The 72089-nt window shown below is 36.1% G+C and overlaps 4 protein-coding genes and 1 pseudogene across 11 annotated transcripts; 4 read left to right on the forward strand and 1 right to left on the reverse strand.

Annotated features, from left to right (window-relative positions):
* The first annotated feature begins 20986 nt into the window (after positions 1–20986).
* LOC122031822 (protein SUPPRESSOR OF FRI 4-like) lies at positions 20987–28068 on the forward strand. Of its 4 annotated transcripts, none has more exons than XM_042590991.1 (7): positions 20987–21452; positions 21827–21924; positions 25426–25552; positions 25672–26087; positions 26597–26754; positions 26871–26924; positions 27694–28068. In XM_042590991.1, the coding sequence occupies exons 1-7, from the start codon at positions 21262–21264 to the stop codon at positions 27763–27765; spliced, it is 1116 nt and encodes a 371-aa protein (XP_042446925.1). In that variant the 5' UTR covers positions 20987–21261; the 3' UTR covers positions 27766–28068. The 4 variants fall into 4 exon arrangements, 3 of the variants coding, with proteins under 3 accessions (XP_042446925.1, XP_042446926.1, XP_042446924.1); XM_042590992.1 differs by having other exon boundaries at positions 25672–25864; positions 25955–26087; positions 26871–27832; XR_006125874.1 differs by having other exon boundaries at positions 20988–21452; positions 26871–27601; positions 27694–27835.
* A 118-nt stretch (positions 28069–28186) lies between these two features.
* LOC122031746 lies at positions 28187–33170 on the reverse strand. 3 transcript variants are annotated; one of them, XM_042590867.1, is made up of 3 exons: positions 32952–33170; positions 30751–31028; positions 28187–28518 (listed from the first exon to the last, which is right to left on the reverse strand). In XM_042590867.1, the coding sequence occupies exons 2-3, from the start codon at positions 30957–30959 to the stop codon at positions 28428–28430; spliced, it is 300 nt and encodes a 99-aa protein (XP_042446801.1). In that variant the 5' UTR covers positions 30960–31028; positions 32952–33170; the 3' UTR covers positions 28187–28427. The 3 variants fall into 3 exon arrangements, with proteins under 3 accessions (XP_042446801.1, XP_042446799.1, XP_042446800.1); XM_042590865.1 differs by having other exon boundaries at positions 30751–31032; XM_042590866.1 differs by having other exon boundaries at positions 30751–31052.
* Positions 33171–33319: 149 nt separating this feature from the next.
* Positions 33320–36056, forward strand: LOC122031745 (fructose-1,6-bisphosphatase class 1-like). 2 transcript variants are annotated; one of them, XM_042590863.1, is made up of 4 exons: positions 33320–33838; positions 33961–34047; positions 34951–35347; positions 35493–36056. In XM_042590863.1, exons 1-4 carry the CDS (start codon positions 33419–33421, stop codon positions 35891–35893), a joined length of 1305 nt encoding a protein of 434 aa, XP_042446797.1. In that variant the 5' UTR covers positions 33320–33418; the 3' UTR covers positions 35894–36056. The 2 variants fall into 2 exon arrangements, with proteins under 2 accessions (XP_042446797.1, XP_042446798.1); XM_042590864.1 differs by lacking the exon at positions 33961–34047 and having other exon boundaries at positions 33326–33838.
* Positions 36057–38747: 2691 nt separating this feature from the next.
* LOC122031433 lies at positions 38748–40058 on the forward strand (annotated as a pseudogene).
* A 3823-nt stretch (positions 40059–43881) lies between these two features.
* Positions 43882–57447, forward strand: LOC122031976 (lipase-like). 2 transcript variants are annotated; one of them, XM_042591209.1, is made up of 11 exons: positions 43884–44046; positions 44128–44227; positions 44449–44528; positions 44670–44735; positions 44855–44902; positions 45006–45073; positions 46270–46342; positions 46439–46600; positions 56023–56217; positions 56871–56959; positions 57048–57447. In XM_042591209.1, the coding sequence occupies exons 2-11, from the start codon at positions 44161–44163 to the stop codon at positions 57235–57237; spliced, it is 1038 nt and encodes a 345-aa protein (XP_042447143.1). In that variant the 5' UTR covers positions 43884–44046; positions 44128–44160; the 3' UTR covers positions 57238–57447. The 2 variants fall into 2 exon arrangements, with proteins under 2 accessions (XP_042447144.1, XP_042447143.1); XM_042591210.1 differs by lacking the exon at positions 56023–56217 and having other exon boundaries at positions 43882–44046.
* The last annotated feature ends 14642 nt before the right edge of the window (positions 57448–72089 follow it).

Genomic DNA, 72089 nt, shown 5'->3' on the forward strand with positions numbered 1-72089 from the left:
TTCCTCTTCTAATATCGGACGTTGTGTGGGCAACGATCTTCCGAGATGAGAAACCACCAACCACCTTCTTCTCCTCCTAGCTAGGTTCGACCAACAATAAGGAAGCTTCACCAAGGAAGAAGATCAAAACACCAACCAAGCTCCAAGAGATGCTAGCTTTCTCTCCTTCTTCTTCTTCTTCTCCAAGTAGTATCCGGCCACCACAAGAGCTCCAAGGGGAGAGAGAGGTTCGGCCACCACAAGAGGAAGAGAGGGAGAGGATGATGGCCGGCCACACCAAGGAACAAAAGAGGGAGAGAAATAATAGAGGTTGTGTCTCATGAAGGCACCCTCACCCCTTCTTTTATATTCCTTGGCCTAAGCAAATTAGGAAATTTAATTACAATAAAATTTCCTTAATTTCCTTGACATGATTTAATTGAGAAAAATAAAATAAAATTTCTCCAATTAAATTCTAATGGCTGGCCACATCATGAAATCAAATTAGACAAGTTTCAATCGACAATTAAAACTTCCTAATTTGTTTCCAGAAATTTTAAAATTAAAATTTCTCTTCAAAATCTCTTCATGGTTGATAAAAAGAAATTTCCATAATTTTAATTTTACAACATGTGAATAATTTTTAAAGAGAAAATAAAATATCTCACCAATCTACAAATAAGGAAAGAGATCTAATCTCTTTCTTTAATCTTTTGTAGATCTTTTAAGAGAGATAATTTAATTTTAATTCTCTTTAATAAATTATATCTTCCACATAATAAAATTAAAATTAAAATTCTTTTTAATTTAATTTGGTCGGCCCCTCTAGCTTGCATTCAAGCTAGGGCCGGCCACCCAATTTATACCTAGGCCGGCCCTAGCTTGGTTCCCAAGCTAGCTTGGTCGGCCCCCTTTAGGTGGGTATAGAAGGTGGGTATAGGTGGGTATAGTACTCTATAAATAAGAGGCTACGATAGGGACCGAGAGGAGGAATTGGTTTTGGTCTCCCGATAAAATTAAGCATCCCGTGTTCGCCCCGAACACACAACTTAATTTTATCAATAATAATTCATTCCACTAGAGAACTATTATTGAACTACCGCACCAATCTCAAATTACATTTTTGGGCTCCCTCTTATTATGAGTGTGTTAGTCTCCTTGTTTAAGATATCGAATGTTCACTAATTAAGTGAGTTGCTGACAACTCATTTAATTAATATCTTAGTCCAAGAGTAGTACCACTCAACCTTATCATCATGTCGGACTAAGTCCACCTGCAGGGTTTAACATGACAATCCTTATGAGCTCCTCTTGAGGACATTATCAACCTAGTATCTCTAGGACACAGTTTCCTTCTATAATCAACAACACACACTATAAGTGATATCATTTCCCAACTTATCGGGCTTATTGATTCATCGAACTAAATCTCACCCATTGATAAATTAAAGAAATAAATATCAAATATATGTGCTTGTTATTATATTAGGATTAAGAGCACACACTTCCATAATAACCGAGGTCTTTGTTTCTTTATAAAGTCAGTATAAAAGAAACGACCTCAAATGGTCCTACTCAATACACTCTAAGTGTACTAGTGTAATTATACAGTCAAGATAAACTGATACCTAATTACACTACGACCTTCTAATGGTTTGTTCCTTTCCATTTTGGTCGTGAGCTACTGTTTATAATTTATAATGTACTGATAACATCATCTTCTGCATGTGGCACCACATACTATGTTATCTACAATATAAATTAATTGAACAACTACATTTATCACAAATGTAGACATTTGACCAATGTGATTCTTATTTCTAGATAAATGTTTTATACCAAAAGTTAGGCTTTTAGTATACATTCTAACAGGGTCGCCAAGGATGCTACCTGCTTCCACTACGATCAGACCGGGCACTGGAAGAGGAACTGCAAGGTGTACCTGGAAGATCTTAAGAAGAAGCGAAGTGAGACTTCCACTTCAGGTATATATGTTATAGAAATCAATCTATCTATTTCTTCATCATGGGTATTAGATACCGGATGTGCTTCTCACATTTGTACTAATGTGCAGACGCTGACAAATAGCAGGGCATTGGCAAAGGGCGAGGTGGACCTACGCGTAGGCAATGGAGCACGGGTTGCTGCTGTTGTTGTAGGGACTTATTTTCTATCTCTGCCCTCTGGGCTTGTACTAGAGTTGGATGATTGTTGTTATGTGTCTGCTTTAACTAAGAACATAATTTCAGTTTCTTGTTTGGACAAGAAAGATTTCTCTTTTATAATAAAGGACAAATGTTGTTCTATTTATTTAAAAGATATGTTCTATTGTAGTGCACCTCTGATGAACGAACTCTACATTCTAGACCTTGAAAGCCCTATCTATAACATAAATACCAAGAGGTTCAAGTCAAATGACATGAACCAAACCTATCTCTGGCACTGTCGCTTAAGTCATATAAATAACAAGCGCTTATCCCAGCTCCATAAGGATGGTTTGCTGGACTCATTTGATTTTGAATCTTATGAGACATGCGAGTCATGCCTACTAGGCAAGATGACCAAGACTCCCTTTAGTGGGCACAGCGAAAGAGCGACTGATTTTTTAGGACTTATACATAGTGATGTATGTGGCCCTTTCAATGTCGCTGCTAGAGGTACTTCATCACATTTACTGATGACTTCAGTAGATATGGTTATGTGTACTTGATGACACATAAGTCTGAATCCTTTGAAAAGTTCAAAGAATTCAAGAATGAAATACAAAACCAGCTTGGCAAGAGTATTAAGATACTTCGATCAGATCGAGGTGGTGAATACATTAGCCATGAGTTTCGTGACTATCTAACTGAGTGTGGGATCCTATCCCAACTCACTCCTCCTGGAACACGACAGTGGAATGGTGTATCCGAAAGGAGGAATCGTACCCTATTAGATATGGTACGGTCTATGATGAGTCACACAGATCTTCCTACATTTCTTTGGGGCTATGCTCTAGACACGGCAGCTTTTATACTCAACCGAGTTCCATCCAAGGTCGTTATAAAGACACCATATAGGATATGGACTGGGAGAGATGCCCAGGTGTCTTTTATGAGGATTTGGGGTTGTGAGGCTTACGTTAGACGTCAAGTCTCAGACAAATTAGGACCTAAATCCGACAAGTGCTACTTTATTGGATATCCCAAGGAAACTAAGGGATATTACTTCTACATTCCCACAAGATAGTTGTGGCAAGACTGGGTCTTTCTAGAAAGAGACTTTGTTTCTAGAAAGACTAGGGAACGTTCGATCTTGAAGAAGTTCAAGATACAAACAATAGCACTGAAGCCTCGATGGATGTTGAACTGGAACCACAAAGTGTTGTGGATGATGTTGTTCCACAAGTTGAGGAACAACAACAGCTCAAGTAGACATACTCTTGGCGGACGATGGTGCGTCGTCGCCGAGAGATATTCATTTCTCTTGTCGACCATGATGACGTTGTGCTCATAGAGGATGAGCCTACCACCTATCAGGAAGCTGTGACGAGAAATGGCTAGAGGCCATGAGATCCGAAATGGAATCCATGTACACCAACCAAGTATGGTCTTTGGTTGATCCACCAGGGGTAAAACCCATTGGGTGTAAGTGGGTCTTTAAGAGAAAGACTGACATGGATGGACTTATCTATAAGGGTCGCTGGTAGCTAAAGGTTTCAAGCGATTCATGGTATTGACTATGATGAAACCTTTTCTCCGGTAGTGATGTTTAAATCCATTCGGATCATGCTTGCTATTGCGACCTTACCATGACTATGAGATATGGCGGATGGATGTCAAAACTGCATTTGAAACCTGCTCGAGGATGTGTACATGACACAACCCGAGGGTTTTGTAGATCCACATCATACTTAGAGTATGCAAGCTGCATAGATCCATTTATGGACTAAAGCAAGCTTCTCAGAGCTGGAATCTTCGATTCGATGATGCAATCAAATAGTTTGGTTTCATCAAGAATGAAGATGAACCTTGTGTCTATAAGAAGGTTGTAGGGGATATAGTTGTCTTCCTCATATTGTATGTGGATGACATACTACTCATTGGGAAGGACATCCCTTTGCTTCAGTCTGTCAAGACCTGGCTAGGGAGTTGCTTCTCAATGAAGGACTTAGGTGAAGCATCTCGCATTCTAGGCATACAGATCTATAGAGATAGATCTAAGAGATTGCTTGGCGTAAGTCAGAGTACATATATTGACAAGGTACTCCTACGGTTTGCCATGCAGAACTCCAAGAAGGGATTTCTACCGATGTCACATGGCGTGAGTCTTTCGAAGACTCAAGGTCCCTCTTCTAGAGAGGAGAGAGACCGCATGGATTAGATCCCTTATGCCTCAGCCATAGGATCTATCATGTACGCCATGCTATGTACTCGACCTGATGTCTCGTATGCTTTGAGCATGACGAGCAGATACCAGTCAGATCCAGGTGAAAGTCACTGGATAGCGGTCAAGAATATTCTTAAGTACTTGAGAAGGACTAAAGAATATTTCATGATATATGGAGGCAATGATGAGCTAGCTATAAAGGGTTATAGTGATGCCAGCTTTCAGACCGATCAGGATGATTATCGATCGCAGTCAGGGTTTGTGTTTTGAATTAATGGTGGTGTTGTGAGCTGGAAGAGTTCGAAGCAGGACACAGTAGCTGATTCTATGACAGAGGCCGAGTACATTGCTGCATCAGAGGCAGCAAAGGAGACAGTTTGGATCCGCAAGTTCATCACTGAACTTGGGGTGGTTCCTAGCATCGCTGACCCTATTGAGCTCTATTGTGACAACAATGGAGCTATAGCACAGACGAAGGAACCTCGCTCACACCAGCGGATCAAACACATACTACGGCGCTTCCATCTCATTCGAGAGATTATCGAGAGAGGAGATGTGAAGATTTGTAGAGTACCCACAGAAGCTAACATCGCAGATCCCTTGACCAAGGCTTTGACACAGAGAAAGCATGATGGTCACACTAGGTCATTGGGGCTTAGAGCCCACACTGATTGGCACTAGTGCTAGTGGGAGATTGTTAGTTAGAGCCCTAGAGTCAATTATTTGATGATTGTATTATGAACTTGTTGTATCATATTCTTATATAAATAAAGGCATTTGTTTTGGTTATTATACTTACTTGTATTGGTACCAAATAAACTAAGTATAATAGCGTCCTTGAGTAGAAGGTTCTTACCTATATCAATCGATTGGTTGAATCGATAGTGAGATGATATAGGGAACACTACTCTTAATCATTCCTAGTCGAGTATTAACATTCAGGGATAATGTTAATGCAATAAGACTAGCATGTAGGTCAACTCGATGACTTGATCTCACAAGTCATGGATATAGAGATATCAAGTTGACACATGGGAATGCATTGGAGAATGTATACTGAATGACCCGCCATGAGAAAGTATCATGGATCATTATATGAGTGTCATATACTTTCTCATGTGTCTATTAGTATGACTACTAGTCCTTAGACCTGAAGGCACCATGGATCCCTACATAAGGAGTTATGTACTTTGGTTTCGTCAAACGTCACCCGTAACTGGGTGGACTATAAAGGTGATTACTGGGTATGTAACGAATTATGCAGAGGGATGTGAGTGATGTAGATAGGATCTATCCCTCCTATATGACGGGAGTGACATCGATATTCTTGATAGAGTGAGACCATGAAGTGCATGGTCATGCCCAAATGAGTCAATATGAGATATTGAGCTCATTTGATTTAGTGAGTCTACTTGGAGTTCAAGATTTAGATTGGTCAGAGGATGACATGGTCTATGCCTCATATTGATCAATCTAGATGTCTAGGATAGAAGGACACTTGTTATATATTGTGAGGAGTCACAATTAGTAGTCACAAGGTGATGTTGGATCTCAACATTCTTGTAACTTGGGTAGTAATGATGTGTTGCTAGATACCGCTCATTACTTATGCTCCTAAATGGGTTTAGGGGCATTGCCAATGTTACAAGAACCTATAGGGTCACACACAAAGGACAATTAGATGGAGATTAGGTTCATATGATGAACCAAGAGGATTAGATTCATGTGATGAATCAAATTGGATTAAGAGTAATCATAATTGGGCTAATTGAGTTGGACTCAAGTTGATTCATGTGTTCAATGAGTCTAATTTAGATTATGACTCATTGAATCAATTTAATTAAATGAATTAGATTCATTATATTAAATTGGTTTGAATAAAATGGTTAGATTAGATCAACCATGAGAGAGATTTGGTCAAGTTTGACTTGACTTGAGAAGGAAGATGAATGGTCAAGTTTGACTTGACCATTTGTCACCTCATTTGTGAGTTGACATTAAGTGGCCAATGATGATGTGCCACATCATCAAGGCTAGCACATGTGTGTGCAACCTCATGGAGGTTACAACTCTTCTCTTTAATGGCCACTTTAAATGTGAATGGAGGTTACAATCCAAGAGTGGTCGGCCACTTTTGTAATGAATGGATTTCATTTTTTCATTCAAGGCAATTCCATCTTCTTCTTCCTCAAGCTCTCTCCTCAAGCTCTCCCTCTCCTCTCTTGGCCGAACCTTACCAAGGTGCTAGCACACCTTTGTGTTAGGTTTCTCCACCTAGTTTGTTCATGTGGATACTTCTAGAGGATTGTCTATGTTGATAATCTTGAGATCCAGCACCTTGGACGAGCGGGATTCGCGAAGGGCGCGCATCAAGGGTAAAGGCTCTTCTCCTAGTGTAGATCTAGGCTTTAAGAAACTCGTACTCATATTTTTGTTTTATTTTACTTCGCACGGATCCGGTGGCATGGGGGTTTCGGGGTTTCCGCGACGCAAAAAAGTGATTTTCGCGGCCCGAAAAACCCAACACAAATCACCATGAATATTGCATGCCACGTTAGTGTGGACGTATATAAATTCAATATTTGTAAGAAGAGGGTGTAACCCATTAATTTTATTATCTTGTCATCCTAACTTTATGACAAATAAAATTAATAGTTGGTTTTCCTTTGGTCACACATAACAATAGCAGTGACTCCGTTGGGGAGGATACTATTGAATGCGTCTAAGTGTATACCATTACTTGATACTTAGCCCATTAAATAGTATTGTGCCCCTTCAGTTGGAGAAGATCACACGCTCCTAAATAATTTCCTATAACCATCCATAAAGGAAGTTTGATCTAGTGATTCGCAACAAACCCATCCGTTGTGGAGGGAGGCACTCAGAGCCAACACGCAAGCTTGTTGCATCACTTACAACCCAGTAATGGAGACCATGGGATTTATTTAAAATCCCTCTTCCACTTAGTTATATAAAATGAGGACTTTAACCTAAGCTAGCATACATCACATGCACATAAACATCGCAGTAAATAAAAGCAATAAATTTGGAAATTAATTTTCTAACTATTATGGCCTTTTCCATCACTGTCTTTAGTATGCATCAACCCTAGTTGCTACCATCTTTAGCCATTGCCATCGGATTGAGTTGTCGCATCTATCTTGCTTCTTATTCCGCTGCGTCTCTGGTCCTCCAATAGCACCACGTCTCATAAAGATACGATCCGCGACAAATATATAATTTTACATATATCGATCCTATATTCCATAAAGGAATGTATATGTATTCTAGATCGAACAAAAATAAAATTCTAAAAATAATACAGCTCCTGCTGTATTTGATACATACAATCATGCACACAAAATAATGCCCTTGACATGTCCAAGGGTCCAATCACACACAATATCTAAACACCATAATAGTTGGAGCCTGCAACCACAAAGTTAGCACATCCTACTATTATCCTGCCTAAATTATGTATGACATGTGCATAATTAATTTGAAACCAAAACACACAGAGGCAAACCCTAGTTCTGATACCAATTATTGGTTAGTCCTAGGAAAAATGTACCGGTTCGCCAGTATAAAAATTTTGTACAAGTGTCGAACCTTTCCTTAAATAACCTATTGTGTTCTTTAGAAGTTAAATTAGGAATCGTAAAGAGAACTTAACATCATTGATTCCAAATTTAACTTATCTGTTCTTAGTGGTTTAGATTTGAATCGCAAGCGGAACTTAACACTATTGATTCAAATCCACCTATGTTATTAATTCCATTAAATATTAATTTCTAAAATTGGCTTCCAGGACTGCATGGTGAGGCACATGGCCTTCTTGGATATGGGAGCAACCACCACCGCCTAGACAAAGCCTTTTAAGGAAAGCTAATATTTAATTTCCTTAAATAACTCTAGGTTAACCAAAAAGAACAATCGAATCACAAATTTGAAAAACAAAGAAAACACAAACTCGAAAAATAAATTCGATAAACTAGATCTAATGCCTCTTGTGTTTGAAATTCTTACAAAGAAAAATAACTAGTATGATGCGGAAGAAAAATACTAGTTATACCTTCTCTTTGTATGCTAATGACCTCGAGATCTTCTGTCGTATTCCTCGTCTCGCCTTGGACGTCGTGTGGGTGACGATCCTCCAAGATGAACACCACCCAAAAGCTTTCTTCCTCTTCCTCTAAAATCCGACCAACACCACCACCAAGGAGAAGAGAGCACAGGGAAAGGAGAGAGAGAAGGGGTCGGCCACACCAAGATCTCCAAGCAAGAGGAATTGTGTCTCATGAAGTCTCCTCACCCCTTCTTTTATATTACTTGCCCAAGGTAAATAAGGGAAGAAATTTTACAAAAAATTAAAATCTTCCTCTAGTTTTTCCTTTTCCCTTTTATTTTTCCTTTTCTTTCCTCTTGATTGAATCAATCACCAAATCAATGGTTGGATTGATTTAATCTTGGTCGGCCCCTTGCTTGGGCACCAAGCAAAGGTGGCCGACCGCTTATAGGAAGAAATAATTTTTTTTTTTATAAAATTTTACAAGAAGAAATCCTCTTATAAAATTTTACAAGCTCTCTTTCCTAAAGTGGATGTTAAAAAAGAAAGTTTTTTTAAAAATTAAAACCATGTTTTAAAATTTAAAACTTCTCTTCAAAAGTTTCCTTTTTTAACATGAATAGAAAATTTTAATTTTTAAAACTTCTCTTCCTTTTTTCTAAAACCATGAGGATGGTTAAAAAATGAAAGTTTTAAAACTTTTAAAACTCTCTATTAAACCATGTGACCTAATTCAAATAAGGAAAGTTTTTAAAATTAAAATCTTTCTTTTAAAACTTATAATTTTCTACAAAGAGAAGATTTTAAAAATTCAAAACATCTCTCCTTGTTTGATTAATGTGGTCGGCCCCTACTTGTTTGGTCACCAAACAATAGGGTCGGCCCTCATAGAAGAGGATGTGGCCGGCCCTTGTTTGGTCACCAAGCATTGGGTCGGCCCCCTTCTTGGACACCAAGATTGGCTTATATTTGGATAGACTTGAGGCTTTAATGAGGCTACGATAGGGACCTAGTGGAAAAATTGGTTTTGGCCTTCCGATGAGCTTGAGTATCCCGTGTTCGCCCCGAACACACAACTCAAGTTCATCGATAATAACTCATTCCACTAGAGAGTTATTATCGCACTACCGCACCAATCCCAAATTATATTATGGGCTCCTTCTTATCATGAGTGTGTTAGTCTCCCTGTGTTTAAGATAATGAATGTCCACTAATTAACTAAGTTACTGACAACTCACTTAATTAATATCTAGCTCCAAGAGTAGTACCACTCAACTTCATTGTCATGTCTGACTAAGTCCACCTGCAGGGTTTAACATGACAATCCTTATGAGCTCCTCTTGGGGGCATTCTCAACCTAGATAACTAAGACACAGTTTCCTTCTATAATCAACAACACACACTATAAGTAATATCATTTCCCAACTTATCGGACCTATTGATTTATCGAACTAAACCTCACCCTTTGATAAGTCAAAGAAATAAATATTAAATATATGTACTTGTTATTATATTAGGATTAAGAGCACACACTTCCATAATATCTAAGGTCTAGTTCTTTTATTAAGTCAATACAAAAAGAACTTACGTAAAATGGTCCTACTCAATACACTTAGAGTGTACCAGTATAATTTATTAATCAAGATAAACTAATACTTCATTACACTACAACTATTCTGATGGTTTGTTCCTTTCCATCTTAATCGTGAGCAACTGTTTATAATTTATAAAGAACCAACAACATGATCTTCTGTGTGTGACACCACACACCATGTTATCTACAATATAAATTAATTGAACAATTACATTTGACAAATAAATATAGATATTGACCAATGTGATTCTTTTATTTCAAAAATAAATGTTTACAAAAGCTAGGTTTTTAGTATACACTCTAACAACTATAAGGAGATTAAATATTGAATTTCGTTGAAAGGTTTTGTCTAGGAAGTGGTGGATGATCTCATTCCCAAGAAGGTCTAGTGCCTCTCCATGTTTAACCTGGAAGTCGATCCTTGAAATAAATATTTAATCAACTTTGTAACATGGGTGGATTTGGATTAATAATGTTAAGCATCATTTGCGATCCAAGTCTAAACCTCTAAGAATAGATAAGTTGAATTTGGAATCAATAATGTTAAGTTCTGTTTACGATTCCAAATTTAACTTCTAAAGAACACAATAGGTTGTTAGGAAAGGTTCGGGACTTGTACAAAATTTTTGTATAGGGGAACCAGTACGATATTCTGAGTAGCAACCAATAATGGGTATCAGAGCTAGGATCTTGCCTCTGTGTGTTTGATTTTCAGTTAAATTATGCACATGTCATGCATAATTTAGGTCTGATAATAGTAGGATATGCAAATAGATTAACTCTGTGGTTGTAGGTATCCTAGATCCAACTATTATGACCCTAATGTATTTGTGTGTGATTGGACCCTCAGACATGTCGAGGGCATTTTATGTGTGTGTATGATTGTAATATTAAATACAGCAGGAGTTGTATTAGTTATTAGGATTTTATACTATTATTCGATCTAGATTATATGTACATTCCTTCGTAGAATATAGGATCGATAAATGTAAAATTCTATTTTTGTCACGGATTGTATCCTTGTGAGGCATGGTGCTATTGGAGGACTAGAGGTGCAGCGGAAAAGGAAGCTCGATGGACACGACGACATGAGCCCTAGGACTGGCGGCTAGAGTTGACGGCTGCTAGGGCTGGCGGCACACGGAGGACAGTGATGGAAGAGGACATAATAGTTAGAAATTTATTTTTCCATATTTATTACTTTTATTTGTTGTGATGTGTGTATGTGTGCTTGCATGATAAAATTCCTTAATTTTAAATAACTAAGTGGGAGAGGAATTTTAAATAAATTCCACGGTCTCCATTACTGGTTTGTAAGTGATGCAAACAAACTTGTGTGTTGGCTCTGAGTGCCTTCCTCCACAATGGATGAGTTTGCTTGCGGATCACTAGATCAAACTTCCTTATTGGATGATTATAGGAAATTATTTAGGCTGTGTGTGATCTTCTCCAACTGAAGGGGTACAATTCTATTTAATGGACTTAGTATCAAGTAATGGTATACACTTAGGCACATTTAATAGTATCCTCCCCAACGGAGTCACTGCTATTACTTGTGTGACCAAAGAAATACCAACTATTAATTTGTCATAAAGTTAGGTAAACCCCCCTCTTACAAATGTTTGAATTTGTATACGTCTACACTAACGTGGCATACAAAATTCATGGTGTTTGAGGAAATTTTATTTGTCATAAAGTTAGGTTGACAAAATAAAATTAATAGGTAAAATCTCCTCTTACAAATAATTGAATTTGTATACATCCACACTAACATGGCATGCAAAATTCATGGTGTTTGAGGTAATTTTAGGTTGACAAGATAATTAATAGGTAAGACCCTCCTCTTACAAATATTTGAATTTGTATACGTCCACACTAACGTGGCATACAAAATTCACAGTGTTTGAGGTGTTGGTGAATTTAAATGATATTGTTTTGAGGAATCAATATTATTTTAAATTCTAAAGTTTTGACCAAATATTTGATCAAAGGAAGACCAACTATTAATTTTATTTGTCATAAAGATAGGATTGACAAGATAATAAAATTAATAAAATCTTCTCTTACAAATATTTGAATTTGTATACGTCCACACTAACATGGCATATAAAATTCACGGGGATTTTGAAGTGTTGGTCTTGACCAAATATTTTTGTGATTCTTAGGATTTCAAATGTTTTTCAATCCCCTAGCTATTATACTATACAATAGACTTAATAGTCTCAATTATAATAATTGGAAACAAAACTTGGACACTAAGGTGAACTGTCCTCTCAGAAAAGAGAACAATAAAGGTGTATTTTATTCATTAGTTGTTGAAACATGTTTAGTGGTGTTATCTATCGATACCTGGTGAATAGATACGGGAGCCACTGATCATGTCTGCAATTCATTGCAGGAGTTCCAGGAAACCCGACAACTATATGAAGGGGAAATCACCGTCTACATGGGCACTACTACAAAAGTAGCAGCTGTTGCAGTGGGAGATGTTTATCCTCTGATAGGAATAAAACATGGATTTTGAAAAATTATCTTTACGTACCAAGTTTGAGAAAGAACTTGATTTCAGTTTCTAAACTATTCAAAGAACTTGATATTCTGTCTCTTTTGATAACAAAGTTGTTATCAAGAAAAATAGGGAAGTTATCTGTTCTGGTACGTTGGTTGACAATTTATATATTCTAAATCCAATAACTCCCATGATGCAATAGATGGAAATTAATAACACATCTTCTAACTTTAATAAGAGAAAGCAACCTTCGGAAATGAATCAATCATATCTTTGGCATCTAAGGCTAGGTCATATTAACTTGAGTAGGATTCAAAGGATAATAGTCGATGGACTTTTGGGTTCATTGGTGGTGGAAAACTTTCCAACCTACGAGTCTTGCTTGGAAGGGAAAATGACCAAGAGACTTTTTAAGACTAAGGGATATAGAGCCAAAGATGTATTGGAGTTGGTTCATTCTGATTTGTACCTATGACTATCCAGGCAAGAGGTGGTTTCGAATATTTCGACTATTCGAGATACAGGTACATTTACTTGATACACTGCAAGTTTGAGTGATTTGATAAGTTCAAAGAGTACAAGGCTGTTGTGGAAAAATGTCATAGTAAAAGTATCAAGACACTACATCGTAGTGATGAGTACCTCTTAGGAGAGTTTAGGAGTCACTTATCGGAAGTCGGAATTCAATCCCAACTAACTACACCTGGTACATCCCAACAGAATAGTGTGGCAAAACGAAGGTATATGACTCTTATAGAAATTGTTAGATCAATGATGAGTTATTAAAAATTACCAAATTCATTGAAGGGATATACTCTGGGAACGACAATGAACATAGTACCTTCTAAGTCAGTACCCTCTACTCCCATAGAATTGTGGAATAGGTGTAAACCTAGTCTGAAGCATATTTGAATTTGGGGGTATTCCAGCACATATGCTGAAGGGAGACACTAATCACATACAGAAGTTCACTTGGTTGTGGGTTATCCTAGATAAATGAAAGGTGGTTTATTTTATAATCCTAAAGATCAGAAGGTCATTGTTGGAACCAATGCCTGATTTTTAGAAGAGGACTATGTTATAAATCATAAGCCCATGAGTAAAATTATTCTTAAGGAAATAATAAAGGACACGTTTAATCTAGTACCAATAGTACAAGATGAGATACCACAAGAAACTACAACACGTGTCACAAATGATGCACAATTACATATGGTGCCTCGTCGTAGTGGGAGGGTTGTTAGGCAACCTGGAAGATTCATGTTTTGGGAGAGTCTTTGGACTTGAGACAGTCAGGAGACACCGATCCCTGGACATATGACGATATGAACACTCCAAGATAAAGATGTAGCATCTTAGACAATGTGATGTAAGTCAGAAACCACCAAATAGTGTAAAAATCATTGGGTGTAAATAGGTTTAAAAAGAGGAAGAGAGACGGGAAGGTGGAAACCTTCAAAGCAAGGCTTGTTGAAAAGGGTATCAATTATTAGGAAACCTTTTCACCGGTAGCCATGCTTAAGTCTATCCAGATTCTTTTATCTATTGCTCATATGGATTATGAGATTTAGCAAATGGATGCCAAGTTTCTTAATGGAAGTCTTGAAGAAAATATCCATATAAGCAACCAGAGGGATTCATTTACAAAGGGCAAAGAGCATCTTGTATGTAAGCTCAATTCATATGGGATCAAGCTTCAAGGTCTTGGAACATCCGGTTGTAATCCAGTCTTATAGATTTATTCATTGATTCCGGATGAGTCTGTGTATACAGAAGTGTGATGGAAATGGTGGTATTTCTTGTACTATATGTAGATGACATTTTGATAGTTGGAAATAATATCAAAGTGTTGTAGTAAGGGTATGGTTGTCAAAACAATTCGATATCTTGGGGAAGAACGCACACATATTCTTCGCGAAGCGATAAGGGATCATAAGAAAAGAAAATGTGTTGTGCTATCCCAAGCTTCATATATCGATACTATCCTAGCTCATTTTAGCATGCAAGACTCCAAGAAAGGTTTTCTACCTTTTAGACATGGAGTATCTTTATCTAAAGAGATGTCTCTGAAGACATCAAAAAAAAGAAGAAATGAACGAGCTCCTATTGAAGGAAGCCTAATGTATGCTAATTTGCAGACGCGAATATCTATCGAGGCATGGTGTTAGCATATATCAAAGCAATAAGAATGGGACATTGCTGCTGTACATATTAAAGTACCTAAAAAGGACTAGAGATTATATGCTAGTTTACAAAGGCAGATGATTTGCTCCCTGTAGGTTACACGGATTCGGATTTCCAATCTGTTAGGGACAATAGTAAGTTAACCTCGAGGTTTTGTGTTTACTTTAGGAGGTGAAACCAAAACTATGGAGGAGTGTTAAGCATAGGTGCTTTTTCGGACTCCACTATGGAAGCTGAGTATATAACAGCCTCTAAGGCAGCCATAGAAGCTATATGGCTCAGAAACTTCATGATGGACTTAGATATGATTCCTGGTTTACCCAAAAAATTATTTATTGTAATAATAGTGGTGCAGTAGCAAACTCGAAGGAACCATGAGTCCATAAGGCAAGTAAACACATTGAGCGCAAGTACCACCTAATACGAGACATCGTATAAACGAGGAGAAGTTGTTGTCACCTAGATTGCATCAGATGATAACCTGGAAGATCCTTTCACTAAGGCCCTTAAGGCAAGAGTTTTTGATGGGCATGTTGAGGGGTTGGGAATCAGATGTATGGCAGGGTATATGACAACATAGTCTTTAGTATAAGTGGGAGATTGTTGGAATGTATACTAAAAGACTAGCTTTTTGTATAAACATTTATTTATTTAGAAATAAGAATCACATTGGTCAAATGTCTACATTCATGCTAAGTGTAGTTGTCCATTTAATTTATATTGTAGATAACATGGTGTGAGGAGACACACAGAAGATCATGTTATCAGATCCTTATAAATTATAAATAGTAGTTCACAATCAAGATGGAATGGACAAACCATTGGAATGGTTGTAGTGTAATTTGGTATTAGTTTATCTAGACTATAAAATTACACTAGTACACTATGAGTGTATTGAGCAGGAACATTTGAGGTAGTTTCTTTTTATACTAACTATATAAAAGAACAAAACCTCTATTATTATGGAAGTGCATACTCTTAATCATGATATAATAACAAGCACGTATATTTAATATTTATTTCTTTAATTTATCAAAGGGTGTGATTTAGCTCATTAAATCAATAGGTCCGATAAGTTGGGAAATGATATTATTTATATGGTGTGTTGTTGATTATAGAATGAAACTGTGTCCTAGTAATCTATGTTGATGATGTCCCCTTGAGGAGCTCATAAGGATTGTCATGTAAACCCTTCAGGTGGTCCTAGTCCGGCATGATAATGAAGTTGAGTGGTACTACTCTTGGAACTAGATATTAATTAAGTGGGTTATCAGTAACCCATTTAATTAGTGGGCATTCTATATCTTAAACATAGGGAGATTAATGCACTCATAATAAGAAGGAGCCCATAATGTAATTTGGGATTGGTGCGGTAGTTCAATAATAACTCTTTAGTGGTATGAGTTATTATTGATGAACTTGAGTTGAGTGTTTGGGCCGAACACAGGAAGCTCAAGCTCATCGGAAGACCATAACCAATTTCTCCTCTCGGTCCCTGTTGTAGCCTCTATAAAACCTTTTATCCACAAAGTCCACTTCTTACCCAAATAATGAGCCGGCCACATCCTTGCTTGGTGCAAGAGGCCGGCCAAGCATGAGCTTGGAAGCCAAGAGGTGGCTGGCCATAGCTTGGTGCCCAAGCTAAGGGCCGGCCATATGGAGAATAAAAGAAAATTAAAGTTTTGTTTAAAACAAAATTTTGTTAAAATCTTTCCTTATTTGTAGTTATCTATAATGGTTAAAAGAGAGATTTTATTTTAAAATCTTTCCCTTTTTGTAGTTATCTACAATGGTTAAAAGAGATATTTTATTTTGTTAAAATCTTTCCTTTTTTGTAGTTATCTACAATAGTTAAAAGAGAGATTTTATTTTGTTAAAATCTTTCCTTTTTGTAGTTATCTACAATGGTTAAAAGAGAGATTTTATTTTGTTAAAATCTTTCCTTTTTTGTAGTTATCTATAATGGTTAAAAGAAAGATTTTAATTTTCCTTTTATAGCATCCTTATGGTTTTAAAAGAGAGTTTTAAAATTTTAAAATCTTTCCTTTTATAGCTATCTACAAAAGATTAAAGAGAGATTTTAATTTTGTTAAAATCTTTCCTTATTTGTAGTTATCTATAATGTTTAAAAGAGATATTTTAATTTTTGAGAAAACTTTCTTTTTTTGTAACCATGTTTTAAAAGGAAAAGTTTTAATTAATCTTTCCTTTTTTGTAGTTGTCTACATGTTTTAAAAGAGAGAGATTAATTTTAAAACTTTCCTTTATTGCTATGTACAATAGGAAAATTAAAAGAGAGGAATTTTAATTATTATTAAAATTTTCCTTTTTTGCCAAAACCAAGGATTATAAAAGAGAGGGAGAGGGTGCCTCATGGGACAACCCTTATTCTTTTTCCTCTCTTCCTTGGTATGGTCAACCCCTTCATGCTCCTTTCTTCCTTGGTGGCCGGCCATTGCATCTCTTCCTTCTCTTTGTTTTCTTCATTTATGGTCGGTGGCACCATTACCTCTTGTCTCCTCTTTTGCTTCCTTAGGGTTGGCAGCATCAAGGTCTCTCCTTGTGGCCGGTTGCTTAGATGGGAAGAAGAAGAAGATGAGATGCACTTGGTGGTCGGTTGCTTGGAGGAGAAGAAGAGGAAGAAAATTTCCTATTTTGGCATCCCTTGATGGCTCAAGAGTCTTGGAGAAGAAGAAGTAGTCCCGGTGGAATTATCTTGGTAGATCGTCGCCCACATGACGTCCAAGAGGAGGTGAAGAATACAACAGAAGATCAAGAGGTCTTTAGCTACAAAGAAATGTATAACTAGTTGTCTTATTCTGCATCATACTTGTTTTCTTTGTATGGATTTTGAAATACCAAACACAAGAGGCTAATAATTCTAGGTTTCGAATTTATGATTCAATTTTGTGTTTCTTTTGTTTTTCGATCTTGTGATTCGATTGTTCTTAGTGGTTAAACCTAGGGTTACTATAAGGAGATTAAATATTGAATTTCGTTGAAAGGCTTTGTCTAGGAAGTGGTGGATGATCCCATAACCAAGAAGGCCTAGTGCCTCACCATGTTTAACTTGGAAGTCTATCCTTGAAATAAATATTTAATCAACTTTGTAACATGGGTGGATTTGAATTAATAATGTTAAGCATCGTTTACGATCCAAGTCTAAACCTCTAAGAACAGATAAGTTGAATTTGGAATCAATAATGTTAAGTTCTGTTTGCGATTCCAAATTTAATTTCTAGAGAACACAATAGGTTGTTAGGAAAGGTTTAGGACTTGTACAAAATTTTTGTACAAGGGAACCAATACGATATTCCAAGTAGCAACCAATAAAGAGGAGCATCAGATAATGAGATTGATAAGGTAAGTCATGTACGGTCTCTACCTCCTGACCAGTTGTACAAGTTTATTAAAATGTTATCTAAAAATTCCTATAAATTAGAAAATGATAATAAAAAATTATTAAAAAAAAACAAAGAACTAAAAGAAACTTTAGCGAAATCTTGTCGGTTAGAAGATTTCGACAAGATAAAAATTGAAAATGAAAATTGAAAGAACAAATAAAAAATTTGAAGAATTTTACATGTTCAAATTTTACTACTTCAAATTTAAGAGTTTATCAAGGACTAATTGGTATTTTAGATACTAAAAGGGCCAAATTAGAAAATTATCATGAAAATATATTCCTAAAATTTTTTTGATTAATCCGTAGAAACCTATATTGAGTTCCAAAATCATTCTTAGATTAAAATCTTTAAGCATATTTTATTTTTAATTTGATTTAATATTTTTTTCTTAAAATTATCTAATGTCTTCAAATAAATTGATTTGTATAATTTCTATTCAAAATTAATTAGATCTTATTTTTTTTTTTGAGAAAAAGGATTTTATTACTTATATGTAGAAAATTTTTAAAATTTTTTTACCAAAATATTTTTATATCAATTTTTTAATAAAAATCATATTTTTTTATTTAAAATTATTTCACAAAGTTATTTTGAAAATTTTATTTTTTTATGATAAAATATAATGTTCTCTATCAAGAAAAATATTTTTAAAAATTTTTCTATTATTGAATTTTCTATGAATTTTTTTTCAAAATACTAATTTTTAATTTTAAAATTTCTCAAACATTCAATTTTTGAAAATTTATTTTTTTACAAAACTATTTGCTATTTTATATTCTCAAAAAAAAATTAAGATTTTTCGAGCTTTAAAACTATTTTTAAGTATTTTTTTTTAAATATACATCTTTTTTAGAAAATAATTTATTATTGCTTATCTTAATTTTGTTTATTCTTGAAAATTTTTTCACTGTTTTTGGATATGCCTATTTCACTGTTACAATTACAAATAATTTTAAAATTATTTCTTCCAAAACTGATTTTTAAATCATAAAAATTTAAATTTCATAATTTTTTTGAGTGTTTATCACTATTTGTGTAACCCTTAGAATTTTTGCCCTTATTTTTAATATGATAAAAGGGGGAGAATTATAGATTAAATCCAGGGGAAGGCACATCTTGATTTTGCTTAGAATAACATGTTTATTAATTGTAAATTATTTACCTTTTTTTTTTATTTTACCCTAACTTAACTTGGGTTGTTCACATCAAAAAAGAGAAAATTATAAGTACCTCATGGTAGTTTTGATGTAATCAACCAAGTCAAGTTAGGTTCTATGTGTTTGTCTTTATGTCTAAGTGTGTAGGAACTTAGAAGTACGATAAGTCGAGCAAAAAACGTAGCTAGCGAGAAGAATAACACGGAAAAGAGTCAACGGGTCGGTGCGTCCGAATGACGAGGTGCTGCGGAAGAGTATGCTGGCGAACGAGAAAGAAGCGCATGACATTTTCGAGGGACGAGAAGCCGAAGTAGAAGATTGCTCGAGGAGAATACCGAAAGATGAGTTCGGGTGAGCCCAATTATGGTTGGTCGAGATCATCCAAGCGACCGAAGAAGGTGTCAGACTAGTCAGCCAAGGTTGACTGATCGAGGCACCCAGACCACCAAGGTGCCCTAATGGGCACCTCGACGCTGCGGATCAACTTCTGGGTCCATGTCAACAACGATCTGAGCGCTCGAAGCAGGTCATGGCGCCCAGAGATGGATAAACCCTTATCACTTGGTTGTTACATAGTTGTTGCGTGGAGATAGGGTTTTGCCACACTGGAGTGCCCGAATTGTGTTATGTCAACAAACGATCAATTTTGACCAATGGGCTATAAATAGAGCTCTGGTCTTTCTCATTTCAAACAACACACTCTGTACTTCGAAATCCTTTCTATTTTTTTATTTCTGAGCTTTATTTTCATATACGAGGCTTTTCCACCTCAGACATTTTGTTCGAAGAGGAAATCTTCATAGCGAGCCTATTTTTCTTGGATGAGCAATCTTCTGATTATAAACCAAGTAAAATTATTTGTCTTATACTTTTCTTTAATTCTATAATTTTTTATTAAGTGTGTAATTGTTTAAGCCCAACAGTTTGAGAAAGGTGTGAGTTTTCTTTGTAGGACAATTCGTCTCCCTCTAGTCAGCCTTAAGAGACCTACAGAACATACTAGAATCATAATCAAGTGTGTAAAAGCTAACATGTAACTTCTATAGTATGTAGCAGTTACTTGCTAGCTTCTACACATTATAAAAGCCAACCGATAGCTTCTACAATATTACTGGGAATATTTTTTTGATAAAATTATTAGGAAGATATACAGAGGCGCTCATTTGACTTTTTAAAAAATAAAAAAAAGTAAAAAAAAGCACTAATATGATGTTTTTATTTATTTGGGGCGTTATTTCAATTTTTACGCAATTAAATTATGTGGCATGAAATTTCAAAATATTTTTTATAAAATAAAATAATCTATACGATTGATTTATATATTTATTTTTATCAGTCATATTTTTTTAAGTGTAAATTGGATTACATTTCAAATTATTTATATAATTATGTGGCATAAAATTATTAGGGAGACATCAGGCGCTCACTTTGATTTTTTGAAAAAATAAAATGCTAATATGATGTTTCTATTTATTTGGGGTGCCTTTTGATTTTTAACCAATTAAATTATGTGATATAAAATTTAAAAATATTTTTTATAAAATAAAATAATCTATAGTATTGATTTATATATTTATTTTTATCAATCATATTTTTGAGTGTAAATTGGATTATATTATTAAAAAAAAATCAATATCGTAACTTAAGTTTTAAAATTAAAAAAAAAAAAAAGAATAGAGGTTTTTTGTTTTTTGGTGAGAGATTCCCATTTTCATCCGCCCCTTCCACTGAATGATTCTTTTCTTTCCTTTCCTTTCAAGCATTACCTATAAACGACATGTATCTTTCCCTGCGTGCCACCGCGTAGCTTTCCATAAACTCTTATAGCGCAGCCGATTCGGCGATTTGCTTCTTGCAACTCTCAGATTGTTTTCTTAGTTTCCCTTTTCTAGATTCGACGAGATCCGGAAACCCTAATCCAATTATGCTCCCGACGCATCGGATCTACATCCGCTGCCTTATCGGAGGTGCGTAGATCTCGCTGGGCGGCGGCGGCGATGGGTAAGAAGAAGAAACGGTCCGAGAAGGTCTGGTGCTATTACTGCGACAGAGAGTTCGACGACGAGAAGATCCTCGTCCAGCACCAAAAAGCCAAGCACTTCAAGTGCCATGTCTGCCACAAGAAGCTCTCCACCGCCGGGGGAATGACCGTCCACGTACTTCAGGTCCACAAAGAGACCGTCTCCAAGTAAGCATTCAACCTCCTTTCAGCCCGACTATTGGAATTAGTCATGGACGACGATGGCTAAGGTTATTTTGTCGTTAGGTTAACAGAGAGTTAATCGTGCAGTTTTCATATGCAATATATAGGTTACCGTTATACTTATGATTAACAATCTTGCCTTATGTTATTTCCAACATGAATGAACATCTGCTCCAATTGTGCATTTCTTGTATGCTGTATATATGTTATCATTATAATTGACAATTTTGCTTTATGTTATTTTCTACATGAATGAACATCTGATCCTTGTTTTATTGTCGTTTTCACTGGTCAGTAAAATTATGATCTATGTTGCATCTTGTTCGATTCTATGAATATCATTTTTTCCTTTCATCTAGGGTCCCTAATGCTAAACCTGAAAGAGATTCAACAGAAATTGAGATTTATGGCATGCAAGGAATTCCTCATGACATCTTAGCAGCTCATTATGGAGAAGGTAAAATTCTATGTTGGTCTTCCTTTCATGACCATCTATTAAATTATCCACATATGAAGATATACACTTGTTTGTATCTTTGGTATGTTACTTTTACTTTTGTGTGTGCGTGTGTTCAATTTCTACTTTAAGTTTATTTGCATTTCTTCATTTTGAGGATTCTAATGCATAATTGATATATCTTGTCATTAATATTCTTGGACTCTATTCATAGTTATCAGTTAATGGTATATTTAGTGTATTCATTCTTCATTTGTTTGGCATGTATTTCTGTATCTTCTTTAGACACACACAGAAATTTGCAACAATGGCTATGTATGGATGGCATATGCATCTTTGAGTCTAAGCATTTGGCCATTTAGGCGGCTTATCTTCAATTTTGCAATTTGCTATATGTTGGAAAATTTGATCATTCTAGCAACAAGTCAGCAAAGTGTTTCTTTATGCTGGCATTCTTTAATCTGTTACTTTCTCTATTTACTGTGGTGCTAAATTTTCAAAACCTGTCCTACGGTTTGATAATTTTCTTTTTTTGATTATTATCTAAAGGATTTGAATTACAATTGTTGATGCATTTCTTATGTTTGGCAATGAGTTTATGATGAAATGTTCGAGCAAGGATCCTCTGGTCCTCTTTTAGCGGACTAGGCCTTGGTCCATTGCATTGGTTCAGGGGCGGACCAGGGCAGACGGGACCAAAAGATTCCGCCTAGAAATGTTCTATAGATGAAATAGATATAGTGGCGTTTCTTTACAAAAACCCCACTAATAGCATGACTTCCACTATATTGCTACAATTGTGGCATATATTCTGACTCTGTTACAATAAGCAAAAGTAAACAATGCCTAGGAACATTGTCACAAATTTATGTGGCTTAGTGTATGTTCTTTATTGGATGAGTGTTTCCTTTCTGCAGCATCAAAGAACCATGTATAATCAATTTCTCTGTTTAGTGACTGAACTTAGATTCCTTACTGATTTCTCCACACTTACCCTAATCCTCTGTCTCACTCATGTCAGTCCGCTCATAGATCAGTGTCTTTGACCCTTCTTTCCTCATCTTCTTGTCCTTCATCTTGCTAGATTTTCCTCTCTACATTCCTCTTGCTGCATGTCCCTTTACTTTTTTGTTTTTCAACCTAAAGAGATCATCCTCTTTGTTTTCATCTTTCCTTCATCCCTAACCCAACATATTGGCCAAGGGCCATGTTACACCCTCTCAACTGCCCATACTGTCCTCTAAAGCAACAAAATAATATAGCCATGTAGCAAAACTGTCCTCCTTGCACTACATTTTGCTCCAAGAAAAAATGTACTCATTTGCTTGCATTATTGCATCCTGAACTTGTTTCTTTAAGATTTCATCATGCCCCCGGAGCTATGGTGCAGCGGCAGGACATCCAGGTTGTCACCCAGGCACCCGCGGTTCGAGCCCCAACTATGGCGAATTTGCAGGAATTTTTCCTCCAAATGGGGCACGCAACTAAAGGATGCTGGGCTCTTGGGCTGCTCGCTGCGAGCGCTTCCCGATTTACCCTGGTGGCCGGTGGGAAACTTCCGTGGGGACGGGCCGGGCCGGTCACCCCAGGCTCGACGTTACCCAGTCTGGTTAATCATTTTTTTTAAGATTTCATCACTCCACAGATGTTATCCAAATTGTGGGAGTTCAGATTTGTTAGTTGACAGAACCATTTCAGAAAATATGGTTAATTTTAGTACTTGATGCTGTTAACTGTAGTTTCTTTATCAAATGGGGGGTTTATTTATCAGGATTCTAACAAAGAATCCTGTGCAATCAGTATTTTAGTCTAATGGTTGAAATTTTGTTAACTTCTAGTTTATCTTCATTTCTCTATTCCACTTGCATGAATTCTATGGAAAACTAGTTATCTTTTTGCTAATTTTTTAAGATAAATTTTTGAGGATAGTATTGCCTAAGATTTACATTGCTTACCGTATATCCTCATCCTTGGAGATCCTTTAACTGGTATACCATTTTGTAGATTGTTTATTCTGTTGAACCTGAATAGAAGAGTAGATCAAAAGTTGTTTGTCTGGTGTTTTTTTCTTTTTTCTAATCTCTTTAACTGATTATAGGTCAATATTAGGATTGAAGCTCTGAACTTATTTATTTGAGGTCTGAACTACACAAATAAAAAAACTGCTCAAAGTAAGAAGAGTTTGTGCCCTATAATTAAATGTGGATGGATGGATTTTTGACTTGTCTCAAGTTCCAACTTCGGACTGTCTGTGTGCTCACTATTTAAACTTGTACTTTGCTAGCCATGGGACTGAAATGTTCCACCCTATCTAATTAAATAAAAAAATCAATTACAAATTGCAATAGATATCATTAGTAATTTTTTTTAAAATGTAAAAAGTTTGAGAAATCCAATTCTGCCCAATTTTAATGTAATATAATCTAAAATAACAAAGATTGTGTATAAAGACAAAATATCATAAAATCATTTACCAAAAAAGGGGGAAAATTATCCAATACTCAGTTCACCCAAGAAAAAATTATGGAAATTTGCAACTTGATTGGGCCTGAACTCGGCTGCTTATTTTAATAATAAGTTAGGTTTAACTTTTGAGTGTGTTGAGTATAAGGTTAATAGGGTTAGTTTCACTAAGGTATTTTTATGATAAGGCTTTGATCATGAGTCCTTTGTATACATATACATAATCCTTTAGAACATATTTAGAATATTCTCTTTCCCAAGCTTAACAGGGTATTAGAGTGACCCTTAAGTTGCTCCCAATATACATTATTTTCATTCTCTTTCCTCCATATTATATATATATATATATATATATGCTTTGTTTTGTTTGCATGTGAAAACACATCTCCTATGAGTCAGTGAAAATCTGAATAAAGAAAATTTCATGTTTTCAGTTTAGCTTTCATTAGCAAAGGGTCATGTTGTTCTGTTCATTTTCGAGGAAGATTTGAATATACAATGTTTTGTTCTTAGTTTGCCAACTAAGTTGTGTTATCTATTATTCCTTTAACATCCCTGAGTTCTTTCCTTTAAGTCTATTACATGCGACTATAAGAATATGCATTGCTTCATAGAGAAGTTATACAGGAGATCTGTTCCATATTTCTTATCTTAGTTTCATTTCATCAATTTTCTCTTTAATTCTCTCTCTAATCCATGCACTGATCTAAAGGTAAAGGAATCACTGGTTGCGTGCTCCATTAATCACAGTAACAAGTGTTAAAATTTTATTTCATTAAGGTCACATCTAAGTCTCCATTGTGGTTGTTCAAGTAACAAGTTGGAAATATATAATTTCTATGATCTATTTTCCAGCTTGAGGGTAGTATTAAGAGATGTGCCTATATAAAGTAAAATGACAATTTGACAGTGTGGTATTGTTTAACTTGAATATTTTGGGTTTATTCTAGTAAAAAAATTCATGTTATTTATTTCCATTTTTGTGTGCATTTTTAATGGTCATGAAATCATTGTTTTACTTTTAAAATGTTGGTGCAGATGAAGAGGCAGCAGCAAAAACGGCCAAAGTGGAAGTTCCATCAAGTGGGTTTGTTGGTGGAATAGTTCCGGGTTCATTGGGCATTAGATTTCCTCCCCCACCAGCATATGGTGCAGTTCGTCCAATGTAATGTTTATGTTTACTTCATTTAATTATTTGGAAATGTATTGTTTTGAAACTTCTAGTTTTTGTACCTTATGTTAGCTCTCCTAGTTCATGCTCTTACATGATGCATTTCTTACCAGATACAATCCTGCTTTTCGTCTACCACGTCCAACTTGGCCTATTCTAGATGCCCAACCACAGCCTTGGTTTCCTCAAGTGTCTGTTCCTGTTACTCCAGCTGTTGTAGTTCCACAGCAACCCTTATTTCCTATTCCAAATCCTACGACTCCTTTGATCTCCACTTCTGCTCCTCTAATCGAGTCACCATTACAAGTTGGTCCCCCTGGCCTACCCACATCTATACCTGCGATGGTGTCTCAACCTCTGTTTCCGATTAATAATCCAGTTGGTGTTCCTTCTCAGAGTTCCCCATTTTTAGCAGCATCGACAACAATAATTTCTTCAAGCTCTCTAACAATGTTAAGTGGTGCCGTTGATGCAAATTCAACATCAAATACTTCTATAGGAGGTGATTACGTTGCACCAAATGATCCAGGTGCAATATCTTAAAGTTTCTACATCTATGTACATTGAAATTCTCAGTGTGATTATAATTATTTCTATCTTATGATGATTAAAATTATCTGGGTAGACCATCAGGGTGCCTCCTTTTTTTCTAAATCTTCAAAGGGGTATTCCTTCTTGGCAATTTTTTTTTTAAAAAAAAGATGCCATCTTTTATGTTCTTTCATTAGCCATCTACCTTTTCCAAAGAAAGCCAAAATCAGATATGAAGTCTACCAAATCTTGAAGACTATTTATTATGTACATGGTCACAGTAAAGTTTAAATATGCTGGAAAGCCATCTAAGTTAGATGTTGTTTATGAAACTCTCTAATTGATTACAAAATTATAAAAGGGAAAAATGTTTCACTTTGCAACTTATTCTCTTGGAAAGCTTAGCTCAATGTAAATGAACCTTATGTTCCATGTTTCTTTACAAAAAATATCAACCAAAAATGTCCAGTTGAGTGAGTTGATGTATTACTTTTTTTTCCTCTTCAGATGGTAACTTGTATGCAAACTCCCATATGTATGCTTCTGGTCCAAACACTGGCAACCCTTCAATTGGACCTCCACCTGTGATATCCAACAAGCCCCCTGCCTCCCATGCCACCGCAAATGAGGTCTACTTGGTTTGGGATGATGAGGCAATGTCAATGGCAAGTTTCTGAAGCAATAGTTTATTGGTTGAACTTTGTTTTTCTTAACTTGCTACTTAATGCATAACCTTATTCTTGTTTTATATATGGTTTCTTAATGTTGGACTATTGTGCAGGATGAGAGAAGAATGTCTCTGACAAAGTATCAGGTGCATGATGAAACTAGCCAGGTAAGTTTTTATTGCCTCCTGTTTTTCATTTTGACGGATGTCAAATGGATTTGTAATTTGGGTGCAGATCCAGAAGGTAGGAAACTAAACCAGAAAAAATAATCATTAAATTTAATTGCCCTATATTTCAATATACTCATCCCATCTTAATTCCACTTCTACTTTTAAGATGAATACCAGCTTGAAGCTTTAGTTTTCTATGAATTTGACAGTGTGGTAAATTTTTAAGATGAATTTATCGCCCTTGTGAGTTTTCTATGAAGCTTTAGTTTCAAGTGAACTCGATTACTAAGAATGATATTCTTCTATTTTCCAATCCTCGGCATTCTAGTTCTCCTGGTGTTTTAAAAATTTTTTCAATTGGCTTTTACATAATTTCTACTTTTAGTAAGTTTTATAAAACTGACAAGCTTTTGCTGCAAAAGAGCGAGGGTTGCCTACCTATCACCAGGCCTATCCGAAAATGTGTATGTACCGTGTTCTGATCTAGTTTTTTGGTTTTATTTATTATCCCTCTTGCTTAATGAGTGGGGAACTTAAGTTGAGCAAATCAAGAATATATGCCAGCAGGCTTTTCTCAATTTGTAGCATTTCTTGTTATCTGTTTTTGATCACATTGGCGACCAGAATGGTACAGGTCAGCTTTCATTCAGATGCAAGTTCACTACCTCAGATCAGTTAGATTATTCAACTTAAAGAATAACAATACTCTTTTTGCTACTTCACTCCCACTCTAATTTATCTTTTGTTTGTTTCATGTTACACTCAGATGAACTCCATTGATGCAGCCATAGACAGAAGGATATCTGAAGGTCAGCTCGCCAGCCGCATGACATTCTAAACCCCATTATATCGGTGGAGGTTTTGACCCAGTTGCTATTTGTCCTCTGAACAACTCGAACAATGAAGCACCAAGGTCTGCTCCCTCTTTTGTATTAGACCGGCATATTAGTATTGTAACATGTGTGGAGGTTGGTTGATTGTGCCTTTGATGAGAGGCTGTTCTCAAAGTTACTTGATAGCTCTTAGTTAACATTATCAGCTGCTTGTCAAATTAATATCATTGTTTCGAGTTGGTGTTGGGTCTGTGTAATCACTTGACGGTGATGCTGAATTTGATGCAGTGCGGGGTTGATAGTCCGAATTGGATTCTGGTGAGTGTATCTGTGACTTGGGCTGTCTGATACAACTATATATATACATTGGTAAGAGGAAACGAATGAAGACTCTCCACAAGAGTGGAGATAAGCCGTAAGATGCAATGAAGAGAGAAGAGAAATGCACCATAAAATCTATGCAAGTGAACAAAATGAATTACACTGTAATTGGGGGAAATGATCTATCACCAACAACTGAGTTTCTAGTTTCCCAGCAGAGGTAGATGAATAAAGCATGCCTAAGTCAAAGTGAACAATAATCTAGCTCCTAATGTGAACCAAGCACATCCACTACTAATTTGGAATCAGCGAACTGTAAGGATGACAAACTTCTTGGAAAGATCACTTATTTCTTGCGCTTGGTAGCACGTTTTCCTTGACCCTTCGGTGGAGGGCCCTTGCCTCGCCGCTTCAACATCTCCAACTTAGCCAATCGCCTGATGCAGGAAAGAGATGGTAAAGAGTGGCAATGAAACTAGAGACATAACCATATAAACATTTATAAAAATGTAGACCGTTTACCCCACATTCTAAGCTAGTAATGGCTTTGAACAACCACATGAAGAAACGGGAGAGAAACTTGCTCAATCAAGCTATAAAGAATAGACTCGATTAAGTTACAAAAAAAACGACAAAAAATTGCAGGGTCGATATGTTTTCATGGTTATGCCTAGTCAATGAACTGGTTAAGGTTAACCCTGAAGATAGCATATGGTCTTAGTTGAAAACATCTATACATAAATGACACAACTCCCAAAATAAATTTATTAGCAAAGCAATGAGGTCAATAGCAAATCTGAGTAAATATCAGTCAGTTGGAATTTCTTGTTTCATTGGACATGCTTAGTTTGCTTGAAACTATATCTAATGCAAGTAGGCTTATACTAGGGAAATTATCAAGAACTTCATTCGCAGAGGCTTCTTCCAGGTGAAATTTTCCATGATCAGGAAATTGAAACCTTTTTGAGCTAACTTCAGGAAACATATGTAGTTTTCTTTCTAATCAAAATAGTTGTTTCTAGCTAGAGGCACTTGTTTCATTGGACATGCTTAGTTTGCTTGAAACTATATCTAATGCAAGTAGGCTTATACAAGGGAAATTATCAAGAACTTCATTCGCAGAGGCTTCTTCCAGGTGAAATTTTCCATGATCAGGAAATTGAAACCTTTTTGAGCTAACTTCAGGAAACATATGTAGTTTTCTTTCTAATCAAAATAGTTGTTTCTAGCTAGAGGCATGTCAAATCTCATACATGTCTTTTTTTGTCTATTGATAACCACATTAATCCCCAAAATGTTAATGAACTGTTGAATATGGATCAAATCAACCATGTAGCAAAAAAGGTACAGAAAAAACAGAGGAAAAGAAATGGAGACACAAATGATAAAGTTGCACTTGTTTCAAAGATAAAGTGTAAACAAATTTGACAAATGCCTCACTTGGCGCAGCTACAAAGTTTACCTTGCTTGTAGATGAATTTACTAAAGGATCCAATATCACAGTAGTTTAGTAAAAAAAATTACAAATCGCAAGGTAAAATCTAGGCCAAATCATCAAGTCTAAAATTGGTTCATCCTGAGTTTATCATTTATACTTCCACCATTTTAGGGATTTACAGGTATCTGTGATAAAGGTTATTGAGGGAAAAAAACAACCAAACAACAAATTGGTAAGTGTAGACTTGGACCACTAACACCTAAACCTTGTTGCCACGGAAATTGATACTTATGTTGGCAGCTGCAAAAATGTACATTTAATAATATTTGCGCTAAAAAGAAAAAGTTTGGAAGTGCTATGCTACCACTAAATATTTGATTATAAACTATTGGTGTAGGATTCAGTTGAGAGATGAGAATAATTAGAGAGTTTAATTGATGTCTATTTTGCATGCTAGGATAGTCGATTGTTTCCTAGGTGAAGTGGATGAGTAGGTCAGCTGCAAAAATCCAACAAAGAGACAACATAAACTGTCATGGGTTAGGGGAGGATCAATTGCAGACTGCAGAATATTCAGGACTAGTAAATGAAGAATCTCCTTGGATAACAATCCTTAGATATTCAAATAACAGAAAAATGAAAGAATACGAGCAGAACAGGTAACTTTCAGCTCATGCCAAGTTCTTTACGCATGGTACTTTATCTTAGCAAGTCATCACCATGTAGTCATTTGCATCAAAATTAGATGATTTGAAAAGATGAGTTAGCTAAAATTTAACCAAAAAAAACAAATTTGCATATAAAAATTTGGTTAAACTTTATCAAAATCAGTTCATAAACTAATTATATGATTCAATTTCTAGTATGTGTCGATTCGTAATAATCATGTCAGTTTCATATCAGTGTTTTTTTTTAAAAACTATGTATAGAGTTCTATCAATTTTAATTCATTTCTCTAGGTTAACAAGATCTACACGCACGAGAGAACGAGAAAGTAAATATAACCACCAGACTCAAAATAAAACAATTTCAGTAGAGAAAGCAATTCCTGACATGTTACTGCAATATGAGCACTAAAACACTTCTATTAACCATCCACATAATCCTGAAGATATTTTCTGGCACACAAGTAAAAATTCAGAGAATAGAAGCAGGCATTTTCTCGAATATGCATTCAGACAGCAGGTATGAGAGTGCAAATTGAAAAGGAGATTAACAAGATGGTACATACTCTTTCTCCTCGCGGGCAAGAACGGAGGGGTCTTCGTTCTTGATGTCATCGGGGTACCACGATGCAATTTTTTCTCCGATGAGCTTTTTGCGGAGGATCTTGTGGGGCGACCGCTTCCCTAATGGGTTCAGGACATGGCCGAAGATCCTCGCCCGTGCCTCCGTCACCCCCTGCAGTGCCGCCGCCATCAGCATGCCCTTTAAGCTCATACTCCCGCAGCAAAACCACCTCTTGATCTCAGTTCTCAATTGCCCGTACGAACTAGGCTTGCCGCAATGCTAGCTTCGCTCCCCGCACATGAACTATAACAATGTCAGAGCAAAATATAGACAAAAACTAACTGAACTGGATACATGCAAAACTCTGAACTAATTCCACTAAGAGTGAGCACAAGGTGCAAAGTGGAGATAAGAGAGATATGCATGAAAATACAATCAAAGAGAGTAACAGCATAATTTGCAATTTCATATTTCCATATCATTTGTCTTTTATTCTCTTCTTAATTAATTTTCATCCGTCCTCCTTAATTTCTCATTTTCCAATATTACCATAGTCTTACATTATTCGACAACTCGATATAATTTTATTAAATGGGTGAACGACATGAAATACACGCATCAAGGATCTGTCGTAAAAGTAAAGGTGAACAATTTGCAATCCACCTAATACAAACACATCATGTAAAAATATAAATATAAGGATGAGTGACCAACAACCCACCCAATAAGGATGCATTGTACATGAGAGTAAATACACACAATCCATATGAGATTAAACGACATCGTATGTATGCACCTATACATACATAAATAGAGTGAACGACCTGCAATCCACCCGAAAAAGATGTATTGTATATACATGGGGTGAACGACCTGGAATCCACCAAATACGAACTACATCATGTGTATACACATATACGTACAATATAGGGTGAACAACCTGCAATCTACCCAAGTGTCTAACATAAGTCCCCACGGGATGCCCAGTTGGTTAGACGATGATAAACTTGCTACAATAGGACAAGGGATCAATTCCTGGCGAGTGCATGCCTTCGGGGGAAAAAAAATCCCTCCCACCCCTAGTCAACTTGGCGGTCGGGTATAAGATAATCTCGTGATTTACCTACTTTCACATAACCTAAGAGCACCTAGGGTGAGCGTAATCACCTTTTGCTACAAAAGTCTCAAATGAAAAATAGAATCAACAGTCCGCAATCCATCCCATGATAAAAATAAGGTGAATGACTCACAATCCACCCCATGAGTAAAATCATCTCAATTTGGCCGAAGTCATGAACACACAAAAAGACTCAAAAGTCACATTTAAAACGTGGAACAAAAGCTTTAAATTATAAATAATTCATCTCTTTAGAATTGAAGTTCAAGGTCTATACTATTATTAATTTACTTGAAACTCTTTTAGAGCGATGAGCGAAATTCAAGATTATAAATAATCACGCAACTCTGAGCAAAGCTCAAGCTCTAGATTGTAAATAATTACGCAACTCATAAAGCGTAACTAAATTATAAGTTACAACTCTCTTAAAGGGTGGAGCTCAAGACTATAAGTAATCACACAACTCATTTAGAGGGCAGAGTGAAGCTCTAAACTATGAGTAGTCATGCAAGGACAGAGACAAAGCTCTAAATATTCACTTAATTTTTTTCTAATAATATTTCAAGTTATCTTTGTAAGTTTCATTAATAAATTTTGAAAGAGTAGCGAAGCAAATATAAATAACAAGATCAAGCAAGTAAAGATATATAGAAGCATGCAATTTATTATTATTATTATTATTATTATTATTATTATTATTATTATTATTATTATTATTATTATTATTACCCGACATAATGAAGTTATTATTTACTTATTATAATAAAGCAATTGGCTGACTTCTAACTGTATAGCATATAAAATAACATTTTAATCTAAAAACAAGAATAAAAGAACTCTGTTTCCCTTCTGTTAAAAATTTAAAATCCAAATAAATCAACATCATTCCCAACGCTGCTTGATTTATATCATATAATATGAAAGAAAATAGCACTCGGGAAGAGCTAAAGAATTCCCGGCTGCTAGTTGTGTTCCAAACCAGCAAGGGAATCAAGAAAAAGGGATCCAAATTATTTTCTTTTAAAGAGTATGTTTAATCATTCACGAAGAAGGTAATCAAAAGAGATCAAGTAAGAAAACACCACCTAAATGGAAGGTCTAATCGTTCTTGCTGCTGTGGATTGTTGGCGGCGCGATGACGGCGATTCCAGCAGCAACGGCGAGCGGTGGCGGCTGCTGCCGAGATGGGGCCCAACACTCTCCGCTGCTTCGATCACTATCGGGCGACGACTAGGGCTAGACAAGTGTCGGGGGGAAAGGCAAATCTAACAAATCAGTAAGGGAAGCATGGCCCTTTTAATTGCAAATCTAACAAGTTTTAAAATTTATAACCCATCCCTGTCTCTACGGTACGCTATACTATACCCATCGATCCAGCCGATCTGGACGCTGAGATTCATCGGGCCGGCCCAAATATCGACGGTCGATAAAGTCCCGCGGAGAATGCTACGTGCGTTCGCTCGTACAAGTCATGCCAACACATCCACATTCACGGCCTCATCGCACCACGGCGACCTCGGCTGCTTCGGCACTTGAGTTTTCTCCCTAATCCATGGCATCGTCCGCCTTCCTCCTCTACCCTCCACCGGGTCACCTAAACCCCGCTTCGCTTTCTCTCACTTCTCCGGCCATCCGGAGCCTCTGCCACGGCCTATCCATCTCCAACGGTTGCGCCATGAGGAGGACACAGCTACTCTCTCCGAGGGTCGTGTCCAAGACCTCTCCGTCCCCAGTTAGCGAGCGTCACCTGACCCTGTTGGAGTATGTCGCAAAGGGAGGCGCCGACGTCGGGGATGACCTTGCAGTCCTGTTGACTCACCTCCAGTACGCTTGCAAGAGGATCGCCGCCTTGGTTGCGTCGCCCTTCAATGTTGATGATGGCCGAATACCGGAAGATAGCGGCGGTGGCGAGGGTATTGGGTCCTTGTCGTCTTCCGGAAGGGACAAGCCGAAGCCACTTGATATCATTTCGGTAATATCCATCCCTACATCCATGTTATTTGTTGATCTTCGCGATTCTGTTCCAATAGCTTTCTTGGACTGCTAATTCGATGCAATTGACAATTCTCTTGGTGCTGCTTGCATGTTTGTCAGTATGAATCTGCTATTTCTGGAATAGTTGGTGTGGCACGTTGTGATGAAAACTTAGGATTTGCAAATACTGAAGTCGATGTGTTGCATGTAAGGGTTCACACGGTTTTCTTTTGCAGTATGGTTATCTTTCCGCATCTATAACAGAAACAACAATAAAAACTATTTGGGGTTGGTGAAAGAGAAATCACAGAGCCATTAAGCTCTATGTAAGTCAGATCTTTTGTAATACCTGATTCGCATGGCGCAAAACTAGCACTTCCTATTGATGACCATTGAGAGTTTGCAAGTTCGGTTAAAAAAACCACTCAAAGAGATCCAATCATAAGGGACTTTTGTTGATAAATATGAGAAAAAAATAATAAAAAAATTAAGAAGATAATTCTTCAAATTAATGTTAAGTAGCGACCATAAATGTGCTTTCTAGTGGTTGATGGCAGTTATTGATGGTGAGTGCTGTGAAGCAACTAAGTAGATTTCTGGAAAGTAGTGGTTAAAGGATGAAATCAGTAAACCTATGATTTCATGAGCATGGTTGGATGGACTCACATGAATGTCATTCAATTGAAATTGAGCACTTTTGTTGATAGGAATTATAGTAAACCTTAAGTCAGCAATGAGAAATCGGTATCAGCAACTGTCAGCAAATGTGCCATTAAAAGTTCTTGTCAAATTCTCAACTGTTACTTTGTTTTCACTTTTCAGATAGCCAGTCTGTCTATTCAAGCATACATGGTAGCATTTGACCTGATTCAGAACAATAACAAGAACAGAAATTATAAAATTCGATGGTGTATCATTTATTTTGTTTCTTAATTCTTGAAGTATTAGTTGACATTTATTTCGAGTGAGTGTTTGAGACATTCTTTAGGTTCTTTCTTATCTATGTGCTTCACTCCACTAATTTTGAGTGACTTTTATAGTTCATATCTGTTATCCATTTTTCCCAGTATGAGAAAAGGCCAAGCAATTTAGTTATTTATTCGCGTGCAGAATGACATGATATTGGCCTCACTCAGAAATTCTGGAAAAGTTGCAGTTATGGCATCAGAAGAAGATGATATTCCAGTTTGGATTAGTGATCATGGCCCATTTGTCGTTGTTGTCGATCCTTTAGATGGTTCTAGAAATATTGATGCCTCTATACCAACTGGTACCATATTTGGAATATACAATAGACTCGCCGAGTTGGACCATCTTCCAGTGGAGGAGAAGGCACAACTCAATTCTCTCCAAAGTGGAAACCGTCTTGTAGCTGCTGGTTATGTTTTATACTCATCCGCCACCATCCTTTGCATAAGTGTCGGTTCAGGGACCCATGCTTTCACTTTGGATCATTCAACTGGAGAGTTTGTTCTCACACATCCATCAATTCAAGTTCCTCCTAGAGGTAAGATAGTCTTTAATGGAAAACATTTATCCATAGGCGTTCTTGGGATCAAGAGTCAAAAGAACTGTGATTAGGATTTGGTTCAACTCTTCTACATCTGTCCAACTTTCTTTCTTTTCTTTTTTTTTTGTTTTGTTAATGTCAGGACAGATATACTCTGTGAATGATGCGAGGTACTTCGACTGGCCAGATGGACTAAGGCAATACATCGACACTGTCAGACAAGGCAAAGGGCAGTTCCCTAAGAAGTACTCAGCTCGATATATCTGCTCACTGGTCGCTGACTTTCATCGCACTCTTGTTTACGGAGGTGTCGTCATGAACCCAAGGGATCATCTTCGACTTGTTTATGAAGCGAACCCTCTTAGCTTCCTCATCGAGCATGCTGGTGGAAGAGGTTCCGATGGGAAAACAAGGATTCTGTCATTTCAGCCAGTAGAACTACATCAAAGATTGCCACTGTTTTTGGGGAGCATCGACGATATGAATGAATTAGAAAGCTACGACAGTATCCAACAGAAGATTAACCCTGGATACGATGTTTGACATGGGAAACTTCTTCTATAGTTATATAACATTGTATAATCCCACTGGCCACAGGTCACAGCTTATCTATATTGTGTACATGGTGGCCTTACAACATGCAAATACATACTTTTTGTATTATTTGATTGCTGTGGATTCACGTTTCTTCTTTTATTTTAAACTATTAACTGCATCATACAAATTTATTTTATCAGGCTATGCTTACTTTGATGGATAGTTGTGCCATGAAGGAAGGAAGGGAGAGAGTCTTGGTATAAAGGATAGACTCGAGGTTTGGTCCTCCCCATTTTACCATGGTAATGAAAGCTAACATTATAACCAGGGAGTGTTATACTTTTTTTGTTTGTTTCGCAAGCAATTATACTAACATTTAAGATTATTTAAATTATAGTTATAGTATGTGAAATTATCTTATTAAAATAGTTATCAATTATATATATATATATATCTTCACTTTTTAAAATAAGTCAATATGTGAAAAAAAATTGAGGATTACCCATCTCTATCCTTTTGAGTTTTGTCTTCAGAGTGATACAGGACGAGGGTCAATGTCAATGCCATGGAGTACGAGCAATTGAATGCTAGACGATAATGACGCGCTTTGCGTGTGGAGTGACAGAGCAAAACGAGATACCTTCTGCTACGCATATAAGTTAATTTGGGAATTAATATGGAGAGAAACACAGTAAGGGCCGATGTCGACATCAAGAAGTGCGAGCCGTTGGATGCTGGACTATATGACGCGCTCTAATCTTCTATTTGGATGGAGTGAGAGAAGGTTCATTAGGGCATCCACAATGCCGTATTAAAACAGCGTTATAACGCCACTGTTGCTTTAACGCGACGTTGTGGAATGCCGCGTTCGTTCAAACCGCTTGAACGCGTTCAGTATTCTGAACGCGTTCAAGCAGCATTGGGGTGGGCCAGGGCTGGCCCACCCATGCTATATTTTATTTTTTTTTAATAAAAATATAAACTCTAAAATTAAAAAAAAAAAATCAGAAGACAACGGCTCATTTAAAAAACAAAAGCAACTGCTAATTCAAAAAAAAACGGCTATTTAATTTAAAATTTTTAATAAAATGATTACTTTTTAACGGCTAATTAATGACTAGTTAACGGTTAGTTTGAAATTTTAACTATAAATATCCATCCATATGTGCACATATTTTCATTCCCACTCACTACTCTTTCAATTTCACTCTCTAAATTCTCTCCCCGTCTATTTTTTCAAGTTCCTACCATCTTATTTTTTATCCGAAATGGATGAAAATAATAGGGCATTTTTTTCCAATTTCTTGAATTCTACAAACAACTCGCAAGAATATTCATCTTCCCAGAATCCACAAATTCCACCAAATTATGAATACCCATATCCATTTCCCAGTATGCTGTTTCCTCCACAAAATCTTCAAAATGTCCAAGGGTTTGGAAATTATGCCCCTCGAGGTCCATATCAACCACTTCCAGCCGAATATTGGCAAAACATGAGTCATCCATATTTCACGCCGTCGGTTGTTCATGGATATGGTACCCCGCACACAACTAGTATGTCTTTCACTCCTTCAATGTCGAATGAACCTGCAACTCCGACTTTTGTCCCGGAAACTCAACTTTCCGACCGTGAATCCCCAATTGAGGTGGTCAATTTAGAAAAGACGGTTTCAAATGCTGAGGGTACAAGAAAGCGTTCAAGTTAGACAAAGGTTGAAGACGAGGTCTTAGCGAGAAGTTTTGTCACTATCAGTGATGTTGCAAGCTACTACAATGGGAATCTTTTTCTAGGTTCAAACACCAGAAGTGCTAATGTTATACAGTCACCTTAACACAATACAATCCAAAAGAAGGTATATCGATTCAACGTAAATTACAATAATGTTTACAATTCATATCGAAGTGGTCACAGTGACGAAGATATATTGAGGTTTGCGTATGAAAAATATCAATTCGAAAACAATGGCGTTGCATTCAATCTCGAACATGTGTGGAGAATTGTCAAAGACCGTCCAATGTTTACTCCACAGTCCGTTGCTCACTTTGTGACCACAAAGAAGACAAGGACCTCAGAGTCGGGAGTAAGCAACATCTCCTCCAACCAAGATGTAAGTATAGACCTGGATGATGAAGATACTCGTCCAATAGGACAAAAGGCGGCAAAAAGAAAGGGAAAGGACAAAGTAAAATCGACCATGGAGGATCTGACAGTAAACTACAATAATATTATCACAAAGTTCACTGAATATACAACTGTAAAGAAGTCCAAAGTCGATTTGAAACAAAAACAACTCGAAGTAGAGGAGATTAAGGAAAAAGCTGCCTTGTCCAAATGTGAAGCTAAGAATCGTCGCTTGAAGTTGAAGGAGTACGAAATATTGAACAAAGACACTTCGCAGATGACAAAGGAACAGCTTATCATACATGAATGCCTATGCCAGGATATTAGGTCGAGATGGAATATCTAAATTGTTTACTTAACGTTCATTTTGTAGTATTATTATATTTTCAAATGATTGTAATTTGTAATTATTGTATTTCTCATTTCGATTAATGTCATGAATAATTATTATATTTTTGTAAAATAGTCGTTATAAACAAGTCGTTGGAAATTAGTTGTTACAACTAGCCATTGGAAACTAGCTGTTACAACTAGCCGTTGGAAACTAATTATTACAACTAGCCGTTGGAAACTAGCCGTTACAAACTAGGCGTTACAAACTTACCGTTACAAATTAGCCGTTGCAACGTGACGTTGCATACTCATCATTGCAAACTAGCCGTTGCATGAGAAAAACAATATATATAGACCATCATCCCATTTTTCAAACACATATACTAAAACGTGCTTCCTCCAAAAATGTCTCATTCTACAAGCAGTTCTAGCTCAAGTTCCAGCTCGACAAGCGAAGACGAAGTCCATGTTGAAATCGATGAGCAAGCTTATGATCCGGGTGAAGAACTTATGTTATTGGTTCTTCAACAACACCAACAACTTATGGAAGCATATCAGAGGAGGGACATGCACAGAAGAAGGTTCGTCCAAAGAAATCGTGAAGCCGGGCATGAGAGACTTGTCAATGATTATTTCTCTATAACTCCGGTATATCACGATGAAATATTTCGAAGACGATTTCGAATGCGAAGAGAGTTATTCCTCCGCATAGTAAATGCATTAGAGAATCATTCAGCATTTTTTCAACAAAGGGGCGATGCTGTACGAAGAAAAGGGTTGTCACCACTACAAAAATGCACCGTTGCGATTCGTCAACTGGCTTACGGAGTCCCTGCCGATCATCTTGACGAGTACCTACGTATGGGTGAATCAACTGTCATCAGATGCCTTTTCAAGTTCTGCGAATACGTTGTTGAAATATTTGGTGATAGGTACTTGAGAAGGCCAAATGCTGATGATGTTCAACGTCTTCTTCAAATGCATGATGAGAGACATGGCTTTCCTGGCATGTTAGGTAGCCTTGATTGTATGCACTGGAAATGGAAAAATTGTCCAGTTGCTTGGAAAGGTCAATTTTCAAGGGGGCATGAGTCACCAACAATCGTACTTGAAGCGGTCGCGTCTCATGACTTGTGGATATGACATGCATTTTTTGGGGTCGCCGGTTCACGTAACGATATTAACGTGTTATATGAATCTCCCATATTCAACAACGTCTTGCAAGGAAATATGCCGACGATTAATTTCACGGTGAACGGCACTACATATACGAAGGGCTATTATCTAACAGATGGAATATATCCCGAGTGGGCTACTTTTGTTAAGGCTTTTCCTTGCCCGGAGGATCCCAAGAGGAAGTTGTTTAAGGAAAGACAGGAGTCTGCAAGAAAAGATGTTGAACGGGCATTTGGGGTGCTCCAATCTCGATGGGCGATTATCAGAGGTCCAGCTCGGTATTGGTATAGGAAAAAGTTAAAACAAATCATGTTAGCATGCATTATTTTACATAATATGATTGTTGAGGATGAGGGAGGTCACGTGACAAATTGGTACAGCGAAGAAGGTGACGAACCCGCACAACCTATCCATGGCTCAAATCGAGGATTTCAAGATTATCTTCGAACAAATTCTGAGCTACGTGACACTCAAGTTCATCACCAACTTCGCGCCGACTTAGTTGAGCATATCTGGGGGCAATACAACAACAATCCATGAATTAATATTTAAAATAAATTTTATTTTCCCAACTTTGTAATTTTAGCCGCTCAGTTGTAATTTCGTTTTCCCAATTTTATAATTTTAGGTGTTCAGGTGTAATTTCATTTTCCCAACTTTATAATTTTAGGTGTTCAGTTGTAATTTCGTTTTCCTAACTTTACAATTTCGTTTTCCTAACATTCTAATTTCGTTTTCTCACAAACATTTATTTTATTTAATAAATATATTTAAAAAATTAATATTATTTTTGAAAAATAATAAAAATTTATTTTTAAACGTAAAATTATTATTAAAAATAATAATAATTTAAATATTTTAAAACATATTTAATACATATTTATTTAATATGATATAATGTTAAAATGAGTGAGTGGACGGTGGGACCCATGAATAATGGGTATTAACGTTAAAAGGGATGTGGGTGAAAGAAGGATGTTGTTATAATGAATATGTGGCAGTGGGCCCCATACTTTTTGATGATGTGGTGGGTGTTATAATGCTAGAGCATTGTGGATGCTCTTAACGGAAAGGGAAGGAAGGGGAAGAAAAAGTGAGGGGAAATAAACTATTTAACTTCTCCTTATTTAGGAGGGAGGGAAGGTTCATTAACGTAACATGTGTTATTTTGTTTGGGAGGAAAAGAAAAGGAATGAAGGTTAAATACATAAAGTTATAAAAATACTCTTACTTTTTAAATTAGAAAATTTTCATAATATTAATATTTATTTTATAAATTTAAATTAGATATTTTTTATAATAAAATTAATTTTTTATATTATCATTTAAATTAGCTATTTTTTAATAAAAATTAATTTTTTATACTATTCATAATAAAACAATGAATTACCGATAATTAAATAATTAAATGAGAAATAATGAAAATAATGAAAATAATAATTTTAGAAATCTTAAATAAAAAAATTTGAAAGATAACGCCGATAACAAGAATTTTTATTCTTTAAAAACTTATTAAATTTTGATGGAAAAATTAAAAAATAGTAGATATCCTCTTAAATTTTGACAACAAAAATGGTTTCTCTCTTCAATTCAGTTAGAAGACATAAGGCGAGGAAATTGAACTCCGGCGACATAGCAAAATTAGAAATTAGAACATTTCTTAAATTATTAAGAACAGAGATAAAATTGGAATAATTTTTTTTTTTTGATTTCCCTTCTCCTTCCTTACACCCCAACTCGGAATGTAAGAAAATCTCTCTTTCCATGGTTAACGAAGGTTAAAGCTTACCCTTCCTTACCTTTCCTTCCCTTTCCTCACTCCTTCCCAAACGAGGTTCAAAGTTTCCCTTCCCCTTATTTCCCCTTCCTTCCCCTTCCCTCACCTCCTCCCAAACAGTTAGTGAGGAGCGACGACCCAAAGACTAGCTACCTAAACATATAAGTTAATTTGAGAATTAATATTTTAAAATAGAGATAAAATTGTAACAAAATACTTTTGAGTTCCCCTTCCCCTTCCCTACATCCCAAATCGAGGTGTAAAAATTTGTGTTGATTCATGAGCATGCAAGGATAAAACTTCTTCTTTCCTCCGCTTCTCTCACCTCCTCCCAAATAGAATGTTATTAAAAAATGATTAACCAGGCTACGTACGTCGAGCGTGAGATGATCGACCCGACCTTATAGAAGTTTTCCACCGACAATCAGAGTAAATCAGGAAGCACTTATGGCGAACGACCCAGAAGCCCAATATCTCTTAGTTGCAAGTTCCATTTGGAGGACAAATAGATTGTTATTAAAAAAAATGATAAATCAAGTTAGCCTCATTGACTATCTCTGGGGTGATTGGCCCAACCCCATGAAAATTTTCCACCGAGCATCAGGGGTAAATCGGGAAGCGCTCGTGGCAGACGGCCAAGAACCCCAGCATCCTTTCATTAGAGGCGCTCATGGCAAGCGGCCAAGAAACTCAGCATCCTTTGATTGCGCGTCACATTTAGAGAAAAAATTCTTACAAATTCATAATAGCTAGGGATCAAATCATCGGTATCTAGGTGATAACCTGAATATTTTGTCGTTGCACCATAGCCCTGGGGCCAAATAGAATGTTATTAAAAAAAATGATAAACCTAGTTAGCCTCATTGACTATCGCTTGGGTGATTGCCCCAGTCCCACGGAAGTTCCCTACTGGCCACCAGGGTAAATCAGGAAGCGCATACGGTGGCTATCTCAGAAGTCCAACATCCTTTGGTTGCGTGCTCCGATCCATTTGAAGGAAAAATTTCTATAAATATGCCATAGCTGGGGATCGAACTGCGGGTGCTTAAGTAACAACGTAGATGTCTTACCGCGATACCATAACCCCGGGGACCAAAATAGAATATTATTATATGATAAACCTAGTTAGCCTCATTAATTATCCCTTGGAGTGACCGACTCAGTCTCATGAAAATTTTTCACCACCCCCATGGTAAATCGAGAAGTACACACGACATATAGTTCAGAAGCCTAGTATCATTTTGTTACGATTCTCATTTGGAAAAAAATTTTTTATAAATATACTATAATTAAAAATCAAATTGAGGGTATTTAGATGATAACTTGAATATTCTAACATAAGACTATAATCCCATGATAAAATATAATGTCTATTAGAGCGTCATGCTTTGAAAAAAAAATAGAATGTTATTAAAATTTTGAATAAGATGTCTATTTTTATTTATTATTAATGAATCTAATGTTATTTTTAAAATATCCTTATTTGTTATGGTTAACAATATTATATTTAAATATAATGTCTAGAGCGTCGTGCTAACAAAATAGAATGTTATTATTTTTGTTTTATTATTAATGAATCTAATGTTATTTTTTAAAATATCCTTATTTGATACGGTTAATAATATTATATTTGACGGTTATAATTTATAGAAAAGTTTTTCATCAAGGATAAATCAGAAAGCGCATGACCAACTTATAAATTTAATATTTATCTAAATGACAATTTAGATATCCTATCACTATAAATAAAAATAAAAAAAATAAAACCTCATAAATAAAGTCTCTTTCCAAAATGCCCAAAATATTTTATAATAATCATAATGAACAAATCTAAATCATAAATCATGACTGTTTTAAATATTTAAATTAAGAGGATCTATAATTTCCTAAAATACAAAATTTACTACTCTCTATCTAGTTTCTAAATTTAAATTTTATAAATAGTGTTTTTAAAATTTAGTAAATAAAACTCATTATCTAAATATTAAAATATTATTAATATTATTTAATTTGAAAGAAAACAAATAAAAAAGAATACATTATGGTAATATTGGATAATAAAAAGTATATTACATATCAAAGAAAAATAATTAAAAAAAATGTAAGGAAACAAATATAGATAATAGAAATTTTAGGATAATTTAAGTTTTAATGATTGTATAAAAAAAAAATTTGATATGGAATCTCTCCCAGTTAGTATTCAATGAGATCGGATTTTTTAGTTGACTTTGTAAATCAGAAGATTGTCTATAATATAATTATAATCGGATCGCGCGATCGCAATTTAATCTTAATTAGTTATGATCTTTTTCTCTAAGATCAATTTTCTACTCAGGTTATATTTTAAGTCGAATGGACAGCTAATGCTTAGAGGCCACCCTCGTTCAGACCCCGCTTAACATCTGACAACCTAGCCATCTGTCTATCGTCGGAGGTCTTCAGACGGTCTTTAGCCGTCTATCTAGACCCCAAAGACCGTCTATCTAGACCCCAAATATAACTTAAAAGGGGAGATGAGTTTAGAAAAAAATTATAATTACCATTACAATTGAATAGGATCCGACTATAATTATATTACAGACCACCTGGTCCAAACTAGTGGACCAGAGGATCCTCGTATTTATCGGCTAAGCTTCGAATGCAACAAATTGCTTCCTTCCTTCGTCGTTCAACGAGCTTGCCAAATCCGTTCTTCTTCTTCGAGAGATCGTTAATTCCCGTCGTAAGGAAATCATCTTCAAGCTTCAATTCGTATGTGATTTTTCCCCTCTCTCCACTCCCGTTCTCATGCCCCTTTATCTATTTGGAGTCTTATCTTCACGACTCTTGCAGGATTTTAGGTTTTCGTTGCCTTCTTAGAGGGCTATGGGCCGATGGCTACGGTTCGCGGCCCTGGTTATTGTCAGCTTGTTCGTCGTTTCCGTAGGAAGAGGTAATCGCTCTTGTTGGGTAATCATTCTCGTTCTCGGCTGTCGTATTTCTTCGAGGCTGAAAGGTTTTCGCTTTATTTTTGTGGTACAATTGATCTAGTCTGTTTTTGTCGTTGCCATGGTTAATTGGTTTTTGTCGAATTTATTTTCCTTTGCCAGTTCATTGGAATTTGGTGTTTTCATCTACGTTTTCCGATGTCCTGAACCTGTTTTTCTCTTACAGAGATCAAGATCAATTATGAGGACGAACTGCCTGTCTACAATCATACCCTCGCGAAGATAATTGTTGAATATGCTTCAGCTGTGAGTAACGATTGATAATTTCTTAATTGCTCTCCTGGAATATAATCTTTTATGTTTTCTTTCTTTCTAGTGACAATCTTCTCATATTAATCCGTTCGTCCTTATGTATTACTTGGACTCTGTTCTTAATGCATGCCGTAGGTCTACATTACAGATTTGACGGAACTTTTTACATGGACTTGCTCAAGGTGTGATGATTTTACAAAGGTATTCGCTGAGTACTTAGAGATGCAGATGTGCATGGTTGTGCAAAATTAAGATAGTAAGGTATACATCTCTCTTAGTTAATGCATCACTAACTTTCTGCTGTGGCAATATCCAATCAGGAATTTGAGGTGATAGAGCTTATTGTTGATATCCAGAACTGCTTACAGGTGCAACTTATTGCCATTTTATTCTGGTTTAGTACATTTAGACAACATTGTTTTTCAGACCAAAAAACAACACTATTTCTCACTGTTTTGAGCATTTGTGCAGGCATTTGTTGGAGTTGATCCTGATCTGAATTCCATTGTTATTGCATTCAGAGGCACACAAGAACACAGGTATCTTGGAAAAAAGAGCATACTTTCTCTGTCTGACAATTATCATTGCAAATATCAGGATAGAAATATCTGGACATGGAACTGGCATATCTATGGCTTAAGGGCATTTCTGATATTAGTTGTCTTTGATTTAGTAATCTACTTTAGGAGCTGTTCTTTGTGGATGTATCTAAGCTAATAAGTGTTGCAACTTTTTTGGTAATCTTTGATGCCAATTTAACACATTGTGGAGACAAAGTCACAAGGCCATTGATCAAGATCCTTCAACCAAGTACCCTTGCTTCTTCCATCTACATTCACACACAGAAATCTTTATGAATAGCTTATTATTGCTTCAACACTGCCCTAATTCTTAAATTCCTGACAAGTTCGTATGTCCATCTTTTGTTGAGATGTAGACATGTAGTACAACAAATAGTTCGACTTACAGACTTACAATTGCTAACTGTAGTTACAACTTAGTGGTTTCTATATACCTTCCACATTTGCTTCTTTGTGCTTGTTTTGGCATTGTTGGAACGTGAAGTAGGAAGCTTTTCTTACACATGTAGTAAGCACAAACCCATGCTTTATTGTGAAAATATAATTTGATATTGACTAAAGTTCATCTAAGATTGCTTGATCTATATATTGCAACTGATTGATACTTTTTTATTGTATATCCCTTATTAACTATACTTCATCAGCTACAATGTTAGAACTATAAGAAACCTTTAAAATCTTTTGGCTAATATATTGACATGGCCTATTTTGGATTCCAACTTGGGTTTTGAAGGTGGCATTCCAAATTTGAATCAAATTTTAATGATTTTGCAATGGTTCTTATCCACCTTCTGGGCTGCTCAGTCAACACCTGCATATTCAACTTATCACTTTCACAACAATGTTCTCAATGAGCGATTATTTATTTTTTAGAACCCACAGTCCATGATCTCAAGAATTTTCACTCGCATATCTTTTGATCTAACCTGTTGATTTTGTTCTTCCTGCACATGAAGGTCAATTAAGTAGTACTTTCAAGCTTATGGACTTTACACTAGCCACAGTCAACAGCTTAAACTGATCTTATACTGCAGTATTTGAACTTTCTTGTAATGAATGTAGGAAATAAAATTTTAATAATTTTCTGAGACATGTGTATCTGTTTACCAACTCATCTGCCTAGTGATTACTTTGCTTATTGCTTGCTTTGACAGCCTACGAAATTGGATTGAAGATTTGTTCTGGAAGCAGCTAGATCTTAAATACCCTGGAATGCCTGATGCAATGGTCTTGAATTAATATTTCTTTTCTGACAATTATTAGTATATGTAATGGTAAAGTTTTGCTACGAGACACGCCTTATTATTTATGTTATATTTATAGGTGCACCATGGATTCTACTCTGCTTACCACAACACTACATTGCGCCAAGGGATTTTAAATGCCATTCAAAGAGCTATTGATATTTATGGAAATATCAGTATATTTGTTACAGGTCATTCAATGGGAGGAGCTCTGGCTTCCTTTTGCGCACTGGATCTAGCTGTAATTACCATCAACCTTCTTGGTTTCATTCATTTTATATGTTAAAATTTTTGCATTTTTATATCTTCTATCATTGTGAAATTGGTTTGGCCTCATACAAATTGGTTGCTTCACTGATTAAATTTATTGTTCCATCTAAATGCAGTTCTTGCTTTTGTCCTATCACTCGACACTTGAACCTTGGTGGATAATGTTGTGCGTATAGCTAACTGTGTTTATATTTTAGATATGGAAAACCCTGCATGTTGGGAACTTTTCAGCTTGCACATACATGCATGTATTACAGGAAGAAGTATCCATGTACGTTTAGGTTGTACACTTGTACATCTACATGCTTGGACATGTTTACACACAAGCTCCAACTGTCATGCTTTTAGGAGCTTAGGTACAACATGAGATTAGTATCACCATTTGTTTATTCTACAAAAAAGAAAAAGATATAGCAAATGTATAATTGAGATGTGTTGGGTTTTTCAGGCCGCGAAAACCGCTTTTCGCGTCGCGGAAACCCCGAATCACCCAAAGCCATAGGATCCGTGCAAGGAAAAATTTCGAAAACACAAGTACGAGTTATAAACTACGATCTACAGTAGATCTACAAAGGAAAACACTTTATACCTTTGATGCGTGCCCTTTCGCCGGATCTCGAGAGTGTCAACGTAGACACTCCTCTAATGATATCCACACGAACAAGGAGTGTCTCTCACACTCAAAGGATGGAGAAGAGAGCCCCAAGTGTGCTAGCATTTTCTAGAGCTCTCGAATGGGATTGGAAAGGAAGAAAAGAAGAAGGTACAAAAGAAATCTTATACACTCACTAGTAGTATCCTTCCTTTGTGACCTTCACTCTTCCTTTGCTCTTGGATTCACTCAACCACCTTCTCCTCACCATGAAAGTCACGGCAACAGCAGCAAGGAGGAGGAAGAAAGCTTGGAAGAAGATGGAATAATTACCACACATCAATTGCCACAAAACCAAAACTCCTTTGCATTAATGTGGCCGGCCACATTAAAACCAAGGGGAGAGTGTAACCCCCATGAGGTGGCATACCTCATGAGGTGGAGGTGATGTGGCAAGGATGAGTCATCCTTATGATGTGGCATCAAGTCATACTTGATGTTTCAAATTCCATTTGGTCAAGTCAAAATTGACCAATTTCTTCCTTGTTGAGTTAAATCCAATCTTTGATTCAAGTCAATTTCAGTTTAATGAATCTCAATTCATTAATATAAATTGACTCAATGAATCAAATCTAAATTGACATTGAATCTAATCGAGTGTAACTCAATAAGTCTTGATCCAATCGTTCATCATATGAACCGAACCCAATCTCCATCCACTTGTTCTTGTGTGTGGATAGGTTCTTGTAGCGTTGGTAATGTTTCTAAACCCTTTAAACATAAGCAATCATCACAACCCAAGTTACAAGAAATGTTGAGATCCAACATCACCTGACTCACAATATACGACAAGTGTCCATACATCTAGATCGATGTCGTCCTCGACCAATCTAAATCTCAAGTAGACTCTCAATCAAACGAGCTCGATATCTGTATTCGCGTTTAACCTCGATAATATCGATGTCGCTCGTATGGGAGGATAGATCCCATCTACATCATCACTCCTCCCGTAATTCGTTACATACCCAGAATCGCTTTTATAGTCCGGTGGGCTGACAAACCAAAGTACTCCTGTAGGGATCCACTTGTCTGGACTAATAGTCATACTAATAGCCACGAGAAAGTATATGACACTCATATAACGATCCATGATACTTTCTCGGGTCATTCGGATATGTGTAAACTGATATCTCTATATCCACTTGATCAAGTCGTTAACATTGTCGAATGTTAATACTGATTTAGAGTAGTGTTCCCTTTATCATCTCACCATCGATTCAACTAATCGATTGATATAGGTATGACAAGGACGCTATTATACTTAGTCTATTGACACTAATACAAATAAGTATAATAACCAAACAAATGCCTTTATTAATATACAAGAATACGATATAACGAGTCCATACAATCATCAAATGATTGGCTCTAGGGCTCTAACTAACATCCAGATGAGCAATCAAGGATCTAAGGAAGCTAGACGACGACCACTCCGCCAAAGCTCCACGAGGGATCTGCGATGTTAGCCTCTGTAGGTACTCTGAAATCTTCACATCTCCTCTATCGATAATCTCGAACGAGATGGAAGCGCCGTAGTATATGCTCCGTCCATTGGTGCGAGGTTCGCCTGTGTATATAGCTCCATTGTTGTCACAGAGGATGTTAGAACCACCCCAAGTTAATGATGAACTTGCGGATCAGCGCCTCCTTTCGCCTCGATGTAGCAATATACTCAGAATCACCTGTGTCCTACTTCAACTCTTCCTCACCATTTAAGCAAAAACGAACCCCGATGCGATCTATAGTCATCCCGGTCGGTCTGGAACCTTTACATCTAGCTCATCATTGCCTCCATATATCAAGAAATATTCTTTAGTCCTTCTTAAGTACTTAAGAATATTCTTGCCATTCGATGACATATCGTCATAAGCCGAGACATCGTAGTCGAGTACGTGATCGATCCCGAGGCATAAGAGATCGATCCATACGTCTCTCCTCTGAAGAGGGACCTGAGTCTTCGAAGACTCACTCGCGCCGTACGTCGACAGTAACCTTCGGAGTTCGCACGGCAAACCCACCTTGTCGTACTCGACTTGGGCGAGCAATCTCTTAGACCATCCCATAGATGCTAAGTCCTTTGAGAACCAACTCCCTAGCGTGATGTCCTTCCAAGTAGTACGTCCAGCATATGAGGAAGACAACTATATCTCCTACAACCTTCTTGTAGAAGGCTCATCTTCATTCTTGATGAAACCAAACTGCTTGATTAAGATTCCAGCTCTCAGAAGCTTGCTTTAGTCCGTAGATCGGGTTGTCCATTCGAGCGGTTTGACATCCATATCTCATAGTCAGCGGCGTGATCCGAATGGACTTAAACATCGGGAGAAAAGGTTTCATCATAGTCGATATCACTTGAAACCTTTAACTACCAAGCGACCCTTATAGATAAGTCCATCCATGTCGGTCTTTCTCTTAAAGACCCACTTGCACCCAACGGGTTTTACCCCTGGATCAACCAAAGTCCATACTTGGTTGGTGTGCATGGATTCCATTTGGATCTCATAGAATTGAACCGGTTGTTGTTCCTCAACTCCTCGTGGAACAACATCATCCACAACACATTTCAATTTCCATCGAGGCATTAGTCTATTGTTCGCATCTTGAACTTCAAGAACGCCCCACTAGTCTTCTGAAACAAAGTCCCTTTCTAGAAAAACGCCACAACTACGATTGGGAATGTAGAAGTAATATCCCTTTTTCCTTGGGATATCCAATGAAAAAGCACTTGTTGGATTTGGGTCCTAATTCCTGAGACGCCTAACGCCTCACAACCCCTCATGAAAGACACTGAGCATCTCCCACCATATCCTATATGGTGTCTTTATCACGACCTTTGATGGAAAGCATATATGCTTCTACGTGAAGATCGCTCGCGACTCATGATCGTACTACATATCTAATAAGGTACGATTCCTCCGTTCGGATACACCATTCCACGTGGTGTTCCAGAGGAGTGAGTGATGTAATCCCTAGCTAGATAGTCACTTAACTCACGGCTAAGGAATTCTCCACCTCGATCGGATCAAGTATCTTAATACTCTTAGCCGGTTCGCACGATTTCTTGAATTCTTTGAACTTTTCAAAGGATTCGGACTTACATGTGTCATTAATAACAGTATCTCCAAGTCATCAGAAATGTGATGAAGTACCTATAACCGCCCCATGTATGCGGAAGTGCCACATACATCACTATGAACCTCAACAACCGATCCCTCTCTCGCCCACCTAAAGGAGTCTTGCTTGCCTCGAGGCATCGACTCGCATACCTATGATTCAAAATCAAATGTCAGATACCATCCTTATGGAGTCGATAAGCTTGTCACTTTATACGACCCAAGCGACAAAGGTTCGGGTCACGGTTTGACTTGAACCTCTTGGTTATGTTATAGATAGGGCTCTCAAGGTCCAGAATATAGAGTCCGTTTATTAGAGGTGCACTACAATATTTCAAATAAATGGAATAACATTTGTTCTTTATTATAACGAGAACCCTTTCTTGTCCAAACAAGAAACTGAAATTATGTTCTTAGTCAAGGCAAACAACAAGCCCAGAGGAAGAGATAGATGATAAGTTCCTAAATAATAGCGGACTCGTGCTCCATTAGGTCTATCTCACCTTCTCGTTATTAGTACAAGAATGTTACATCCGGTATCTAATACCCACGATGAAGAAATAGAGGTTGACTTCTATAACATGACAGTAGAAATCTTATTTCTCTTCTTTGTAAGATCTTCCGTATTCTTTCGAGTTCCTCTTCCTTGCTTGTCCTCGATATAGGTGACAAAGATGTTCAACCATATCGTGCGCCCATCAACTCATGTTGCTTCAAGCTCGAGTTCATGCGGCATAAGACAGACACATCTAGCCGGCTGGGACCTGGCGGAGGAGCCGAATGCTCGAGCGTCTTACGTTCTGAGTGAGAACTATTCTTAGGTTCCTGTACTAGTTCAAGGACGTAACGCAGGAGAAAGAGTTCGTATTCGACGCCGTGGTTATCTACAACAGAAATTGCCGAAATAAATATCATATTCTTTTAAAATCATTTAATTAGGCCTTTAATTAAATGATGCTCCCAATTCTATAATTCTTGTGGGACAAGATCCACATCATACTAACCCTTGAGTTAGCTTTGGCTAATACGCCCAGTATGATCGGTAGGTAACGATTACCAATTACATCTCTATGCAACTCTTGTTTATAAAATCAATATCGTTTATATTAAAACTCGAGTTAGTTTTGACTAATACGAGAGTTAATATAGATGTGATTTTAACCTATCATTCCAACTATTGGAAGAATGCCTATAGTTGACTCGATCCAACCGAGTAACTAGGAATACAATCTAATTGAGTTTGTATTCACCCATGCGTTGATAGCGGACCAAAATTGTCCCTCCGTACTTACCAAGATAATATGTATTGCTTTGCATATTCAACAATACATATGATCGAGGTAGTGATAGGTATCACGCGGTTAGACATTTAGAGTTGGTTTGATCAAGATCTAATCTAATCGAAAAGGATGCATCTTGTGACTTAGATCTAATCTAATCGCAAGGCATCATGTGTGCGACTTAGATCTAATCTAATCGTAAGACACTAATTAATTAATTACTTATTAAACATGCATCATATACATAAGCAATTAACTAATTAATATATTTGTGATTTAGTCATGGCCCTACTACGATCTTCTCAAGCCAATGAGAAGATCGAATGGTCAACCTAGGGTCAACAGCTTCTCCAAGCTCCTCCCTTTGACCATTTTGTGTTGCTCGTGCCCGTCTTGGAACTCCGTCTCGTGTGGACCCTCCACCGCTCCAATTTGTACATTACAATTTGAAACTCGAGTTATATTCGAGTCTAAATCTAATTTACAACAAGAATATAAGAGAAGGCACGACGCGCAGATCGCGAATAAATAAAAACATACAACGGCACGCAGGCCGTATTATGAATTACAACACAACCAATCATATTGGGTTTTTGGGCCATGACTATCACAAAATTAATATATAATTCAAAATTATATATTTTCATAATTTTCTATAATTTAAAACTAATTTTTACAATTTTTACGAGTAAAATTTCCAATCGCGAACGGATCCCCTTGCGGGGCCGGGGCAACGCCCCTACCCGCGATCTAACCATCGCGAGGGTTCCTTTGCGATCCAACAGCGCTTAAACCCACTGTCCCAAAACGATTTGGGCCGAGACCTTTGGAAAAATCTTCCCGGCGGTTCGTTTAGCGATTTCGAGTGCAATCGCGGAGCAAATCCCCTTGCGGGGTTAAGGGGAGTACCTCTACCCACGATCTAACCATCGTGAGTTGCTCCTAAGCGATCCTGTAAAAGAAAACTTTCCGGTAGCCGAAGCCTACAAGTGCCGAGACACTTGTGCTTCGCTTCTACGGAAAATTACCCATAAAAACTATAAAATCATAAGTTTACAGAAAATTACAGAAACTTTAGTTTTCATAAAACAAAATCAAACTCGTACAAGCCTTGCACGTGACCCCGAATCACCCAAAGCCATAGGATCCGTGCAAGGAAAAATTTCAAAACACAAGTACGAGTTATAAACTACGATCTACAATAGATCTACAAAGGAAAACACTTTATACCTTTGATGCGTGCCCTCCGGATCTCGAGAGTGTCAACGTAGACACTCCTCTAATGATATCCACACGAACAAGGAGTGTCTCTCACACTCAAAGGATGGAGAAGAGAGCCCCAAGTGTGCTAGCACTTTCTAGAGCTCTCGAATGGGATTGGAAAGGAAGAAAAGAAGAAGGTACAAAAGAAATCTTATACACTCACTAGTAGTATCCTTCCTTTGTGACCTTCACTCTTCCTTTGCTCTTGGATTCACTCAACCACCTTCTCCTCACCATGAAAGTCACGGCAACAGCAGCAAGGAGGAGGAAGAAAGCTTGGAAGAAGATGGAATAATTACCACACATCAATTGCCACAAAACCAAAAACTCCTTTGCATTAGTGTGCCCGGCCACATTAAAACCAAGGGGAGAGTGTAACCCCCATGAGGTGGCATACCTCATGAGGTGGAGGTGATGTGGCAAGGATGAGTCATCCTTATGATGTGGCATCAAGTCATACTTGATGTTTCAAATTCCATTTGGTCAAGTCAAAATTGACCAATTTCTTCCTTGTTGAGTTAAATCCAATCTTTGATTCAAGTCAATTTCAGTTTAATGAATCTCAATTCATTAATATAAATTGACTCAATGAATCAAATCTAAATTAGACTCATTCAACAATTGAATCTAATTGAGTGTAACTCAATAAGTCTAATTTGAATCCAATTGGTTCATCATATGAACCCAATCTCCATCCACTTGTTCTTTGTGTGTGACCCAATAGGTTCTAAACTCAATGAGAGGCATCTAGCAATACATCATTGCTACCCAAGTTACAAGAAATGTTAAGATCCAACATCACCTTGTGACTATTAATTGTGACTTCTCACAATATATGACAAGTGTCCTTCTATCCTAGATTGAGGCATAGACCGTGTCATCCTCTGACCAATCTAAATCTTGAATTCCAAGTAGACTCACTCAATCAAATGAGCTCAATATCTCATATTGACTCATTTGGGTACTTTGGTCTTACTCTATCAAGAATATCGATGTCGCTCCCGTATATGGGAGGGATAGATCCCATCTACATCACTCACATCCTCTGCATAATACATAACCCCTTATGTAGGGATCCATGGTGACTAAGGACTAATAGTCATACTAATCGCCATGAGAAAGTATATGACACTCATATAATGATTCATGATTCAGTATACATTCTCTAATGCATACCAATGTGTCGACTGATATCTCTATATCCATGACTTGTGAGATCAAGTCATCGAGCTGACCTATATGCTTATTAACATTGTCCCTGAATGTTAATACTCGACTAGGAATGATTTAGAGTAGTGTTCCCTATATCATCTCACTATCGATTCAACTAATCGATTGATATAGGTATGAACCTTCTACTCAAGGACGCTATTATACTTAGTCTATTTGGCACTAATACAAATAAGTATAATAACCAAACAAATGCCTTTATTAATATACAAGAATATGATACAATGAGTCCATACAATCATCAAATGATTGGCTCTAGGACTCTAACTAACAAGATGTACTTTCCTTACATTAATTTGTAATTATTAAATATTGTCATTGCATTGTAACTCACATATAGATTGTTCATACCAATTACAATAATTAATAGAATAAAATGATAAAAATTGAAAATGGTAAATAAAGAAAGAATGCTAACATAGGGTAAAGATAAAAAAAGAAATGAAAAACGTACAGACATTTTCTTTATCAATTTTCTTCTCCATGAAAAACTGACTACTTTTATCAGGCTTTCTCTTTTCTCCATTAGAGGTTCTTATTAAAATTATGGTATCAGATAGATATTTGAGATAGTAACATTATAAATCAAGATGCCAATATATCAAGCCGATGATAGTGGTGTATGGCTTCTACATGTTTGATGCTTCACACTTCTCTTAAGATGCTCATGTAGTTCAGGAAGTGGAATTCAAAGGTAGAAAGTTTATGGGTCGATCAATAAGATCTTTACTCATAATTTTGCATCTTCCTTCTCTCTAGTTTTCATCCTTCCCTAGCCTTTATTGTCTTAGCTAGCCTTTGGGTTACCAAGAAGTTAATTAGGGCTAACCATGATTTCAAGTGTAGATTAGTATTTGTCTGCATGACCATAATGCAATATATCTGGTCATTAAGCAATACTAACATTGTGCAAGCGTGAGTAAATCTCAGTATGTTGCTTGTGCTAACACAATTTTAGTGGTATGACTATGATAGCACATTTGTTAGTCTTTACCATCTAGAACCGACTGAGATAGAATCATCTTTAGATTGTGTTTGTCAATCACAGGGAGGAGAAGAGCCGATATACCTACTCCTAATACTAGATATTCTAGGAGCTTTATTTAATCTATATATTAGACATTATAGGGTTGATCTTATTAAATGCTACAAAAATGTGACCTGCAAAGTTATCTTTATTGGAATATTTATCTTTAGTTAAGATGCTTGTTATATTTAACTTATTGGTTTAAAATTTTAATTCAAATGACTTTTTGATTACTATAAATTTGCATTTGGAGGTAAACAAGTTAAATGAAAGAAACTTATAGAGTTGAAGCTCATTCTAGTATCACAGCATGCTTAGTAGCGTGCTAAAGTTTGTTGAGTGTTTGCACCACAGCACAAAATCCCTACCATTTTAACTGTAGACCAAAATCTTAGTGCGGAACAATACTTTAAATCTTGGGGCTAACCACAAATTCCTATTTCTGGAACACTCCTGCACTAGCCACTTCAGGACAAGCATCATTCAGGCAAGGGAAACCTATGCTTTCCATGCATTTAATTTATCACCTTGATGGTGACATAGCATTCATTTAGGGGCTGCTTGTTTGGGGGGTTTGGAATGGGAATGGAATGAAACTTGGTGCTTGGTTTGGGGAAATGATGGTGGGACCCACGGATTCATTCCTCTAAATATAGGAATGAACCATTACTGAGTAATATGGGGGGTAATCTAAGCATTGTTCTAGCTATCAAAGATCTACTCTCTCTAGATAATGTAGATTGTTTCTAAGATAGGTTTAATACAACTACTGTGTTCTCACTAATTATAAGGAGTTTATACTAGTTTCATCTCGCATTTGCATTGCAGGTTAATCATGGAATGACAGACATTCAACTTACGACGTTTGGACAGCCTCGCATAGGCAATGCTGCTTTTGTCCGTTATTTCGGCAAACGCGTGCCACATACTGTTCGTGTGACTCATGCAAATGATATTGTGCCACACTTACCACCATATTATTCTTATTTTGAAAGGAGAACATACCATCACTTCCCTAGAGAGGTAATTCCCTCCCCCAAAGTATCTTTTGGACTAATGGTAGGTAAGGTTAGCATTACACCTCTACCTGGATGAAATACAAATATTAATTGTAAATTGTCCAACGTCCACCACCTCTCAGCCTTTTAGATTTACATAAATACATCGCAGTCAACAACTACTCAAATTCAATTAATTACGCATCCAGCTCTAGATACTGATAGGCAACCTTCTCTATTCTATAAATTATAAGTTTTGAGTACATTCCAGTTTGCTGCTATTTATCACAGATGAAAAATATCATTGTGTGGGACAAAATAAATTAATAAGATATCAATGAACCTGTCTGTGCAGACGAACTAATTGATGTTGAATAACATTCAGTTTCTTTCACATGATTCCTTGATCATAATTGAGATATGAATCCTGGATTTGGTCAGTGTTTTCCTGAAGTTCTCTTTTATAGAAAAGGTTTGTTTGCCTAAACTTAGGTATGAATGTTGAAGTATGAACAATGTTAAGTCAAGCATTCACATCTGAAGAATTCTAATTTCGATCTGTTACATGTTATACCCCATGGAACATGCTGGTAAACTATAGCCTTGGTGCAACCATTTCCTAGTTTAATATTCTTTTCGTTATATTATTATTATGATATACATGCAAGTTAATATCAGGTTTGGCTCCAAGATACTGAAATAGAAGGCACCACTCGCACAATTGAAAAACTGTGCGACGACTCTGGAGAAGACCCTTATTGCAGCAGGTATGCATGAATTAATTTTTTGTTTTCTAATAGTTTAGATTATCAGTGGTGGTGGCCGAAGTGCTTATAATTTCTCCATAACCATCAGATCTGTGTCCGGAAACAGCATAGCAGACCACCTCAACTACTATGGAATTGCTTTAAAAGCTGATTCTTGGGGCTCTTGCAGAATAGTAATGGGAACTCGAGCAGAAGTACAATACAATGTTGATTACAATGGCAACATTAGGTTATCAAGGGATCCTACTCTCAGTTTGTCAAAACAAATTTACCTGTAAACACTGAAAGCGTAGATGGCATCAAATCTCCTGCATGACCGTCCTCTTATAATGCCCAAGTTAAGGGCTGTTTATATTATATGGTGTTTTTTTTTTTTTTTTTCGTTTTCTATTCTTTTGCCTTATTTCATAAAATTTGAAAAATGTATACGTGTATATAAGTTGAGCGAAATATGGCTGGACTATTTAAATTGTTCTCGTTATTGAATATATTTTCAGTCGTTAATACTAATTATGTGTTCTGGTTCAAAGAGTTGAATTAACATAGAATGAAATAATCATTCTCGAGAATGAAATGACATAGGATATAATATGAATACGGATTTCTCAGTTTATGAAATAATAATTTTAATATGTGAAATAGCTGAAAAGGATCGAGGGAAGAATGATTTTAATAAGGAATTTAAGGTTTATTCTGTAACTAAATATAAGAATAATCATTTGTTCAAAATATTAATTATAACCGTGTATCATTGGTAACAGTAAAAAAATAAATTCGTTAGTTATTCATTGTATAAGATCTTTGAAAATAATTTAATTCCAACGACCAACGCATTTTTAGGTGTAGATCTCAACTATATTTTGGAATAGCAACTCTGAGAATTAGGTCCCCTTTCAACGAATTAATACAACCATAGCATCTAGCTAAAACTTGAACTGTCTTAAAAACTTACTTAATAATAATAATAATAATAAGTCTGTTCTTGGCCATTTTCATGCTGACATAGTTGACCGAGTTTGTCAACTTAACATAGCCAATAAGGTGGAGGAGATTAGCATATCACAAGTTTATTTAACTTAAAGCAATGGCCGAGTCGGGTGAAAGCTTCCCCTGACTGTATGATAGTATTAATTTTGATCGCTAAATAAAAATATAGTCTTTAGCCTAGGGAGCTATTTGGAGGATATTTCTATCCTGGCTCGACTTAAAGTAGATATCAAATGATATAGTTTTTTTTTTTATTGTTTAAAAATGTCTCGTACCATCCCTAATTAGTAGATAAACGTAAGAACATCATGATTAATTTCATTAATTAGTTTGGAAATTATCGGTGGTATAATATTTGTAGCGGTATATTAATTAGTTAGCCCCAATAATTATGGCAATTTACCAAAAGACATGCCTTGGATATTGTATTTATCAAAAGACGCATCGTAGTTTGGTTTTTACCAAAGGACACAGTTTATTCATGTGAAATTCTCATTTTAATCCTTCCACGAACGTCCCCTCCTTTGTTGTGAATTTCTAGACATCCGACCCACAATTTGAATTATTTTGACTTAAAAATAATGTTGCGTTCATTTTTCTCCCTCCGTCTGTCAACTCGGTCATGCCTAGGTGTTCTTCGTAAGTCTCCAATTTCAGCTCCAATATTATGGCGAAATCATCCCCCTAGTGAAATTCTAAGTAATGTGTTCGTACCTTGATCAAGCGGCATCTAACATTTAGACCTTCCGATTTAATGTTTGCGAGGCTCAGGTGTAGGATTTTAGGGTTCCGTCAATAATCTTCTTTCATAATGGCGCAAAGAAAGGGATTCGGTGTATCGCCCTCTCCACTTCAATTATCTGTAAAGGTATCACCTTTCGAAACTCTGTTAATCTAAAACTCTATGATTTTGAAAAGCACGAGTCTGATTTAAAAATTTTTAAATTTTCAAAATTTAGGGTTCAGTGGATGTTGGTCAGAAACTGCATTGGAACAGTGTATTATGTCACTTTAAAAGATTTTTTCAAGCATCCACAAAGAAAGGAAGGTATCATGGATCTGTGATTTTACATGACCGATGCATAGCAGTGATCAAACAGTCACCCTTTAGCATTTTTTTGGACATACAAGATATGCAGTATATTCGTGGTATTTTGGTCAATATATTTTAAAATTGGGATTCAAGTACTCAAACCTTCAAATTCTCAGGTACAATGTAATTTTATTACGAAGTAGTTGTATAGTAAAATCAAATATTTTGCAAATGTGAATAATCTAGTCAGCTAATGGCAATGGGTTCTTATTGCAAATGAGGGGTTTTGAACCTGATACGATATCGTATCATGCCTAACGTGAGCCTGATACGATATCGTATCAGGCCCAGCGTGTGGCAAATACTTATGTATATGTTTGTAGATGTCAACTAATCATTTAACTTGGTCAGACGTTCTGGTTGCCTTCACAAGAAGAGACGTTTCATTGCTTCATGGTATTGTAGACTGAGGAGTTTCGATTCCGATCAATTCAAATAAAGCATGCGGTGGCCTCTTTCTAACATACTTCTCAAACAAAAAAGAAGCTACTAGATCAAGAATTGAGGAGTTGCTTAGATTTTATGGCAACCGCGTTGAAGGAGAAGATGATGTTTTATTATTTTACAAATTCTATATTTTGTATATATTTGTTTGTCTTATTTTCTTCTAGTACATATAAGGTCCTGTTATGTCTTATAGATATAGATGATTTTGAGAATCTTGCTAGATTCATTTGGGTTGAAGCTATCCATGAATTTATGACTCCACAATTACCTAAGATTGGGGACATATTTTCTTCAACTCAGACAACACATTCTAACACCAACTTCCCTTACCTAAAGGGCTTTGCTAATTTTTGGTAGTAAGTTTAAAAATGATGTTAAATTTAACAATAATTTGTGGACATGTATGAATAGTTAACACTTGTGATGATAAATCAGGCATGGTTTTTGGAGCATGTTTCAATCCAAAAACCATACAAAATAGAAGGAGCAAGAATAAATAAGTGGAGGAATATTCCTTCACATATTAGTAAGGTGAGGGATTTGTTCGAACGAGTCTCATTTGAAGAGGTAAATTTTAATTACTGATTTACTGTGACTTTAGTTTGGTTAAAAGGAATTTATTAAACATGTGTTTTAATATTTTGACAGGTTCAGATTGACCTAATCCCTACCCAATATGAGAATTCATTGATTGAGAACCTTGTTGGCATTGATGGCATTACACATGAAATGGTGACATCATAGTTTGAAGTAAAGGAAGAAGGAAGACAAAGTAATCAGGAATGTTGTAATTGCATTATTCAAGCAAACAGAACTAAGGAGCTAACAATGAAGAACATGCATTTGAATGATAGGGTGAAAGACATACTTAAAATATTAGAAAATAAAGGCATGCAATCTCAATATAGCGAGTTTGTAGACGTTCCTTAATGTGAACCAGTAGCTTTTGCAACAACAAGTAGGAGAGGACGTGACAGAAGTCGCTATGATTACAGGGATACTCCAATTGATAGTCCATTGTGTTGGTTGCTATACCTGGAGACCGCTCTAGTTCCCCTGTATAAAAATTTTGTACAAGCATAGAACTTTCCTAGCTACCCTTGTGCTCTACTGAAGTTAAACTTAAATCGCAAACAGAACTTAACATTATTGATTCAAGTTCAAGCTTTAGGAGTTAAACTTGGATCGCAAACGAAACTTACATTATTAATCCAAGTTTAACCGATGTGTTCTTCTTAAGTTAAACCATATTACAAAAGTTATCAAATATCTATTTCAAAGATCGGCTCCCAGGTCAAACATGACGAGGCACTATGCCTTCTTGGGTATGAGATCATCCACCACTGCCTTGACAAAGCCTTTCAAAGAAATCGGATATTTAACTTCTTACAGTAAACTAGGTTTAACTACAGAGATCTCAATAGAAACACAATATCGAACATGAAATCAAAAATGATAACAAAACGATAACATAAAAACCTTAAATCTCTTGTGTTTGGTATTTCAAAATCTAAAAAAAAAGAATGAACTAGTCATGATGTGGAAACTAATAACTAGTTATACCTTTTGTAACTTATAGACCTCTTGATCTTCTGTTGTATTCCTCTTCTTATCTCGGACGTCGTGTTGGCGACAATCTACCAAGATGAGAATTCACCCAAGCCTCCTTCTTCTCCTTGCAAGTTCCGACCACCAACTATTCTTCAAGGGAAGCTTTCTTTCTCTTCTTCTTCTCCACAAGCAACCGACCACCAAGATGAAACAAAACCTCCAAGTGCCGCCGACCTCAACAAAAGGAGAAGAGAGAAAGAAGAGAAGAAAGGGTCGGCCACCACCACCAAGCTCCAAGGGATGCTATGAAACAAAGTCTCATTTCTCTCCTTCTTCCTCAAGCAAGATCCGGCCACCAAAAGCTCCAAGAGATGTGATGCCGCCGGCCTCCAAGGAAGAAGAGAAGAGGATGAAAGAGGGCCGGCCACCACCAAGGAAAAGAGAGGAGAGGAATAATAGATATGTTGTGTCATGGGGCAACCCCTCCATCTCTTTTATAATCCTTGGTCATGGCAAATAAGGAAAGTTTTAGACATAATTAAAACTTCCTTATTCTCCTTGCCAATGAATAAAAGGAAATTTAATTAAAAATTTCCTTTTATTTTTGCTATTGTCGACCACCTCATTGAGCTCCAAACAAGGAAAGTTTTAAACACAAAATTAAAACTTCCTTATTTGTTTCCGGAAATTTTTAAAATAAAAATTTCTCTTTTAAATTCCCTTCATGGTTGGTTATAAAAGAAAACTTTTATAAATTAAAATCTCTCTATTAAAACATGTGGATGATTATAGTTAAGGAAAGTTTTCTCCAAAAATTAAAATTTTCCTTTTAACTACAAATAAGGAAAGATATCAAACCTTTCTCTTAATCCTTTATAGAAACTATAAAAGGAAATATTTAATTTTTAAAACTCTCTTTTAAAATCATGGCTTCCATAAAAGGAAAGATTTTTAAAATAAAACTCCCTTTTATTTTTATGTGGCCGACCACCTAAGCTTGGGCTCCAAGCTAGGCCGACCACATCTTAATCCCATCCAAGGCTTGGTTTGGTCGACCCTTGCTTGGGCTCCAAGCTTAGCTTGGCCGACCACCTAAGGATGGGTAAGAAGGTGTGATTTAGGTGGATATAAGACTTTATAATTAAGAGGCTATGACAGGGACCAAGAGGAGGAATTGGTTTTGGTCTCTCGATGAACTTGAGCTTCCCGTGTTCTCCCTGAACACCCAACTCGAGTTCATCAAAAATAACTCATACCACTAAAGAGTTATTATTGAACTACCGTACCAATCCCATATTACTATATGCGCTCCTTCTTATCATGAGTGTGTTAATCTCCCTGTGTTTAAGATATCGAATGTCCAGTAATTAAATGAGTTACTGACAACTCACTTAATTAATATCTAACTCCAAGAGTAGTACCACTCAACCTTATTGTCATGTCGGACTAAGTCCACCTGCAGGGTTTACATGACAATCCTTATGAGCTCCTCTTGGGGACATCATCAACCTAGATTTGTAGGACACAGTTTCCTTCTATAATCAACAACACACACTATAAATAATATTATTTGCCAACTTATCGGGCCTATTGATTTATCGAACTAAATCTCACGCACTGATAAATTAAAGAAATAAATACTAAATATATATGCTTGTTATTATATTGGGATTAAGAGCACACACTTTCATAATAACAGAGGTCTTGTTCTTTTATGTAGTTAGTATAAAAAGAGACTACCTCAAATGATCCTGCTCAATACACTTAGAGTGTACTAGTGTAATTTTATAGTCAAGATAAACTAATACCAAATTACACTACGACTATTCTAATGGTTTGTTCTTGTCCATCTTAGTCGTGAGCTACTATTTATAACTTATAAGGAACTGATAACATGATCTTCTGTGTGTGACACCACACACCATGTTATCTACAATATAAATTAATTAAACAACTACACTTAGCATATACATGTAGACATTTGACCAATGTGATTCTTTATTTCAATGTTTACAAAAAGCTAGGCTTTTAGTATACACTCTAACAATCTTCCACTTATACTAAAAGACTATGATGTCATAAACATTGCCATACATCTAATTCTCAACCCTCAATATGCCCATCAAAAGCTCTTGCCTTAAGTGCCTTAGTGAAAAGATCTTCCAAGTTATCATCTGATGCAATCTAGGCGACAACAACATTTCCTTGTTTATACGATGCCTCGTATTAGGTGGTACTTGCGCTCAATGTGTTTACTTGCCTTATGGACTCATGGTTTCTTCGAGTTTGCTACTGCACCACTATTATCACAATAAATTGTAATAATTTTTGGGCAAACCAGGAATCATATTTAAGTCCATCATGAAGTTTCTGAGCCATATAGCTTCTATGGCTGCCTCAGAGGCTGCCATATACTCAGCTTCCATACTGGAGTCCGAAAGAGCACTAATGCTTAACACTCCTCTATAGTTATGACTGCACTTCCTAAAGTAAATACAAAACCCTGAGGTTTACTTTCTATTGTCCATATTAGATTAGAAGTTCGAATCCGTGTAATCCACAGAGAGCAAATCATCTATCTTGTAAACTAACATATAATGTCTAGTCCCTTTCAGGTACTTTAATATATGCTTTACAGCAGTCCAGTGTCCCAGTCCAGGATTACTTTGATATCTGCTAACCATGCCCACGGCAAAACAGATATTCGACCTCGTGCATAACATAGCATACATTAGGTTTCATACAGCTGAAGCATAAGTAACTGCCTTCATCTCTTTTGATATCTTCGGAGACATCTCTTTAGATAAAGATACTCCATGCCTAAAGGGTAGAAAACCTTTCTTGGATTCTTGCATGCTAAAATAAGATAGGATTGTATCGATATATGAAGCTTGGGATAAGCACAACATTCTTTTTTTACGATCCCTTATTACTTTGATCCTGAGAATATGTGCGCATTCTCCCAAGTCCTTCATATTGAATTGCTTGGACAACTATACCCTTACTTCTGACAATACTTTGATATTATTTCCAACTAACAAAATGTCATCTACGTATAGTACAAGAAATACCACCACGTTTCCATCACACTTCTTGTATACACTAGACTCATCCGGATATTGAATAAATCCATATAACTAAATTACTTCATTAATATGGATGTTCCAAGATCTTGAAACTTGCTTCAGTTAATAAATCGACTGATTGAGCTTGCATACTAGATGCTCTTTGCCCTTTGCAATAAACCCCTCTAGTTGCTTCATATGGATATTTTCTTCAAGACTTCCGTTAAGGAAAGCTGTCTTGACATTCATTTTCCAAAACTCATAATCCATATGAGCAGCAATAGATAAGAGTATCCAGATAGACTTAGGAATAGCTACTGGCGAAAAGGTTTCCTCATAATCGATTCTCTCTTTCTGAGTATACCCCTTCGCAACAAGCCTTACTTTGAAAGTTTCCACCTTCCCGTCTGTCCCTCTTTTTCTTTTGTAGATCTATTTACACCCAATAGCTTTTACACTATTTGATGGTTCTACTAGCTCCCAGACTTTGTTAGAATACATAGATTCTATTTTTGAATTTATTACTCTTTGCAAAAATGCTACATCTATATCTTGGAGTGCTTCGTCGTATGTTCGGGGATCAGGTTCATGTTTACCTGGGATCAAGTCCGAAGACTCTCCTAAAAATATAAATCTCTCAAGTTGTCTATCAACCCTCCCACTACGATGAGGCACTGCCTGTAATTGTGCATCATTTGTGACATGTGTCGCAGTTTCTTGTGGTATCTCATCTTGTACTCTTGGTACTAGATTAGACGTGTCCTCTATTATTTTCTTAAGAATAATTTTACTCATGGGGTTGTGGTTCATTACATAGTCCCCTTCTAAAAATTGGGCATTGGTGCTAACAATGACCTTATGATCTTTAGAACTATAAAATAAATCACCTTTCGTTCCTCTAGGATTACCTATAAACAAACAAACTTCTGTACGTGATTCCAATTTATCAATGTCTCCCTTTAGCACACGTACTGGACTACCACAAATCCAAATATGCTTTAGACTAGGCTTACACCTATTCAACAATTCTATGGGTGTAGAGGGTATTGACTTAGAAGGTACCATATTCAGAATGTACACTGATGTTTCCAGAGCATATTCCCAAAACGAATTTGGTAATTCTTAATAACTCATCATTGATCTAACCATTTCCATAAGAGTCCTATACCTTCGTTCTGTCACACCATTCTGTTGGGGTGTACCAGGTGCAGTCAGTTGGGATTGAATCCCAACTTTTGATAAGTGACTCCTAAACTCTCCTAAGAGGTACTTGCCACTACGATCTCACCGTAGTGTCTTAATACTTTTACCATGATGTTTCTCCACATCAACCTCATACTCTTTGAGCTTATCAAAGCACTCAGACTTGCAGCGCATCATGGAAATGTACCCGTATCTCGAATAGTTGTCTATAAAAGAGACGAAGTATTCGAAACCACCTCTTGCCTGGATAGTCATAGGTCCACACAAATCGGAATGAACCAGTTCCAACACATCTTTGGCTCTATACCCCTTAGTCTTAAAAAGCTTCTCGGTCATTTTTCCTTCCAAGCAAGACTCACAGGTTGGAAAGTTTTCCACCTCCAATGAACCCAAAAGTCCATCGACTATTAACCTTTAAATCCTACTCAAGTTAATATGACCTAACCTTAGATGTCAAAGATATGTTTGGTTCATTTTCGAAGGTTGCTTTCTCTTATTAAAATTATAAGATGTGTTATTAATTTCCATTTGTTGCATTGTGGTAGTATTGCATACCAGAACAGATAACTTTCCTATTTTTTTATAACAACTTTGCCATCAAAATAGATAGAATATCCATCCTTAAATAGTTTTAGAAACTGAAATCAAATTCATTCTAAAACTTGGTACGTAAAGACAATCAATGTTTTATTCCTATCAAAGGATAAACATCTCCCACTGCAACAGCTGCTACTTTTGCAGCAGTGCCCATGTAGATGGTATTTTCCCTTTCATATAGTTGTCGGGTTTCCTGGAACCTCTGCAATGAATTGCAAACATGATCAGTGGCTCTCGTATCTACACACCAGGTACTGGTAGATAACACCACTAAACATGTTTCAACAACTAATGAATAAAATACACCTTTATTGTTCTCATTTCTTAGAGGACAGTCTACTTAAGTGTCCAAGTTTTATTTCCAATCATTATAATTTGAGACTAGTAAGTGTATTCTCTAACATCTAGGGGATTGAAAAATATTTGAAATCCTAAGAATCACAAAAATATTTGGTCAAGACCAATACCTCAAAATCCCCGTGAATTTTGTATGCCACGTTAGTGTAGACGTATACAAATTTAAACATTTGTAAGAAAAAATTTTATTCATTAATTTTATTATCTTATCAACCTATCTTTATGACAAATAAATTAATAGTTGGTTTGTCTTCGATCAAATATTTGGTCAAAACTTTATAATTTAAAATAATATTGATTCCTCAAAACAATATCATTTAAATTCACCAACACCTCAAACACCGTGAATTTTGTATGCCACGTTAGTGTGGACGTATAGAAATTCAAACATTTGTAAGAGGAGGGTCTTACCTATTAATTATCTTGTCAACCTTAAATTATCTCTAACACCATGAATTTTGTATGCCATGTTAGTGTGAACGTATACAAATTCAAATATTTGAAAGAGGAGGTTTTACCCATTAATTTTATTTTGTCAACATAAATTTATGACAAATAAAATTAGCTCAAACATCATGATTTTTTGTATTCCACGTTAGTGTTGACGTATACAAATTCAAACATTTGTAAGAGGGGATTTTACCTAATTTTATGACAAATTAATAGTTGGTTTTCCTTTGGTCACGCAAAAAATAGCAGCGACTCCATTGGGGAGGATACTATTAAATGCGTTTAAGTGTATACCATTACTTGATACTTAGTCCATTAAATAGGATTGTGCCCCTTCAATTGGAGAAGATCACACGCTCCTAAATAATTTCCTATAATCATCTATAAAAGGAAGTTTGATCTAGTGACCCGCAAACAAACCCATCCGTTGTGGAGGAAGGCACTCAGAGCTAACATGCAAGTTTGTTTGCATCACTTTCAAACCAGTAATGGAGATAGTGAAATTTATTTATAAATCCCTCTCTCACTTAGTTATTTAAGGTGAAAAATTTTAACCATGCAAGCACACATCACAAGCACACACACATCACAACAAATAAAAAGCAATAAATGTGTAAAAAAAAAATTTCAACTATTATGGTCTCTTCTATCACTGTCCTTCGTGTGCTACCAACCTACCTGCAGCCATCTTTAGCCACCGTAATCGGGTCTAGTTGTTGCATTTACCTTGCTTCTTTTTCCGCTCTGCCTCTGGTCCTCAAATAGTACCATGCCTCGCTAGAACAATCTGCGATAAAAATAGAATTTTACATTTATCGATCCTATATTCCATAAGGGAATGTACATGTAATCTAGATCGAAACAAAAATATAAAATCCTAAAACTAATACAGCTCCTGCTGTATTTAATACATACAATCATGCACACACATAAAATACCCTCGACATGTCCGAGGGTCTAATCACACATGATCACATTAGGGCCATAATAGTTGGATCTAGGATGCCTGCAACCATAGAGTTAATCTATTTGCACATTCTACTATTATTCTGCCTAAAATATATATGACATGTGCATAATTTAAACTGAAAACCAAACACACAGAGGCATAACCCTAGCTCTGATACCAATTGTTGGTTGCTATACCTGGAGCCGCTCTAGTTTCCCTATATAAAAATTTTGTACAAGCATAGAACTTTTCTAGCTACCCTTGTGCTCTACTGAAGTTAAACTTGAATGACAAACAAAACTTAATATTATTGATTCAAGTTCAATCTTCAGGAGTTAAACTTAGATTGCAAATGGAACTTAACATTCTTAATCCAAGTTTAACTGATGTATTCTTCTTAAGTTAAACCATATTACAAAAGTTATCAAATATCTATTTCAAGGATCGACTCTCAGGTCAAACATGGCGAGGCACTAGGCCTTCTTGGGTGTCTCGACAAAGCCTTTCAAAGAAATCAGATATTTAACTTCTTACAGTAAACTAGGTTTAACTACAGACACCTCAATAGAAGCACAATATCAAACATGAAATCAAAAAACGATAACAAAACGATAATATAAAAATCTTAAGCCTCTTGTGTTTGATATTTAAAAATCTATATAAAAGAATGAACTAGTTATGATGTAGAAACTAATAACTAGTTATACCTTTTGTAACTCTAACACACTGTGGCTCCAAATTTTATCTAAGAGGCATCAGAGAAATATACAAATATGTGAGCTTACGGAGAACATTTCAAGACAAAGAGAGGGGAAAAAAGTTTAAAGGGACATGATGTCTTGTAAAAGGGGAAAGAAAAAATTAAGGTGGATGATATGGAAGACGAAATAGAGATTGTAAAATTAAAGGAAGATGAATCTGAAGAAGAGGCAGAGAATGATGTAAATAGGATTACCTCACATAACCAAATGAGGAAACAAGCCATTGATGTAAGTAGATATTTGCAAAATTTATAGTAATTTGTTTGATTTAATTCGCTAATTAAAATTCTTTTATGTTGATGGACATAGTTTGTGAAGAAGCAATTTAAGACTTCGAAGAAAAAAAAATAAGATCAAGATGTGGCGTACCTGTTAAAAGTGTTGGAGAAACTAAAGTATGCGAATTACATAGTTGATATAATTAATTTATAAGTCAAGACAATTATATGATTTTGTAATTTAGATGATTATATGGTTCTCTAATTAAAATCTGTGAATTATAATCATTGCTTTACTTTGTAAGTTTACAAATGAATTAGTTTGGGAGGAGCCACCCTTTGCTTTAAATGTGTATTCCCTTTTATCTGGTGTGAATGGAGAGATGTTGACAAATGGGGAGGTAATTGACACGTATTGTAAGATTCTATTTAGGGGGGCATCCTCGTCTGGTAGGAGATACAACAAGTCTATTCATTGTTCAACCTTCTTTACAGTAAGGATTTTATTTGAGAATAGTTAAAATTTGATACAATTTATTATGGTTAAGTATGTATGAATTTGTATTTTTGTAGTCATTAATAAAATTCTCAAGCAAGGTTGCCTTTCAACAACTGATAAAGACAGATACAGAAGATGAAGAGGTTAGATATATTTTTATACCAATCTGCAGTGATAATGCATACTTCCACTTGTTGGTGGTCGACACCAATTCTATGACGTTCAATCATTATAATTCTCTAGCAAGTGGAAGAAAATACAACTTTGAATTTGATGAAGCGGTGAGCATCCAATATTCATGTGTTTGTTTGTATTGTAGTATAAATGCTAGTTAATGTCAAATTTAAATTTCCTCCACAATCTTACAGGTATCAGATTTAAAACTCTATAGTCGTGAGCATCTTGCTGCTATTTATCCAAAATTTGAAAGGCATCATCCCCTCGATCAATGGATGTCTCGTACAATAGAATGCCCACAACAAGAAGCTAGGTAAGCTGAGCAAATACTCTGAACAGAAAATATTGATTTAAAATATTGAACATTAAATTGGTGATGTTATTTACAGCCTTGACTGTGGCTTCTTTGTGATCCAATACATTCGATGTCTTCTGTACGAAATGAAGATGGATTTCAAGCAATGAGACATGAAAAAAATTAGAATTGATGTAATCGTATCAATTTTGAGGGATAAGTTTTGTAAAACATTGGATTAAATAGCCAGCGTTGTAAGCCAAAAAGTTGGTAGGCAATGTAAAGGTACTATTAGGTAGTATTTGTAGTTTTATATCTGTGTGTGTAGTCTATGTGGTTTAATACAGTGGTATGTATCATATGAGAAGGGTATACTAAATTGTCACAAGAATAATAATACTATTGCATAGTGATTAGTGAACTAAAAATCACAATATCCAAATTGTCATGCCGGTGCTTATAAATTAAAAGAGACATAATTTATATAAATCATTATATTGCACACCATATCTATCTTCTGAAAACTAAAAAATTGGTAACGGGCATAATTTTTAAAAAATCCCAATAGGATAGGTATGACACTGGGTTTCAAGTGTACAATGTTTGCATTAAAATTTACATTAGGCATGTAAATGTGCAACTCCAATGTAAATATGGATTGAGAAAAAAAATTGTTTGTTATCCTGGTAACTCCAAGCTTTACATGTTCTGAGCCAAATGGCACGGAGCAAGACCTTTGTAACGACCCACCTTCTACACTACTATTACTCTCTAAAGGTGGACGCTACTTAACTACTAACTTTACTTAACCGGTACGCTACTTAACTACGAGAAATCCCTACCGAAAAATTTTGGCAGAATTTCCCCTGTACCGGTGACCAAATCAATAATACAAACAATGTATACTCAGCCACAGGCGGCTGGAACATATAATTACACAACCACGCAGTATAATAACTCAATAAGAAGAAGGAAACTACTCTAGCAATAGTAAACAGATAGTACTCCAACGATAAGACATAACAAGCTACAAGTGCGGAATAGACTCAATTATAATCTCAACTTCATCATAGCATTAAGGAGAAAAGAAAAGGAAACTCTAAACAGGTAAGTTTTGACAACTCCTTAGCAAACTCTTGATCTCTCCATAGTCCAGCCATCACACACCTTCATCACCACCACCTTGTCGCCTTCCTTTCATACTTTAGCTTTTCCTTTATCTGCAGTAGGAGGAAAAAGAAATCTATAAGCGAAACGCTTAGTAAATACTAATCTATCTCACAAAAACTCGAAGTGCATAAAAATAATGCAATAATACTAAAACTGAAATGCTAAAAGAAAAGCTGCATGTACTCATCTAATAGCAAAGTACTCATGGTGTACAGAAATAAAACTGAACACTGGTAATAATACCAAAGGAAACTGCTCATGTGTATCTAGTAGAAAAGGACTAAAAATAGGAATCAATACTGCTCATGTTAAACTGATAGCAAAGAAAAACTAAGGAATCTACTCATATAATTCTAATAGCTAATCATGCTGCTCATCTAATAGGTAAACATGAAAAACTACTCATCTACTAGATAAACATGGTAGAATAAAGAACTAAACTTACTGATTTTTAGAACTATATGAAACTTATTTCATTTGTTCTAAACTTAATCTTTAATACTTTATGTTTATGTAAAACTCGTTTTACTTGTTCAAAAACTTATACTTATAATACTTCAAAATAATAATCAACTTCTTCTTGGGCCCAGGCTTAGTACCATCTTATGCGCGTTCCCTAATAGGTTGGGGTAGCGAGCCACCAATCCTAAAAGAGCAGACCTTGGTCTACCAGGGCCAAGACCTTGGAATTGGACACCTGGATTTATTTAACGACAACCTTGTGAAGTCGGGTACTAGCCTCTTCTTAAAAGTAAAATACTTATAATCTTAATTACTTCTTCTTTAAATGCCTTGGCATTTTAATAGATACCTTGTGTGCCAAAATCCCTAAAGTCTTGACTTTGGAATTTACTTAAGGCCTTGTCTTTTCTCTTTCTTTTCTTTTTCTTTCTTTTACTTGTTAATACTTCTAAAAGTATTTAATAGGATTCTTATTTTTCCACTAGAATACATGGCTGTTCATGCTTGTTAAAATAGCAAATGAAAACAACTTTGAGCTTACTAATCATGTTATAAAATAGAGCAAAAGAAAGTAACTTTGAACTTACTAATCACGCTATAAAAGAGAGCAAAAGAAAGCAACTTTGAGCTTACTAATCATGCTATAAAATAGAGCAAAAGAAAGCAACTTGGACTTTCTAAACATGCTGTAAAATAGAGCAAAAGAAAGCTAACTTGAACTTTCTAAACATGCTATAAAATAGAGCAAAAGAAAGCTAACTACCAGCCCCATTAATCCGAGATAATGCAAGCCACATAAGCTAAACCAAATCTGCAATACTTCTTCTACTTATATAGGCTACTCCTGGC

Source organism: Zingiber officinale, chromosome 11A, assembly GCF_018446385.1.
Source record: "Zingiber officinale cultivar Zhangliang chromosome 11A, Zo_v1.1, whole genome shotgun sequence".
Taxonomy (NCBI): domain Eukaryota; kingdom Viridiplantae; phylum Streptophyta; class Magnoliopsida; order Zingiberales; family Zingiberaceae; genus Zingiber; species Zingiber officinale.

What these genes read in the sequence shown, in the direction of transcription:
- LOC122031822 (XM_042590990.1), top strand. Translation starts at nt 21,262, where the DNA reads ATGGGTAAGAAGAAGAAACGGTCCGAGAAGGTCTGGTGCTATTACTGC. An exon ending in TATGGTGCAGTTCGTCCAAT is followed by an intron (nt 25,553 to 25,671) that starts GTAATGTTTATG and finishes ATTTCTTACCAG; the next exon opens with ATACAATCCTGCTTTTCGTC. An exon ending in CGTTGCACCAAATGATCCAG is followed by an intron (nt 26,088 to 26,596) that starts GTGCAATATCTT and finishes TTTCCTCTTCAG; the next exon opens with ATGGTAACTTGTATGCAAAC.
- LOC122031746 (XM_042590867.1), bottom strand. Translation starts at nt 30,959, where the DNA reads ATGAGCTTAAAGGGCATGCTGATGGCGGCGGCACTGCAGGGGGTGACG. An exon ending in CTTGCCCGCGAGGAGAAAGA is followed by an intron (nt 28,519 to 30,750) that starts GTATGTACCATC and finishes TTCCTGCATCAG; the next exon opens with GCGATTGGCTAAGTTGGAGA.
- LOC122031745 (XM_042590863.1), top strand. Translation starts at nt 33,419, where the DNA reads ATGGCATCGTCCGCCTTCCTCCTCTACCCTCCACCGGGTCACCTAAAC. An exon ending in CTGAAGTCGATGTGTTGCAT is followed by an intron (nt 34,048 to 34,950) that starts GTAAGGGTTCAC and finishes ATTCGCGTGCAG; the next exon opens with AATGACATGATATTGGCCTC. An exon ending in AATTCAAGTTCCTCCTAGAG is followed by an intron (nt 35,348 to 35,492) that starts GTAAGATAGTCT and finishes TGTTAATGTCAG; the next exon opens with GACAGATATACTCTGTGAAT.
- LOC122031976 (XM_042591209.1), top strand. Translation starts at nt 44,161, where the DNA reads ATGGGCCGATGGCTACGGTTCGCGGCCCTGGTTATTGTCAGCTTGTTC. An exon ending in TTGTTGAATATGCTTCAGCT is followed by an intron (nt 44,529 to 44,669) that starts GTGAGTAACGAT and finishes TGCATGCCGTAG; the next exon opens with GTCTACATTACAGATTTGAC. An exon ending in CTGGAATGCCTGATGCAATG is followed by an intron (nt 46,343 to 46,438) that starts GTCTTGAATTAA and finishes TTATATTTATAG; the next exon opens with GTGCACCATGGATTCTACTC.